Consider the following 72,089-nt stretch of genomic DNA (forward strand, 5'->3'; position numbering starts at 1 on the left):
TGTAGCTATCAGTGCCCTGGCAGCTACCCTTTCCCTCTGCTAGCCTAGCTCCGGCAGCTTGCGCAGCCTCTATGTTGATGTAGCAGTACAGCTAGCATAGGCCCTGTAGCTATCAGTGCCCTGGCAGCTAACTTTCCCTCTGCTAGCCCTTTCCCGGTGCTACCATGGTTACCCCTTAGCTACCCTGCTTGCCCCTCAGTTTCTCTAGACCAGTTCTCTAGACCAGTTCTCTAGGCCAGTTCTCTAAACCAGTTCTCTAGACCGGTTCTCTAGGCCAGTTCTCTTGGCCAGTTCTCTAGGCCAGTTCTCTAGACCAGTTCCTCTAGACTAGTTCTCTGGACCCAGTTCCTCCTGACCCGGTTCCTCTAGGCCCGGTTTCCTCTAGGCCAGTTCCTCCTGTTGCCCCTCTGCTACCCTAGTTACCCCTCGGCGACCCTGTTTCTTTTGCTAGCCCCACTCTTGTGGTGGCTTCCCCTGCTGGCTTGGCCAGTACCTTTTGTTTTTGTCTTATTTTGCCCCCTGCCACTCTGTCTGTATTTGTTTTGGGTCGCCAGGTGGCTCCCGTTGAGGGGGGGGTACTGTGAGGTTTTGTCCGCTGCTCACCAACCTTCTCTGTCTTCTTTAAGCCTACTGTTAGGAATTCCCTACTCACTCTCTCTAGCCCCCACCCTCTCGTTCTTTACTCTCGTTTACTCTCAGTGGCCACACCTGGACTATTATCAATTACCTCTCGCACCTGTGGTGGCAGGCTAATTAGTTCCCCTGTGGGCTTTAAATACCAGGGCTCTTCCCCTCGTTTCGGCGTGGGGTCGTGTTGTAAACATGCCGTATCATATTCTCAAACATCTAGACTCTTTCGGGAGGTCCTCTGTTCTGCCTATGCTGTATTGATTCTCCGGCGTAGAGATGTATGCTCCAGCCTTCGTCTGCTGTCGCCGTTGCCTGAGAGTGGAGACTGGGCTGCGCTCCCTAGACTTCCACGGGAGGCATCCCAGTGATCCACTTCGGACCCCCGCGCAGCTGTCGTCCTGACGCACATCCAGACCAGCGCCCGGCGTGAGACGAGGTGCAAGCTTTGGCCACCCGTCGCCGTTTGCCTGGAGGGAGACATTGTACTGCGCTCTCTAATCCTCTACGGGAGGTATTCCAGTGTTCCACTCCAGACCAGCGCGCCAGATGCGCTCAAGCCTTCGCCACCTGTCGCCGTTTGCCTGGAGGGAGACACTGTACTGCGCTCTCTAATCCTCTACGGGAGGTATTCCAGTGTTCCACTTCAGACCTTCGAGCTTGGCACGCTCTCCTGACCAGCGCGCAGACGCGCATCTCCTAGACCTTCGAGCTTGGCACGCTCTCCCGACCAGCGCGCAGACGCGCATCTCCTAGACCTTCGAGCTTGGCACGCTCTCCCGACCAGCGCGCAGACGCGCATCTCCTAGACCTTCGGGCTTGGCACGCTCTCCAGTCACCAGCGCGCTACGCGCATCTGCAAGGGCTTGGCACGCTCTCCAGTCACCAGCGCGCAATGCGCATCTGCAAGGGCTTGGCACGCTCTCCAGTCACCAGCGCGCAACGCGCATCTTCAAGGGCTTGGCACGCTCTCCAGTCTCCAACGCGCATTTTCCAAGGATCCTCGTGCTTGGCACACTCCTCCTCAGACGCACCCCGATGCGTCTCTCGGTTCCGACGCGCACACCAAGGTGTGGCGCGCCACTCTGTTCCTCGGCTCCGACAGCGGCTACCCGGTGGACGACACCCTCGCCACCGCCACTGTTCCAGCACTCTGTTCCTCGGCTCCGACAGCGGCTACCCGGTGGACGACACCCTCGCCACCGCCGCTGTTCCAGCACTCTGTTCCTCGGCTCCGACAGCGGCTACCCGGTGGACGACACCCTCGCCACCGCCACTGTTCCAGCACTCTGTTCCTCGGCTCCGACAGTCGGCTACCCGGTGGACGACACCCTCGCCACCGCCACTGTTCCAGCACTCTGTTCCTCGGCTCGGACAGCCAGCCACCCGGTGGCGATGCCCTCGCCCCGCTGCTGTCCCCGTACCATTACGCATACGCCTGGGTGAGTTTTGATTGTGATGTCACTCACCCAGCGTAATGCCTCTTGCCCCCGTTCCCGCAGCTGTCCCCGTACCATTACGCATACGCCTGGGTGAGTTTTGATTGTGATGTCACTCACCCAGCGTAATGCCTCTTGCCCCCGTTCCCGCAGCTGTCCCCGTACCATTACGCATACGCCTGGGTGAGTTTTGATTGTGATGTCACTCACCCAGCGTAATGCCTCTTGCCCCCGTTCCCGCTGCTGTCCCCGTACCATTACGCATACGCCTGGGTGAGTTTTGATTGTGATGTCACTCACCCAGCGTAATGCCTCTTGCCCCCGTTCCCGCTGCTGTTCCTGTACCATTACGCATACGCCTGGGTGAGTTTTGATTGTGATGTCACTCACCCAGCGTATTGCCTCCGTTAGTTCTCACTTAGTTAGTAGTTTGGACATTTCATCTCCCACTCTGTTTTTGTTCTCACTTAGATAGTATTTTTGGACATTACATCTCCCCCTGTGTGTTTGTCACACGAAGATATTATTACTTTGTTTTCCTTGTTTATTTGGTCTGTTCTGCATCTGCTCTGTTTGTTCCCTTTTGAATATTAACCCTCTCCTCTGTTCTGCAGAGCGGCCCAGATGTTTTTCCCACCAGTCCCCAGTTCCTCCCTGTCCCCAGCCCGCCTCCGCGGGTCTCTGTCCCCAGTTCCTCCCTGTTCCCCAGCCCGCCTCCGCGGGCCTCAGTCCCCTCTGTCCCTAGTTCTCCCCTTTCTACTTCCACCTAGTTCCTGGTCCCAAGTTCTCCCCTTCTAGTTCCACCTAGTTCCTTGTCCCTAGTTCTCCTAGTCCCCAGTTCTCCTGTTCCCTAGCTCTCCTTGTCCCGACTTCTCCTAGTCTCTAGTTCCTCTGTTCCTTTAACCTTCCCCTAGTGTTCCTTTAACCCTCCCCTAGCGTTCCTTTAATGTTTCCCCTAGCGTTCATTAACCTTCCCTTAGTGTTCCCTTTTCCTGCCCGCCTCTTAAAGGCACCTAGTTTTTCCCCTCTTGTTATATTCCTGTATTTGTGTTCTCCCTTAAAGGGACAGTGCCCTTTTTCCCTGTCTCTCAATAAATATCTGTTTCTTGGTAAACCATCATACCTGTCTTGTGTTGTGCGATTGGGGTCGGTTACAAACCATAACACCGCCGGCGATCAGATGTGAAAAAAGTGCCCCCTATCGTCTCCCAGATGGTAAATCACCCTTTTGGAATGGACTCAATGAAAATGGATGGGGGGAAAAAAATATTCCAGTCCACATTTTCCAGTCCACTGATGCAGCCGGAGTTACCAGAGTTCATTCTGGAGCCTCTGAGCCGCGGCGAGCATGGGTTATACTGTACACACGTTGGATCAATATACTTATCGATTTTTTCGAATGGTGAACAGGAATTGGAATATACCATTTGGATACCATCTGATGTCAGGTAAGGAATCTATGTTATCAGTGTTAGGATAATCAGACTCATTTTCATAGAGATATAAGCGTTTCCACTATATGTGATATGGCTGTTTCACTGTAAAAGCCATGAGGAAATAATAGCAGCGATTATCAGCGCACGGCATGAGCGTGCGTGCGCACACATATACTATCGACCATCTAGCGTTTATTTGAAAGCGATTCATAAATAGACCGACAAATGATAACTTTCTGGAATATTCCAGTAAAAGGCGATTATCAGGGAATGTGTTGTTTTTTCTTCTAAACCGAGTGGTTTTCAAAATGCTATAAAAAGGAAATGAAGCGATAAAAACACAATCTGCTTTGCCAATGTTGACTGGAAAATGATTCTTTGATAAGCGATGGGCAGATTAGACACATAGCATAATTTAAAACATAGATTAGGCGATATTAACGTTACATGGGCCGTGGACCGTGGCATCAACGGGGTAAAAAGGAAAACACGGCGTGGCGCTCAAAGTGTTAAAGCCAAAGGTGACCGTAAACCAGGGGTCTCAAACTCGCGGGCCAATTGCGGCTCGTAGCCCGCGGGCCAATTGCGGCCCGTGGGATGATATTTTGCGGCCCCCTACTGGACATCAAAGTGTAGTGTTAATGCGGCCCGTGCACAACTGTTTGCCGAGTCGTTGCGCGAGAGTTGGAAGTTTTATTTATTTGATCACTTGTAGGCTACCATAGCGCAGGCTCATGACAGCAACGTTATGTTAGTGACTTGGTTGAAACGTGATTCCGGAGTGATATCAAGTAAAGTGGAAACAAATGCATCCTCGCTATCTCTCTCCTCTGCGAGCAGTGCTCTGCATGTCCGGCTGAAACTGCCACTGCCTGTGTCTGTGTACGGGTCTGGTCCAATCACATACGCGTCCGGTCAGCGTTTTTCCCCCTCACCCACAGTCTGCGAATCAGAGGCAGAGTAGGGAAGTAGGGCGGGTCTTCACGGACTGCATGTTGTCTCTCTCTTTCAGTTCAAGTCGGAGCAGAGTTTACAGCGCATCTACAGTAAACTCGTTCCCAGTTTTATCTCTGTGAGATAAATGTAGCTATTAGCCTATTTTCGCCAGCAGGCAGCCAGCAGAAAAATATGGCATTTTCAAAGATGGTCAGTAAAAGAAAAGTCGACTGCAATTCAAAGGTGAATGGATGGGAAAATATGCGTTCATCCTGAGTCCCAGCCAGGGGCGTAGCTGGAGATTCTGGGCCCCATGAAAGAATCAATTTGTGGGCCCCCAATCTATTAAAAAATGTGGGGCCCCCAATCTATAAAAAAATTTGGGGCATTTATTTATTGATGAAAACGCATAATATGGTTTTTACCTATTTTTTTTATAATACAGGCAATTATACTTTTGAGTCATCTATATTAACTTACTTTAGGATAACAATAAAACCATATTAATAAAAAGATAATAATAGTGTTCTCTGGCCGCCCGAGCCCCCCCCCCCTAGTGCTGGGCCCTTGGAATAATCCTAACCTCCCCCCCCCCCCCCCCCCAGCGCCTCCCCTGGTCCCAGAACCAAACCAATTATGTGACTATATGCCAAGAAACGGTAGCTATGTAAGGGATAATGTATAGCTACAAGGTCATTGTCGCAAAATAATTGACCGACACAGAGTTTAAAATACCGAGCCGCCTCGGCGAGGTGTTTTAAACGTCAGTGAAGGTCAATTATTTTGCGACAATGATCGAGTATAGCTATACATTATCCCGCTTATTACATGGCTAACTTACTAACAATATACCTAATTCATTTTACATCGACTCGCAACACTGGTTCTGGCTCCGCTGAGTGCTCGTCGCTCCGCCCCCTAGCAGCTTCCCCGGCAGCCGGCAGTGTCTGATTGCACTGATGTCAGTGGGCTTGATTGCGAACAGCTGCTCACAGCGGTCATTATTGTCCCACAGCGGTCATTATTGTGTAATATCGGACCTCTGACGCGCGCTATTGACCAATCACAAGCAAGCATTTCGGCGAATGTGAAAACGCCATGTAATAATTGAAAATAATGTATGACTGAGTGATGGAGACCATGTTTGAAGGCAAACAAAAGCAAATCCCCCTCAGATCGCATAGCAACCAGAATAACTGAAATACTGGCTGGTGATTTGATTAAACAGCTTTGTGATAGAATAAAAAAATTGCACAGTGCATTTCCATAGCTGTGGATGAGTCCACTGACACCACTGAGAAGCCTATGTTCTGAAGAACCGTTCATGTTCTGAAGAAGTGTTCATGTTCTGAAATGTTATTGCTAAAGATTGAGAAGATTGGATCAGTTGTACTTTTTTTTTTAATACTTGAACCCCTTTTTTTGTGGAATATTTGATGCGGCCCAGCCTCACCCAGACTCTACCTCCAGCGGCCCCCAGGTAAATTGAGTTTGAGACCCCTGCCGTAAACATTTTAGTCTATTGTTTTTTTTTGTATCCACTTTTTCTCCCCATTTTCTATTTTTCTCTCATCCCAATTTCGGATGATCCAATTCTTCCCTCCCCTGCCTTGAACGTTGCTAGACTATGCCTCCCACTGGTCGGCTGTAGTGAGGACAGAAGCCTTGCATCGCGTGAATATTAAAGGCAACCAACTTGTGTTCAGCTTTTCTCTGATTGGCCGCAACCCCCCGCCCCCACGCGGCAGGCAAGCGGCAGCCGTTCCACGTCCCAAATGAAATCCAAGGAGCAAGCGGCAGCAGTGGAGGACGCAGGCTGCTGACTGATTATGAAATGCGCGGAGCATAATGTTGAGCAGTGGCGGCCGGTGGGTTTTCGCCACTAGGGGCGCTATACCAAATATTTTTTACAGTACAGTACAGTACCACGCAACACTCGTGATTCGACTCACGCTCACGGCAATGAATCGGCTCTTATGAACGAGTCGCTCAGCTGTTACTACAACAACACACAACCAGTCAAATAAAGTATAGTCTAGACTCTAATTCACAACTTGAAACACAATATATAAATAGAAAAGTTAGAAACAAAACTCGCCCGTCTACAAACACAGGCAGATCTCTCCCTCTCTCCTTCTCTCTCTCACACACAGCGCGACGTGGAATCGATTCGTTACACAATCAGACCTATTATATACCAAGAATAACTTCAGTATGAGTACAGGGCTGTACACATATTTTGCATATTGTTAAACGAGCCAAGGCTAGCTATTAAACTATCGATATGAATCGAAAATCTGGGACCCTGATGTAAACAAGACAAACGTCTTTCTCTGGTCTGCATCCCCTTAACAATTGTGTGTATTGAGCCGTACTGTATTGTACCCATTCTGCAATCTGTTAATAAAGTTCTCATTCATTCATTCAAACATAGACGATCTCTCTGTCTCTCGGATCAATCAAATCAAATAATTAACACATGTATGTTGTCATTTTAAACAACTCACCATTCATTCATTATGCATCAGCAGCATCAGAGAGCATTTTAGTAGTTACATTTTCAACAAGATTGCTGCTATTTAAACACTTCATGGAAACGGGGTAACGTTAACCTTATGTCGACTGTAGTATTGTATGACCTCGACATAACGTTTAAACGTTAACGTTACTCCGTTAACGTTAGATGCACTAAGTGGCCAGCTAAGCTAACGGAGCTAACAGCTAGCAGTAGCTGTAACGTTATGCGGCATCAGTAGACAACGTATCATGTATTAAACTAGAGTTAAGATCGCTAATCTACCTTGTTGTTGGCTTGTTGATAAAGTATATCCACTCCATGGCATTGTCCATCCAGCCTGTGTTGATGTCCATCCATTGTCCATCCACACTGCCTCCATAATATAGCTTGTTGTTAGTTAGCCAAGAGCTGTGTCTTTGTCCATTTTCGCCTCGAACAGCCTGCAAACTACCTGGCGTTCTATCGCCATGCTCTAAGACAAACTCTAACCTTAACCAACTTTGAAAGAGTGCCTAAGCTCAGTGTAGTAACAGTTGCTGTTGTTGTTGACGAGTCGAGTACTGAGTTGCATTCTAACCAACCCGAGAAATGCGGCAATGGAAAAAAACTGGCATCGCGTCGGCCAATCAGAGAGCGTCTCCGCGAAATGCGGCTATGGAAAATTCTTCACGGAAGTTCACGCTTGCTGCCTAGACCGCTTCAAATCGCGCTCGGATTCCAACATAATAGTCATATTTCAACGCACAACGCCGTATGCACTGATTGGCTGTGACGGAGACAGCGATCAAACTGTGACGCGCAGTCAGAGCGTTATCGCTTCTTGCCCGGGCGAGAAATACGAAAAAATTAAAAAAAAACGTCACTTCCTGCCCATGAAAACGGTGTTTTTTTAATTTAGATAATAACGTTATATTGTGCATTGGAAATACAAACATACTTAAAATGAGTAAATATTATTCATTTTAAACATGTTTATATTATTTATAGGGCTATAAAACAAAAAACAAAAAAGTTTTTTTTTCTTCTCTCATTTAACAGGTGGGTCGGCGCCCTAGCGCCACCAGTGGCGAGCCGCCACTGATGTTGAGGCAGATTCACGCGTCACTGTACATCACTTCTGAAGTATAAACAAACTAGGTTATTATGTTTCGCGTTTTTAACGCTGACTGATTATGAAATGCGCGGAGCATAATGTTGAGGCAGATTCACGCGTCACTGTACATCACTTCTGAAGTATAAACAAACTAGGTTATTATGTTTCGCGTTTTTAACGCTGACTGATTATGAAATGCGCAGAGCATAATGTTGAGGCAGATTCACTCGTCACTGTACATCACTTCTGAAGTATAAACAAACTAGCTGACTGAACTAGAAAGCGTAACGTTATTATGTTTCGCGTTTTTAACAACCAACTACCAGATTCACTCGTCACTGTACATCACTTCTGAAGTATAAACAAACTATACTGCTGTGAGGATTTTGAATATCTTAACATGTATTTACGCCCATACATTTTTTTAGATGAATGATTGTGGATATAATATAGAAAACACATCATTATGATATTGTCAGATGGCGCAAAATACCAGATTCACGCGTCACTGTACATTACTTCTGAAGTATAAACAAACTAGGTTATTATGTTTCGCGTTTTTAACGCTGACTGATTATGAAATGCGCAGAGCATAATGTTGAGGCAGATTCACTCGTCACTGTACATCACTTCTGAAGTATAAACAAACTAGCTGACTGAACTAGAAAGCGTAACGTTATTATGTTTCGCGTTTTTAACAACCAACTACCAGATTCACTCGTCACTGTACATCACTTCTGAAGTATAAACAAACTATACTGCTGTGACGATTTTGAATATCTTAACATGTATTTACGCCCATAAATTTTTTTAGATGAATGATTGTGGATATAATATAGAAAACACATCATTATGATATTGTCAGATGGCGCAAAATACCAGATTCACGCGTCACTGTACATCACTTCTGAAGTATAAACAAACTATACTGCTGTGACGATTTTGAATATCTTAACATGTATTTACGCCCATACAATTTTTTAGATGAATGATTGTGGATATAATATAGAAAACACATCATTATGATATTGTCAAATGGCGTTGTCAGATGTGTAGAATTCACCTACTTACAATTATGTACCTTACTGTACCTCTGCTTGCGCCTACAGCACAGCAGGTAATGGCGTTAATCAATGAAACATGTAACCTACACCTACTGTACCTTACTGTACCTCTGCTTGCGCCTACAGCACAGCAGGTAATGGCGTTAATCAATGAAACATGTAACCTACACCTACTGTACCTTACTGTACCTCTGCTTGTGCCTACAGCACAGCAGGTAATGGCGTCAATCAATGAAACATGTAACCTACACCTACTGTACCTTACTGTACCTCTGCTTGCGCCTACAGCACAGCAGGTAATGGCGTTAATCAATGAAACATGTAACCTACACCTACCCCAGATAGCAAAAAATCGTTGAATCAACATTGTGTTTTTGTCAGGCTGAAGATTGGAATCAACATTGATATCAGACATAGAAAATGGCATTGAAAGTGCTCGCTATGATCAACATGGAAAGAACATTGGATTTTCAACCAAAATTTAGAAATTTCAATTTGAAAGCCGACAATGAATCAACATTGATTCAACTATGATATGATCAACATTGAAATAATGTAGCATTGCATCAACATTGATTCAACTATATATATATATATATATATTGCATTATACATTGAAATAATGATATTATTGAATGACCATTTCAGCACTTTTTCAACCTTCCTCTGTATGCTTTTAATATGCCTCATTAATAAAGAAAAATAATCACTTTACATCTAAATTATATTATTAGTTGTAGTTCCACCGGGAGCATGCTAAAAGGTGTCTACTAGTGACATTACTGCCATATGCCTGAATGGCAGTGATGTCACTGATAGACAGGCTTGGAGCAACCCCTGCAGAACTTTAAAACACCAAATAGAGTAAAGTGATTATTTTTGGCTTAAATGAGACATATTAAAAACATACAGAGGAAGGTTGAAACATGCTGAAATGGTCCATATGCTTTACTGCAGTGGTTCTCAACCTTTTTATACAAAGACCTCACAGGAAAAATATTTGGGGACTCCAAACTTGATTATAATTATGCCATTCTAGGTGAATATTCGAAAATATGTTGCAAGCTTGTAGATCGGCTATTTCGAAAAAAAATTTCTTCAAGAAACCAAGGTTGAGAACAGCTGCTTTACGACATGCTCTATGAACAAAGAAACAGACAATGTATTGCTTTAACAATTTATTAAAGCCAATTAATTCGCACATACATATTCTTTGAAATGCCTCTCTTTCTATTAGACTTCGATGCCAACTATGCACGTGGCTCCAGATCAGTTCAATTTGGATTTAGTATCACCAGGCGTGCATGAGAACAGATAATGAAATCTACTGTAATGTACAGTAGCTTTTTTATTTTATCAGGGTGGCACCATTGAAACTATTTAATGATGCGTGTCCCTTCTCTTTCTATTAGACTTCGATGCCAACTACGCACGTGGCTCCAGATCAGCTGACATTCAGCTGACTCTCCCATACAAAAATGACAGAATAATAACAGTTATTGAAAATATTCATACAGAACTCTGAACCTTCCCACATACATATTCTCTTTGAAATGCCTGAGTTCAATTTGGATTTAGTATCACCAGGCGTGCATGAGAACAGATAATGAAATCTACTGTAATGTACAGTAGCTTTTTTATTTTATCAGGGTGGCACCATTGAAACTATTTAATGATGCGTGTCCCTTCTCTTTCTATTAGACTTCGATGCCAACTACGCACGTGGCTCCAGATCAGCTGACATTCAGCTGACTCTCCCATACAAAAATGACCGAATAATAACAGTTATTGAAAATATTCATACAGAACTCTGAACCTTGAACCCCTATAGAATCTTCCAGGAAGTGTTGTTTTCCAAAATTCCAACGCAGAATCAAATCTAAAAGTTAAATCTATCTAAAAACACTTTTACCTATTGCTAAACTAAGTATAATACTTCAGAGTATTATAGAGACACATTAGAGATGTACATCTATATAATATATTCACATCCACACTATAAATAGCATCCATTAATCATCACTCCATTCAGACTACCGACTACTGACAACCTTCTGAACTTGAATAAGCATGCAAAACCAACAATTAGCATTTCAGGTGGCAGACTGCCTCTCCCGGGCGCACGTCAGCCCTGTGCACCCGGGCATCGACTATGCTGCCATGGCTGCTGACCAGCTCACCGACTCAGACCTTCAGGCGTTCAGGACGGCTGTGACAGGACTTCGACTTGAGGATGTGGTGTTTCACGACAGCGGCGCCACGCTCCTCTGTGACGTCTCCACTGGCCAGCCCCGCCCCATGGTTCCAACTGACTGGCGCCGCCGGGTATTTGACACCATTCATGTCCTTTCACACCCTGGGGTAAAGGCGTCGGTCAAGTTGGTAGGGGCCAAGTTCGTCTGGCCGGGCCTTAGGAAGGACGTCAAAGTATGGGCGGCCTCCTGTGTGGCGTGCCAGCGTGCCAAGGTACATCGTCACACTAAGGTCTGGAGGGGGGCTGAGTCTAAACTAGGGGGTGGTCCTGAGGGGGGCTGAGTCTAAACTAGGGGGTGGTCCTGAGGGGGGCTGAGTCTCAACTAGGGGTGGTCTGGAGGGGGGCTGAGTCTAAACTAGGGGGTGGTCCTGAGGGGGGCTGAGTCTAAACTAGGGGGTGGTCCTGAGGGGGGCTGAGTCTCAACTAGGGGTGGTCTGGAGGGGGGCTGAGTCTAAACTAGGGGGTGGTCCTGAGGGGGGCTGAGTCTAAACTAGGGGGTGGTCCTGAGGGGGGCTGAGTCTAAACTAGGGGGTGGTCCTGAGGGGGGCTGAGTCTCAACTAGGGGTGGTCTGGAGGGGGGCTGAGTCTAAACTAGGGGGTGGTCCTGAGGGGGGCTGAGTCTAAACTAGGGGGTGGTCCTGAGGGGGGCTGAGTCTCAACTAGGGGTGGTCCTGAGGGGGGCTGAGTCTCAACTAGGGGTGGTCTGGAGGGGGGCTGAGTCTAAACTAGGGGGGGGTCCTGAGGGGGGCTGAGTCTAAACTAGGGGGTGGTCCTGAGGGGGGCTGAGTCTCAACTAGGGGTGGTCTGGAGGGGGGCTGAGTCTAAACTAGGGGGTGGTCCTGAGGGGGGCTGAGTCTAAACTAGGGGGTGGTCCTGAGGGGGGCTGAGTCTCAACTAGGGGTGGTCTGGAGGGGGGCTGAGTCTAAACTAGGGGGTGGTCCTGAGGGGGGCTGAGTCTCAACTAGGGGTGGTCTGGAGGGGGGCTGAGTCTAAACTAGGGGGTGGTCCTGAGGGGGGCTGAGTCTAAACTAGGGGGTGGTCCTGAGGGGGGCTGAGTCTAAACTAGGGGGTGGTCCTGAGGGGGGCTGAGTCTAAACTAGGGGGTGGTCCTGAGGGGGGCTGAGTCTAAACTAGGGGGTGGTCCTGAGGGGGGCTGAGTCTAAACTAGGGGGTGGTCCTGAGGGGGGCTGAGTCTCAACTAGGGGTGGTCTGGAGGGGGGCTGAGTCTAAACTAGGGGGTGGTCCTGAGGGGGGCTGAGTCTAAACTAGGGGGTGGTCCTGAGGGGGGCTGAGTCTCAACTAGGGGTGGTCTGGAGGGGGGCTGAGTCTAAACTAGGGGGTGGTCCTGAGGGGGGCTGAGTCTAAACTAGGGGGTGGTCCTGAGGGGGGCTGAGTCTCAACTAGGGGTGGTCTGGAGGGGGGCTGAGTCTAAACTAGGGGGTGGTCCTGAGGGGGGCTGAGTCTAAACTAGGGGGTGGTCCTGAGGGGGGCTGAGTCTCAACTAGGGGTGGTCTGGAGGGGGGCTGAGTCTAAACTAGGGGGTGGTCCTGAGGGGGGCTGAGTCTCAACTAGGGGTGGTCTGGAGGGGGGCTGAGTCTAAACTAGGGGGTGGTCCTGAGGGGGGCTGAGTCTAAACTAGGGGGTGGTCCTGAAGGGGGCTGAGTCTAAACTAGGGGGTGGTCCTGAGGGGGGCTGAGTCTCAACTAGGGGGTGGTCCTGGAGGCTAAATTAGGGGGTGGTCCTGGAGGCTAAACTAGGGGCTAAACATATGCACGCACGCATGCACGCGACAGCTGCAACCAGAGATGCTGGAGCTAAATGTTGCCCCTGGATCAGCTTCCAATGATCCAACTCCCATGAAACCCACTGTCCTCCAAACCATTTGTCCTTTTAAGTCTTTGTCTTTCTTCGTATCCCGCCATTCCTCTCAGGTGCATAACGCAGCCACTTCTGCAGTGCATCTCTGTATATCAAGTCAGTCAACTTGCGGTCAAATTGACGAGCAGCCGCTGGGAAAAAAGAAAAAAAGAATACTTAAAGATAAACAAGAAAGCTGCAGTGGGCACGTTCCATTCCAAAGTGAACAGTGTCCTTTTTAGTGTACTAGATTTTCAGGTGGCCTTAGGTGCATTTTCAACCCCATAGTCATATAATTGATCCACATTAATGCTCGTAAAAAATCTTATTGTGAGCATTACAGAGGACCACTTATATGACGTTAAGGTTGGAAATGGGTGAGGTGTTTCTTTAAGAGTGGTTGCATGTTCCATCAGGCTCATTCCATGGTGATAAAAATGCATCCATTCGTATTTACTTGAGATAAAAGTGAAAATACTTAATTAAATTAAATATCCATCATCAAAATAGCTAAATCCACTGTAGTAAACCTAGTATTTTGAGGTGCAGATTGACTCACCAAACATGCAGTCCTGCATCAGTGTGTCCTTGAAGGCCCTCTTCGGTCCCTTTCCCGCCCAGTTGAAGATGCATGCTAGACAGTTTGTCATGGTAGCCAGGGCCGTATTAACGACCGGGCCGACCGGGCCGCGGCCCGTGGGCCTCGAGTGATGAGGGGCATCAAAAAAAAAAAAAAAAAATTATTTTTTATTTTTTATTTTTTATTTTTTATTTTTTATTTTTTATTTGTTTGGAGGCCCCTCGTCACTAGAGGCCTTTTGGAGGCCCCTTGTCACAAGAGGCCCCACATTTCTTTAAATTTTTTTTTAACTTTTATTTTAAAATTTTTTGGAGGCCGCTCGTCACTCGAGGCCTTTTGGAGGCCCCTCGTCATTAGAGGCCCCAAATTATTATTATTGTTTTTTTTACTTTTATTTTCTTTTGGAGACCCCTCGTCACTAGAGGCCCCAAATATTTGTTTATTTTTTTTTAACTTTTATTTTAAACATTTTTGGAGGCCCCTCGTCACTAGAGGCCCCACATTTTATTTTATTTTCTTATTTTGGAGATCGATGTCATACTGTGACACTGAATGATTGGCACTGACTGACGCTCTCTGATTGGCCACTGACATGTTTGCCCAATCGCGTGACGAGCTGTGTCTTTGCCCATTTCCTCGTCAAACAGCCTGCTAACTACCTGCCGTTCTATCGCCATGCTCTAAGACAAACTCTAACCTTAACCAACTTCGAATGAGTGCCTAAGCTTAACCGTCGAAAGAACTTGCCGTCAGCCCGTCACGCTCTAAGACAAACTCTAACCTTAACCAACTTCGAAAGAGTGCCTAAGCTTAACCAGTGTAGAAACAGGCATCGGCCAATCAGAGAGCGTCTTGCCAGAAATGCGGTTAGGTTTAGAAATAACGCGACTAGGGGCCTCCACACTACACACTAGTACTAAATACCTATAAGTCCCTATGCCATAAATGTCATGTATGTTGTGTATGTCATAAATGTCTATATGAATTGAAAATGGGGGACCCTGATGTAAACAAGACAAACGTCTTTCTCAGGTCTGCATCCCCTGCCTTAACAATTGTGTGTATTGAGCCGTACTGTATTGTACCCATTCTGCAATCTGTTAAATAAAGTTTTCATTCATTCATTCATTCATTCAGTAAAAAAAATAAAAGAGATACGAAAATTAGAAATATAGGCCTCTCTCTTATACATGCCTCCTCCTAATACAAGCCTGGTATCCACTACAGTTGAAACAAATACAAGCCGGGGTTACTATTAGAGGAATTACGGTATTCTATATATTTTTTAAAGTGACATATAAAAACACCACTGTGCGTGCATGCACGTGTGTGGGGGGGCCTCCACAAGAATCTGGCCCAGGGGCCTCTGAAGTCTTAATCTGGCCTTGATGGTAGCGGATAGCATTCCCCGGATCATATTTTCTGAGTTGGTCCCTCCGATTAATGCCAGGCGGGTTGTCTTAACAGATTGGAGAGGAAAAAAAGTGAGTGTGCTAAAGTGTACATTGTACTATGTCAAATGGACAGAATATGATGTTTTAAGTACACATTTTAAGACTTTTTTTTATTAACTCTAAAGAAAGACCATTACTGTGTCAAAACTCAACAAACAATACCATCAAACAAATTAGCTAAATGAATTGTCAAATATTGACTAAGAAATAAATATCATCCTGCATATCATTGCAAGGCTATTTTCACAATATTTCTATGCCAAGCACACATCCAAGCAAAAAACTAAATAAATGCCTCCACTCCTACAATTCAGACGTTATAAACACTTAGATATCAAACAATAAATTTTTAACAAAATACAAAAATGTTCACCATCTTTCGACGGACTGTTTCGTCCTTCAGTGCAGCTTCAGCCTCATCAAACTGCTCCTCATTGGTGAGTGGCAGCACGATGGGGAAGTTCTCTTCTCTCTGTGATTCAGGTCCAGCTCCGTGATCGTTAAAGGTGGATTTAGCCATTTCAGTCTTCAGAAACTGAACGTCATGTGAAATTTGCTTCACCTCCACGAGTAGCTCTGCAAGCATCCTGGTGTTTTTGTTGGCAGCAAGGTCTTGATCATTTAGAATGACACTAAGCAATAAGGGCCTTCAGCACATTCAAATCACGTCTAATTAAAGGGATCATCACATGACAACAACGTTACTATTTACGTTTAAATGTGACGCTTAAGTCTTTGCACCCCTAACTTATAGTAACCATTAAGTGCTTAAATATTAAGCCTATAAACACCATGACAAATTACATGAAAAAAAAAAGTGACAAAGACTGTAAAGTCACAAGGGACATATGTTTCTCAATGCATCAGAAAATGATACTTGCCTTGTAACATTTGACTGGGCTCTCCATGGAATCTTCCCCGCGGCGTTTCAGGAGCTGAAGCTGAAGAAATCAACATGGCATCAGCATTGCACATCAGGTCATTGTGTATGGGGGAGGCGGGGGGTAAAGTGGAATATAGGCATCTTTACCCAGGCGATGTGAGTTGAAGTCAGCTGATCTGGAGCCATGGCTATAGTTGGCATTGAAGTCTAATAGAAAGAGAATAAAGGACACACATCATTGTTTACATTGAACACGAATTATGGAATTTTACCCAAAAAAACAACATTTAAGATGAGAAATGCATACCATTCCTTGCTCGCTCTGATGGCACAGTGTGGTAGGGGCTGGAGTTATACATTGGCTTTCCTAGAGAAAGAGCGACAGAATTAACAAAATAAGGTAAGCACCATCAAAGTATCAATGAGCACCATATACAGTAGCAAGCAAAAGACATACCATTCCTTACTTGTCCAGTGTGGTTCCCTCCTGAAATGGATTAAAATAACCGTAATTAGTCACTGTAAAATACAAGTTCTCATATAATATCATGCCAACATTAACAGCTCATTGCAAAATAGTGAGACACTGAATAAGCTACTCATATATGCACTCAACTTTACATTTCCACCCATTTAACTAACATTTCCAGTCAGTAAGGTATCCAGTAAGGCAGGACTAGTAATCCAACCGCCACCTATTGAAACATACTGGAGACACAAGAGTGGCTGAGAGAATCACATAGCTATATCTAGTTTATTAATCTACTTACCATCATTGCAGTGGTCCATTGACTCCAACTGTGCCAAGAAGCTTCCACCAAAGCCTAAAATGAGAGAACACAACAAAACATGAACAATGAATGCTATCAAAAGCACATTTACAATCTGTCCACCGGCTCCACCCTGACTTAGTAGTGTGAAGTGATTCACTTACCATTATTAGGCTGGTTATTCTCCGAGCAGCTTCCTCCAGAGACCGAGCAGCTTCCTCCAGAGACTAAAAGAAGGGAACACAAGACATGAATAGTGGACACTGTAACTTTTGAACACATAACCTGACTGATATGTTTGGATGTATTGACAGAGGAACTAAATGCTTGTAAAGCTCTCATGTAACTACATTTTGTTCTGCTATGTTAGTAAATAATGACATACCACTGCTTGCATTTGATGTTGGCACCGGGGGGTACTGGCTGGATTCTGGCTGCACTGTATTAATAAATAAATGGAATTATACATGGCAATACTTAAAGTAGGTGTAGCAGTTAGTGTCATAACTGACAAGTGTCACCACTATACCTGGGAAATGAACATCAGGTGGCTTGGCATATCTTCGCGTCACCCTGCTGTCTGGCTCTTCATCTGACTCCACTGCGTGCATATGATTTGTCCTAAAAAAAAAAACATTTAACATTCCCAGGCTCCCAGGATAATTCAATTAATTGAGCAATCCTTGAGACACTGTTCAGGAGCCAGCCCATGGCCCATTTCTGTTTAACCAAAAACGATCACGAGGAATTCAACTGTACCTTGCTCTTCTTTTCCGACGTACATCTGCTTCCTCTTCAGATTCCAAATCAGTGGTTAGACATCCAGTAGTCACGTACTTGTCTTCATGTTGCTTGGCCTTTACAAATGAGTCTGTAAAAGAACAAGCAGAAAATACAGCATGACATTAATAAGAAGTATGAGGAACAATTCACATCAGACAATAGCAGTGACTATACTTACCACAAGTAATTAAGAGCCGAATTTTGTCATATGTGGTCCATCCTTCACAGGGCATCATGTTTTCTTTAAGGGCCTTTGAATAATTTGTGTTTTTTGGGGGCCATAATAATGTACCTTCCGTTGGATTGAACCAGCTGGAAAGAACTGTTGCAGTTCCGCCATTTGGAAACAGTACAACGCCCCAGAGCACCACCTCACTTTCCATTCTGTGTACAATAAATTAAATTAGAATATTAATGATAAAAAAATTATAATGACAAAAACATGAATCATAAGATGTCTACTGCAGATGAGCTATTGGAATAGCTATGAGGCTATTTCCCTCTGGATACAGAACACATTTACGTTTAATAAAGCTAATTTTACCAACCCCGATCTCATCACACAACTCTCTAACCTTGTATGTACCTATGAGGGAGGACTCGCAGGGATAAGTGTAATATAATTCTTGGTGTCTGAACTTTCTGTAGATCACATAGACCTCACCTTCTTCCTGGACTATATTCTGCACTACTGCAATTGTATCTCCCACCTGAATACAATTATCCCCCTGCTTTGTAGACAAGGTAAAACGACAACTGGAGACCTTTGTGTACTCTAGAGCAACACTGAAATGTTGAGGAAGTGGACCATCAGTATGAATGTGCTTTAAAACTGGTTGATCTGTTGCTAATGGAACCTCAACATGTGGCATTTCTGACAGCTTTTTGACTACCTGTTGTAGAGGTTGGTGTGGCCTGCGTAAAATATGCTTTATTTGGCCAAGATAATTCTCAAAAGGGAACCCTGAAACATTATCTAAAGGTCCAAATTGTTTGTATTCATCTGCTAAATGTATAAGCTGGTGGACACTGAACACAATCTCACCCGTACCATACAACTGTCCAAAGTGGCCCACAAAGGATATCATTAATCTATGTGCAAATTCAACCATTTGGCCAGAAGTTCCAGGAGACAAAAACAAATACATGGCCACTGAAAACAACATGAAGTTGTCATAAAACTCACTGGGAAGGCAATCCTTCAGAACTACAGGACCCCAGTATAACATGAAGGATCGGAGCTCAGTAGCTTTCCAACGATCAAGCTCATTCAAACCTCTTGGCTTGCGATTGAATTCAACAGGGGTGTGGGAATGTAACACCAGCAGTTTGCTTGATATACTGTTAACTGTTTGTGAAGGAAGCCTAGTGGCTAGATTGCCCTTTAACCACATATGCAACAGTTTTCTCATCAACCCAAGACAACAGAGGTGCATATAATCTATTGGGAATGAAGAAACCATCTTTACTATCCCTGTTAAAGGACTGAGTTTCTGTTTCAAGTGGTGTTCCTCATCAATCATATCACAATAACTCGAATCCGTCCTGAGCCTGACATTTGTTTCTGGATACGTCATTTTGTTCCTCCACACACCCTCTTGGTCACACTTGTCACACCCTGAATAACCATTATGTGACTTAATATTCTTAACGTAGGCCCTAGCAGGAGCATCACACACAAATGAGGAAACCTGTACATTCAATTTCTTACCATTATGAACAATGCCATTAGCCAGCACATTTTTAAGGTCGCTAACAAATTTCTGCAGATACTCAACAACACACTTTGGCTTGCTTAAACCACTAAATATACCGACAATAAATGGGGACTTAGTGTAATCACAATTCAGGATTGCAAGTATAGGCCAGAATTGAAGTCTTGAACTCCTAAAGAGGGGGAGACCATCTATATTGAACTGTAAAGTAAGAGTTGTGAGGTTCACTGGTAAACTTAAACATTTTAATCGTGAAAGTATTCCTCGCACCAATCCAAAATGATAGTACTCGCCACCTTGCATTTGAGTGGTTGCAACATGAGATTGTGTTCCAAGCAGAGTCCTTCCATCTTTAGGGAGCTTAGGGTGAAATAGCTTTAAGATGGACAGCAGAGCAGACAAAGCAACAAAACTAATGGAGTAGGATGTTGCCCAATATCTTAGGCTCCTTATAAGCAGATCCTGACTAGGCGGCTGCTCCTCATCGCTCTCATAGTGAGAATCTGATTCATCTTCATCATTGCCAGCTTCATCGTCTATATCATAATTTCCCATTTGCATATGATCAACTTCATTTCGAGCTACTGCACTACCATCAGAATGATCATTTTTCATTTGCACATCGGACTCAACTTCATCATTGCCAGCTACACTGCCATCTATATGACCATTTTCTATGTCTACATGTGAAGCTGGTAGTGCATCTAGTTGGGAAAAGTGTGAGCTTGTGAAGGCAGGTTCCCTATTCACACAGGGGTAAATATTTTCTCTTTGATTATGCAGAGATTCCTCATATTCCTTAAGGATATCTTTCTCTATGCCCCTTACAGTTCGAATGACTCTACGTCTTTTAGCCCAATACGATTCATAAGAAGCCATCTTAACCCATTAACTCCCTGATTGAAAGGTATATAATAACGTATAGGTTACAACAGGTCTAAATAGAAAAGAGGTGGTGCTGATTATAATTTTTTTGTTATTACTTGGCCTTTTTTTTGCAGTGAATCCTCCAGTCCTCTTCTCTTGTAGCACAACCCTGAAAATAGAGGGGAAAAAATTATTAAAATAATATATGCATAAAACAAATATATATATCAGCCAAATTATTAATTTATCAGGTCCTTCCAACATATTTTAAAATATTTAACCTCTTCCACCCGGAGCCTATTTTCTGAAAATCCACCTAAAATATATACCTAGGTAAATGGAATATTGCTCCACTTCTACAAGGGCTATTTGCATATTCTTGTATAGCGTCATCTATCTATCTAATGTATATTCACAGTGTCAGAAATATTGTGTCTATTACTAGGCTTGCTTAAATTGTGATGAAACAAAGGAGAATATTAATTATGATTTTTCTTTGCATCTTTGACAGTGAATAACACCATGCTAATAATGACCAAACATTAAAAACTGCCACTGATCTTGTTCAATACCTTCTTGAGTGTAAAATAAATAATGGGAAGATTATTAAACAGAAGGTTCTGTAGATACTGTACTGAATTCTCCCATCCGGACCAATGTAATTTGAAATATTATCATAGAATATACAATAGCAGACTCATAAATTACCTTATTATAGCCAATTCGCACATTTATATATCACTGATTCTTGAGAGTCGGGACAAAACATGTCCTACATAGAAAAGTCTAATTTATATAAAAAATAAAGAAATTAATAATGATTGACATACTCACAAAGTTCAATCTAAAGGTATTGTGTATACTGATGTTATGTTTTAGCACATATATTTGTTTTTTGGGGGATATTTGTTTAAATGTATAATCTGTGGTTAGAAGCTCCCATGTTAATTTTCTTGTCCTCAGCAAGGGTCACATTATTGACAAGCCCAAAAAAGCTTGAAAAACCTCTCCACTTGTGAAAACATACATATCAAATCAATGATAAGGGTTATAAATGTATAAAACAATGCATGCCATGAAACTCAAATAATATTTTCCATAGAAATCTGCCTATCAAAGTTGTGTCCTCAGTTTATGTCAACTCCGTCAGACTTTTTCATAAACCTAATTAAATCAGGCAATAGCATGGCCAGCTCTATCCCCGAGGACCCCTTTTCCTTTTCCTGCCTGTGGTGAATGCAACACTACCACACATGGTCTGGTAAATTTGATACTTTTTGATATTTTAGACAAACAATGTCAATATTCCTATGGTCACAGCTGGAACATGTAATAATAATAATAATTTAATTTAGGACCTGCTCCGAGGTCATCATTTGGCACACATGCGAACCATGCATACAATGCGTATCTGCGATTAACCCATCCCGTCGTCCTTCCCCCCCAAGGGCAGCCGGGAGCAGACAGGCGCCACGTGAGCCGCGCCAGGGGACCAATCCAAGTGCTCCTGTCCGTCTTCGTCAAGGACGCCACAGCGTTAGCGATCTTGTTGTTGTGCATGTTTTTCCATTGGGTTTATCTTATCGGGGGGGGAAACCCTTGCGAGCACGGGGAGAACATGCAAACCATCAACACCATCTCTCCGTTATTATACTTTTAAAAAACAATAGTGGATTGAATTCAAGTGTTTCAGTGAGATTATTTAGACAGCTAGCAACTGCCAAAAAACTAGCTAGCTGCAGTGCACAATACAGGCTTGGAGGGAAAATGTGTGCCCTTTTGTCAACTCCGTCAGATGTCAACTCCATCAGATTGTGTGTCTGACGGAGTTGACGTGTAAGCTGACGGAGTTGACAAATCCATCAATAACCTCATAATATACTATTATTATACTATTTTTGAACATGGTAAAGGATTTAAATGTTATTTCAGAGTTGTATCTGCACAGAAGTGTGCATATAATAGCATGCATTACAATACACTTCTGACTTTTAGAGCATGTGCAGGCTGTGGTCTGCTTATTGAATAATTGTCTTACTTTCCCAGCACATGTGTTAATACATAAATATAAATATATCACTTGTCTACGTGGTTGATTGATTGATGTAAAATCATAATGGTGCAGTGTGTAGTTTTCACTACCAAACATTTACACTCTTGCCTCTTATAGAGCAGGGAAGGAGTTCCATGTTGCCCTTTCATATCCCAGAAGGGATACAAGACAGAAGAAAACAGTTATTCTTGTTATTATACTGTTTACTTAGATCATCAGAGCAAAGGTGAACGGTCGTAAACTCTGGATATTTCATCTTAATATCTTTATAATAATTCTTAATATAGGACTGGTCCATGTGTGTCTACTGTAGATTGCTACATCATCCTTTATCTGACTCTTTCCATCCATAGTGTAATACATTATGGTATGGAGTGATCAACAGGATCATATTTTGCTAGTCAGTTGTCTCAATCTTATCAGTTGTCACAAGTGTAGAGTTCAAGAAAAATCAGGATCAGATAAAAATCAGATCAGGATATTCTAGATAACAATGCCAGAAAGGGCAGGGAGTCTCCCAGACAGGAAAAAGCAACGAAGTAAAATGCGAAAAAGGCATTCAAGAGAAATAAAAACGATGAAAGAATATTACAAATGTAACAAAGCAACGAAACAACCTGATAAAAACAATAATGCGCAGAAAAAAGGCTACAAATACATCACCACTGGACTCACCAGGCACGGAAACAAAGAAGATGCTATCAGGAAGCAAAGTAAGGAATCCGAAAATCCAAAAGGCCCTTCTATTCCACAACATCCCCAGAAGAGAGCTGAAGACAAACAAACAAACTCCTGGCCCACGGCGCCAAAAACCAGCACTGAGTGTGTCATCAGGCACGATTCTTAAAAAGTATCGTCTTCTTCAACAAATGAAAGAGTTTGGGTTAACCTACAAGTTAATGAGAGAAAATGAGCAGCCTCAGAAAAAGCCAACATTAATACAGGGTATAACGCAGACTGTTCAGGATTTCTTCCTGAACTCTGCACGTGTGACGACGGATAAGACTGACACAATCACCAGGAACAAGATCAAGCGGCAGATAATGATCCTGCTAGACTCCATGCTCAACCTCCACACTGAATTCCAGATTAAGAACCCCACTGTAAAGCTGAGCTATTCTTCATTCTGTGCTCTGAGGCCCTTCTATGTCACAGCACCAAAAGCATCTGATCGGAAGACATGTCTGTGTCAAATACATGAAAATGCATGCTTAATGCTCGAGGTCCTTAAAATGTCTGGTGTTGTGAAGTCAAACAAACTGGATGACAGTTTTCAATTAGTTTGTTGCTCTCCAGCAAGTGAGGCCTGCCTTCTTCGCGCCTGCTCACGACGTCTAAACAAAGGTACAGATACAACCCAAGAGCAAGACAAAATGTTCAATGGAGTCAGTGGGAGAGAGTACAAGAAGACACACGCAATGGAATCGACATCAACACTAAGCTCGTCGAACACCGAGGCAGCCTTTCAGATCTCATCAAACTCTATGACCAAAAACTCAGAAAGGAAACCACAACACATGTGTGTTCAGTGAGAAACCAGTCAAAAGAATACAGCAACACAATTGAGTCCTGTGATGAGAGTACAGCAATCGTCCATGTTGACTTTTCAGAATCCTGGAAATTCAAATATAAAGCTGAAGTTCAGGCCTGCCATTTCGGACAAAATCTGCCACAGATAACACTCCATACCGGAATGTATTACACTAAGGGTGGAAAGGTAGGGTTTTGCACACTGTCAGAGTCAAAGAGACAGGATGCTGCGGCAATCTGGACACAAATGGATCCAGTCCTAAAAGATATCAAGACAAAATATCCACAGGTTACCACCGTGCACTTTTGGTCTGATGGTCCAAGCAAACAAGAACAAGAAGAACTTTTTTCTTCTGTCTGGTATCCCACCTACACTGGGGTTTGAAAGGACAACGTGGAACTTCTTCCCCACTTCTCATGGTAAGGGCGCACCAAACGGCATTGGCGGAACAGTAAAAAGAACAGCTGACAACCTAGTCCTGAGAGGAAATGATGTGACGGATGGACACATATTCTTCAAAAAGGTCTCAAACAGTCTGAATGGTGTTCAGCTGTATCACATTGTGGAAGAAGACATGCAAAGATACGACACACTTCTCATGAATCCTCTCAAACCGGTTCCCTCAACAAGACAAATACACCAGATCATCGCACATAAGGACAGGATCCACAACAGACAACTATCCTGCTTTTGCAGCGAGATGTTGTATTGCCAGTGCTTCTGCCCAGCTACCTCCTATTACCATGGCAACCCAGGAGAACAGCAGAGTGATACACGGATGGCAAGGAAGAAGAGACTTCTGGCCATGTTGTGGGAGGAGATGGAAAATGAGATGGAAGAGGGTATGGAGATGGAAGATGTAATGGAGGAGTTGGACGAAGAACCTTTGACAGGTCCTGAGGGTACGGTGACAGTAATGACTGTTAGCAGCCTTAGTAATGGAGACTGGTTAGCAGTAGTATATGATGACCACTGGTGGCTAGCCAAGACCATCAATGTGGATAATGAGCAACAAGATGTGAAAGTGGAATTTTTGCATCCCCATGGTTCAACAGAAAAAGTTCAGCCCAAATGTGGCAAGAAGGATGTCTGTTTCTGCCCAGTTCAAGACATCATAGTGAAACTAATCAGAAATGCAGAAGGAAAGGAAGAGGAGAAGTGGGTGAGAAAGTAGAGATCAGGAAGTGGAGGTAGATGAAAACAGGGACGAGAAGAAGGGGTCCTGTTCTCCATTACTGTTTTTGTTGTTGGAAACGGTGCATTTTGTAATAGTTGGAAACGGTGTATGTAAAGTTTGTTGTTTATTACAATTGAGTTAACAAAATGTTCAGTATAAGACAAGGAGTTATTAGTTCTTATTATTGTCACTTCCATCTGTTTAAAAAATTTAGCAGAGATGCAAATCCAATTTTGTCAACTCCGTCAGTTTCTCGTCAACACCGTCAGATCTTTGTCAACACCGTCAGATGTTTATTTTTGTTAATCTTGGGGAAAATACTAATTCCTTCTTCAGTTTATGTTGTTTAAGTAATAAAGGAGCATTAGATCTTCATCCTCTTGTGTCTTATTTACTTAATGATCTTTTTTTTATCATATCAAATTAAAAACAAAGTTTGAAAATGCTAATATTTCTAACTCTGGGTTTTCAGAATAGCGTGAAATTACACCTGAGGTTTATATATTATATTTTATTGCATACCAGAGTAACTAAACACTATTACAACATACTTCAGAACTTTAGATTCTTGTTGGACTGGAATAATTAGAATTATATACTTTTTTGTGTGTCTGACGGAGTTGACACAAATCAAGTTTCAAAGGGAAACATGTGAATTTGTTGAAAATGTTTTTCTATGTAGAGCCCGCACCTTTACATGGTTAAATAGCTCAGACCTTTCTCTACATGAATATATAACTCTAATCAATATAGTGTGTATTCTCAAAATATAATATTTAAAAAGTGTTTTGTCCCGACTCTCAAGAATCAGTGATATATATACATATATTATCTTTCAAATGCCCGAGTTCAATTTGGATTTAGTATCACCAGCGTGCATGAGAACAGATAATGAAATCTACTGTAATGTACAGTAGCTTTTTTATTTGATCAAGGTGGCACCATTTTGAAACTTTTCAAATCTAATTGTTGCTGAATGCTAACAATAGGGAAGATAAACTAACTATGTTTCAATATTTGTCATAAACGTTACCTTTTGTGGTAGAATGATCTCGAATAATAGCAGTTATTGGAATCATTCTCGAAGTCAACTTCCTTTCTGTTTAACTTTCTGTCTAAGTGCATGTCTATGGCTTGGGGGGGAAACATACACTTTAGAATCACCAGAAAGGCTTTCGAAATAGTGAAATGCCATGTTGGCCTCAATATTTTCAAAACTATATGAAAAGGTTATGAAATCAACAAGAATGTGGTAAAATATGTAATAAAAACAGAGCTCAACGCAGACATTTGATCAGTAGAAATCCATTTGTTTCCCCCATACAAAGATGGCGCCGTTCTCGTGACGTCAGAGTGTAGCTGACGTTAGCTTGCTAAGCTATCAGATTTGCATGGTCTGTGTAGCTGGCTAAAGCTAGCAGACTCGCATGGTCGAGCTGACGTTAGCTTGCTAAGCTATCAGATTTGCATGGTCTGTGTAGCTGGCTAAAGCTAGCAGACTCGCATGGTCGAGCTGACGTTAGCTTGCTAAGCTATCAGATTCGCATGGTCTGTGTAGCTGGCTAAAGCTAGCAGACTCGCATGGTCGAGCTGACGTTAGCTTGCTAAGCTATCAGATTTGCATGGTCTGTGTAGCTGGCTAAAGCTAGCAGACTCGCATGGTCGAGCTGACGTTAGCTTGCTAAGCTATCAGATTCGCATGGTCTGTGTAGCTGGCTAAAGCTAGCAGACTCGCATGGTCGAGCTGACGTTAGCTGGCTAAGCTAGCAGACTTGCATGGTTGAGCTGACGTATAGCTGACGTACGTTAGCTCGCGCTGTTATAAGTTAACGCCACTTTCCAGGCCGGGGGTTTTGACATTTTCAAACCGTGAAACCGGTTACCGGCACAGGCCTAATGTGAATAGCATAATACATTATATTGTCAAGGACTTACCAAAGACGTGTGCGCACTTGACTAGTCACGCTGAATGAAGACACCATGGCGCCAAGTTTTTCTTTTAATGCCTCAAGTCCCGTGAGATCTTCTAGCTGGCCTCGCGAGTTGCTTACGACCTACCCCCTCGAAGGGGAGGGGGGAGGGGAGGGGGGATTATCAGCACTACGTTGTAACCATGTAATTTCATTGTTGGGCATTTCAACATTGAAAAACAAGCATCTATACTAAATCGATTCAACAACAGTTTTTCAAATGTTGAAATGGTGTCTGTAATTTAGATATTGAATAAACATAGCTTTTTCAACCTCAACCAAAAATAACCAATCTGACCAAAATCCAACATTTAATTAATGTCTTTTGCTATCTGGGACTGTACCTTACTGTACAGTAGAAGCCCTCGAGAATCACGTCCCCACTGCCACTCATCTACCACTCCAATGTCACTTTAGAACTCACTCAGGTGTTAATTTTCGGGGGCTGGTACTTAATTTAAGTGCTTCCCCAGGGAGGGGGTCGGGGGCTACTGCCCTCAGACCCCCAAGATAATTTTTATATGGGCAGTCTGACTTGGCATACTGACCATATATTAGTGTTGCAATGCATGATAAATAAACAGTGAACAAATCTAAGAAATCGGATGGGGCTGGGACATTTGGGATGAATAAAAATGTAAGATGAAAATCTCCCCAGCCGTGGAGGTGTGAAATCTGGCCCGGTCGAGAACAATAGGAGTCACAAAATCAGAGTGGTGAAGTAGTGGCAGAGTAGCAGTAAATGCCTGACTTCTAAGGGCTTCTACTGTACCTCTGCTTGCGCCTACAGCACAGCAGGTAATGGCGTTAACCCCCTGAGGTCTAGAGTTTCTAGCTCCACCTTCTCAGAATATTCGCTTTTTTTTTTGTTACATAATGTACAATTACAGATTCATACCTTCAAAATAAGCCATCAATTGTCAAATTTGAGACGATAGTTTTCAATCAATGTCCTATCAAACATTCTGGTACAGTCATTACCAATTTGCAGCAGGAGGCTCTGAAGAGAATTCAGTGAATTCAGCTAATGATACGGGAACTACACTCCTTCCCAGAATGCAATGTGATGTCAATGTTAATTTCAATGACTAATTCACACCATGAAACAAAGGCCCAGCAGGGAACAATTACGGCTGAATGGGGGTATAGTGTGACTGATCAATACAGGCAACACACACTTTGATTTGATGCCATGCATATACACACACTAGATAGACAGAGGTTTAGATATTTAGATATATATATAATAGTAATATAATAGAAAGAGAGAGAACGAAAGAAAGAAAGAAAGAAAGAAAGAAAGAAAGAAAGAAAGAAAGAAAGAAAGAAAGAAAGAAAGAAAGAAAGAAAGAAAGAAAGAAAGATACAGAGAGAGAGACATTTATAATAATAATTATTATTATTATTATTATTATTATTAAATAGAATCATTTTCTATAGGCTTGCCGTGGTAGTCAGTGATACTGGTGTATACACACACTAGATAGACAGAGGTTTAGACATTTAGATATATATATATATATATATATATAGATATATAATAGTATAGTAATAGAGAGAGAGAGAGAGAGAGAGAGAGAGAGAGAAGAAAGAAAGAAAGAAAGAAAGAAAGAAAGAAAGAAAGAAAGAAAGAAAGAAAGAAAGAAAGAAAGAAAGAAAGAAAGAAAGAAAGAAAGAAAGAAAGAAAGAGATATATACAGAGAGAGACATTTATAATAATTATATTATTAATTCGTTTTTTACACACACACACACACGCACACACACACACACACATGTACTGATTTCTTTTGATTTCTCTGTTTGAGAGAGAGAAAGAGAGTGTGTGTGTGTGTGTGTGTGCAGGGGAGTAGCTGGGGGGGGGGGGGTTAGGATGATTCCAAGGGCCCAGCAAATGCCCCAAATTTTTTTATAGATTGGGGGCCCCACATTTTTTAATAGATTGGGGGGCCCACAAATTGATTCTTTCATGGGGCCCAGAATCTCCAGCTACGCCCCTGTGAGCGCACCTTTCTACTCTAGAGCTGTCATCACCGTGATGTGCGCTTGAATGAACTGCGAGATAACTCATAACTCGTACACACACGCACTCTGTCTGCCATACAGTAGTTTATGTTGTTTTAGCGCGACGTGGGTATATACACGGGCGAGGATGAAAGCATGTTAGACTACTTTTAATACATAAATTAACGTTCCGTCGTGTCCCGTGTATTCTCGATAATAATAATGCAGGACCTCTTAAGATTATATTATCAACGACAGACAGTGAGAAACACAACCCCCCCCTCTCGCGTTGAAGAATATGCATATTAGATCACTCAGTGATTAACACCTATGCGCTGTTTGTGTGTGCGCGCCCCATGTATGTGCGCTTGGTGACGCGCGATGTAGTTCTTATCGCAAATGGAGATTATTACAAGCATACCATCTAGCAAGAATTAAACGTATTTACAAGTCGTATTAGGTTTAGCAAGTTGGGGGACCTATACCTTACATGTCAAAGCACTAGAAATGGCAATTTTTCTATTTTTATCGATTTCTGAAAAGATGTCCTTTTTGAGCATTTAAGAGGGATTCTAATTTCTTTTGTTGTCCGCCGACGGGTTCAAAGCTCCAGCGTGACTCCTAAGGTCAATGAAACATGCAAATTGCTCTGTGCTGGCACAAAAGCTTGCACGTTGGCGGCAGGGTCCATCGCGAAATAGTTAGTTAGTTAGTTAGTTAGTTAGTTAGTTAGTTATGGCGTTAAGTGATGCGGCGATAGCGATATGGCATTAACCAACAACGGGCATTAACCAACAACGCAAACACAACGAGGCTGTAACCAACGAGCACCTCTCGAGCACCTCTCAGAGCACCTGGGGGAGCCTCATGCGCATGCACGGTCACTCTCTGCCGCGTCTCTCTCTGTTACTGACAACACACAGCGCGGATAAGGGCGTGTGCTAGGGCGGTCACGTGGCCGTGTGGCCAATCAGAGAAACGCTGAACGAAAAGCTGAACACAAGTTGGTTGCCTTTAATATTCACGCGTCCCCTCCGGTACACGAGGAGGCAGCCTGTCGCATCTTTTCACCGCAGCAGCTCGAACTCTCAGTGGCGAGGAGTAACGCGTGGGAGGCTCACGCTGCCCCTTTCACTTCCTGTTTCCACCGCACCGCCGTCACCAAACCGACCTGTAGGAGTCGCTGTCCACAACGTCCAATCCCCACCCACCGGCTTTCTCACTCTCTAACACTTGCCAATTGTGTTAGTATGAACGACCGGCCAGCCGGTAGCAAAGCCGAGAGCTGGGCTTGAACCCAGCGTCTCCTGCGTTAGTGCCTTGCCCACTGTGCCAATCAGCCACCCCATTTTAGTTGTTGAGGCAGATCTAAAAGCTGGTAGCTGGTAGACCAGCTAGGCCAAGCTGGTCATGGGCTGGTCTACAGTAATTGGTCATGTGATGGTGGACCAGCTAGGCCAAGCTGGTCATGGGCTGGTCTACAGTAACTGGCCATGTGATGGTAGACCAGCTAGGCCAAGCTGGTCATGGGCTGGTCTCCAGTACCTGGTCATGTGATGGTAGACCAGCTAGGCCAAGCTGGTCATGGGCTGGTCTCCAGTAACTGGTCATGTGATGGTGGACCAGCTAGGGCAGACTGGAGGTTGAGATACAGTATGTCTTACATGTGTAGAAGTCAGACATCCCTAATCTCCCATTCCTGGTTCCCACAATGTCAAGTCTAAGGAGAGCTGGGGGGCAGAGGTTATCATGCCGGCACTAACCCTGAGCATGTTAGTCATCTATTCCTCCCACTGTATTATTTTGGAAGGAGCATGACTAATTTATTTATCTTACATGTACAGTATGTCATCATGAATCAAAACAACATCTTTTTCAAAACAACAAAACAGCCTCTCTCTCTCTCTCTCTCTCTCTCTCTCTCTCTCTCTCTCTCTCTCTCTCTCTCTCTCTCTCTCTCTCTCTCTCTCTCTCTCTCTCTCTCTCTCTCTCTCTCTCTCTCTCTCTCTCTCTCTTCCTTTCTTTCATTTAGCTCTCTTTTTAATTAACCAATGTGCCCATCATTAACTTCCTCATCATCAACATATTTTAAAGCCCCACCCTTCACCCTTCCATTTCTCCTCACCTCTTTCCCAGTTGCAGATGTCTATTCTGGTCAGTGTGTGACTTGGGTATTGTCTTCCTCTATGTTGACATTTGGGCTATAGTGCTGGATCTGGTGCTATGCACTGGCGAGGCCCTACTAAACAGCCAATTAGTAATTCGTAGGTAATCGCAATGCATCGATCCTAAGGTGACGATTCTACTGCATCGATTTGAAAATGTTAGAATCGATTAGATTTTTTTTTTTTTATTATTTCTTTTTATTATTATTATTATTATTATTATTATTATTATTATTATTATTATTATTATTATTATTATTATTATTATTATTATTATTATTATTATTATTATTATTATTATTATTATTATTATTATTATTATTATTATTTAGTTTTTGTTAGATTTTTTATTGACCTATAGTCCATTCATGCTGAGTGAATCAGTTTCCCCAGCCACGTTTGTGTATTCAAAATTTTATGGGGAATTAACTGATCAAAAATGTATCGAATCGCATCGAATCTAATTTAATCGTGGTCAAATGAAGAGATTTCATTTGTGGCCTGAATAATCGTAATTGAATCGAATCATTGTGGGGTCAAATATTTACACCTCTAGTAATTAGCATTCAACTCAGTTAGAGACCCCCGCTAACACTCTAGGGCCTATAGTATAGGCTAACCCCCACCGTCTGTTATTACCAGCAGCAATAACAACCCCCTGGGTGCTGACCCTTCCTGGAGCACTACACAGTATATTAGTCACTGCTACATTTGTATCACCCTCATTAGCATCAGGGAATGAGATGGAGTCAGGAGATAGAGGACACAGATGATTGGAAGACAGATTACCTGATTGCATTATCTTGGATAACAAATTAGCTGCTATGCTCCACGTGTCCCTATTGGTGTGTGTGTGTGTGTGTGTGTGTGTGTGTGTGTGTGTGTGTGTGTGTGTGTGTGTGTGTGTGTGTGTGTGTGTGTGTGTGTGTGTGTTTCCTTAGGTGGCAACTACTGGCAAGCAAAAACGAAGACTACAGAGAACATCAGAAAAGTCTATCTTTAAAATGTATTTTTCTATTTTAGTCTCCTCTCCTCTTGTTTTCGTCTAGAGCTGGGTGATATGACTAAAATATCATATCACCATATTACAGCTGGGCCCAGAGAGAATTGTGGGAGAGAAATGACATTGAATATCCATTATGTTCATTAATGGGCATAACTAGTTATTATAAGATGAGAGATTACTCATTCACCCTTGGTCGGTGTCCGGGACATGGGACTGTTTACTGAGCAGTTCAAACAAAATTGCTCAGAAAACATAATATTGGTCAAAACAATTGTCTTGTCTATGTCTATGTCTGAGCGTAACATCAAAACTGGTTTCAAAACTACATTCAGATGGTCGGAATAGAACAAGGGTGAATTATTTAGGAAAGGAGTTGGTGACTGAATTGGTTTGATTGATTGATTGATTGATTGATTGATTGATTGATTGATTGATTGATTGACTTTAATTAACAGATTGCAGACTTTAATTAACAGATTGCAGACTGGGTACAGTACATTACATTTACATTACATTTTGTCATTTAGCTGATGCTTTTATCCAAAGTGACTTACAAGTTTTGTACAACAAGACAGCAGGAAGGGTACAACTCTATCAGCTGAGTAACAATGTTCATCAAAGTGTGAGGATTCGGTGGTGGTGTGGACCCAATAGCAATCACAGGACGAGGGTAGAGAGACAGGCAGGACACAACGGGATGTAGTTCAACAAAAGGCTTTACTTGTATTTACACAAGGCTTACACTACAAAACAAGAACTAAGGGTTCAGCATATGCTGGCAGATTACACGATACGAAAACCCGATAACACAGGGTACAAACGTGGAGAGCACGGAAGGGTGCTGCGTGGAATCACAAACATTGATATGATAACGAACCGAAAGAGGAGTAACAGGGAAGGACAGAATATATAGGGAGACTAATTACAACGAGAAACACCTGGACACATGCTGACAAACAATGACACCAACTACATGACAGGAATGAATAACACAAGACAGGGACACTAGACTAAACAGGCAGGAATATTTACAGACACCAAATCATAGGCAGTAATAAGGCAGATAACAGACATGACAAATAGAACCACACAAGGACTGAGGCTACAGTAGACAGGAGTTCATTCCCCGCCAGAGGACTGTCCAGAAAGTTCAGATCATGACAGTACCCCCCCCCCCCCCCCCCCCCAAAGGGGAGGCTCCCAGACAACCCACAAGATCGACCCGGAACCGGCAGGGCGAAGGGCCGAGACCCCGGAAAAAACTGGGGACGAGGACACGGAAAACAGGAGCCGGGGGGCGGAGAAAATAATCCAGGAGGGGCACAGCAGCAGGGGGGCCGGGGAACAGGACCAGAGGGGAGCCCAGAGAAGGGCGCACAGGGCACGGGACCAGGGTTACCGGAGAGGGGACAGAGACAGAGGCCCGGAGAGGCGCGCTAGAGACAGGGACAGAGGCCCGGAGAGAGGGGCCGGAGACAGGGACAGAGGCCCGGAGAGGGGGGCTGGAGACGGGGACAGAGGACCGATGAGGGGGGCCGGAGACGGGGACAGGGACCCGGTGAGGGGGGCTGGAGACGGGGACGGGGGCCCGGTGAGGGGGGCTGGAGACAGGGACAGGGACCCGGTGAGGGCTGGAGACGGGGACAGAGACTGAGGTGCTAGGAGCAGGGGCTCTAGCGGACGAGACTGAGGTGCTAGCAGCAGGGGCTCTAGCGGACGAGACTGAGGTGCTAGCAGCAGGGGCTCTAGCGGATGAGACTGAGGTGCTAGCAGCAGGGGCTCTAGAGGACGAGACTGTGGGGTTAGCCGACGGGGCGGCTCCAGGGAAACTGACCTTGCTAGCTGAAGAGGCAGTCCTAGCAGCGGGGAGACTGACCTTGCTAGCTGAAGGGGCAGTCCTAGCAGTGGGGAAACTGACCTTGCTAGCTGAAGGGGCAGTCCTATCAGTGGGGAAACTGACCTTGCTAGATGAAGGGGCAGTCCTAGCAGTGGGAAGACTGACCTTGCTAGCTGAAGGGGTAGTCCTAGCAGTGGGGAGACTGACCTTGCTAGCTGAAGGGGCAGTCCTAGCAGCGGGGAGACTGACCTTGCTAGCTGAAGGGGCAGTCCTAGCAGTGGGGAGACAGACCTTGCTAGCTGAAGGGGCAGTCCTAGCAGTGGGGAAACTGACCTTGCTAGCTGTAGAGGTTATACTAGCAGGAAGAGCTAAGGTGCCAGCTACAGAGGCTACATATGTGATCTGGAGTAAGCTAGCAGGGGCTAAGCTAGGTGCAGATGCCTTGCTATCTGCTAAGGGCCTGACAGGGTTAGCAGCTTGGCAGTCGGCTGGGGAGTTGGGGTCCTGGAAGAGCACCCTGAACATGTTCCCAGCCGGTAACCGGAGTTTGCATGCTCTTCCAGGACTCCACTTCATCATAGAGATCACCAGGCGATAAGCGTTCTTTCGCTCCTCCCGACTGCAGGCCGGAGAATAATTACCCAAGAACCCTTGTAGAAGGGAATGTGCCTCATGAAACCTGTCCCAGAGGGGGGCTACGGGACCAGTAGGGGACGCTATACTGGCAGAGAGGGCTATGGTGCTAGCTGTAGATGCTACACTAGCAGGAAGGACTATGCTAGTCTTCTTAGCTTTGCTAGCCTTCTGAGACTTGCTAGCAGTGCGTGCTATGCTAGCAGGCGGGGCTCTAGCGGACTGGACTGAGGTGGTAGCTACCAAGGCTACACTAGCGGCAGGGGCTGTTCTAACCACAGAGGCCATGCCGGCCAAAGGGGCGGTCCCAGCCTCTGAGGCTACGTTAGCTGTAGGGCCTGTGCATGCGAGGGCAGCTAGGTAGGTAGCTACTGCAGAGGCTGCTCTATCACCAAAGGTTCTGCCAGTCGCAGAAGCCTCGCTAGCAGTAGCTGGAGGGAGTAAGCTAGTGGTAGAGAACAAGCCTACCCTGAGCCTCCTAACAGAATAAAACCTTGACTTAGCTGTGGGGGCAGAGGTTCTGCTAGCTGTGCAAGCTACGGGAGCTAGGCTAACCACAGGGGCCTTGCCGGCCGACGGGGCGGTCCCAGCATCAGGGGCTTTGTTAGCTATGGGGCCCGTGTTAGTTGAGAGAGCTAAGGGGGTAGCTGCCAAAGCTACATTGGCTACAGGGGCTAAGCTTGGCTACAGGGGCTTGCCGGCCGACGGAGCGGTCCCAGCATCAGAGGCTTCGTTAGCTATAGGGCCTGTGCTAGAGGGGTGAGCTAGGGGGGTAGCTGCCGAAGCTACATTGGCTACAGGGGCTAAGCTAACCACAGGGGCCTTGCCGGCCGACGGGGCGGTCCCAGCATCAGAGGCTTTGTTAGCTATAGGGCCTGAGCTGGCTGTCTGGGCAGTGTTAACAGAGCGAGAGCTAGCAGTACTAGCTGTGGAAGCTAGGCTAACGGCTATGCTAGTAGCGTGGACTGTGTTAATGGAGCCAGAGTTAGCAGTGCTAGCTGGGGAGGCTAGGCTAACGGCTATGCTAGTAGCCTGGACAGTGTTAACAGAGCGGGGACTAGCATTACTAGCTCTGGAAGCTAGGCTAACGGCTGGGTTAACAGCCTGGGCAGTGAAGGCTGCGGAGCCTATGCTAACTGCTGCAGTGGCAGTACTAGCTACTGGGCCTGAGATAGCTGCCTGTGCAGTGAGGACCGCGGGGCCTACGCTAACTGCTACAGGAGCAGTACTAGCTACTGGGCTTGTGCTAGCTGCCTGGGCAGTGAGGGCCGCGGGGCCTATGCTGACTGCTACAGGGGCAGTACTAGCTACTGGGCTTGTGCTAGCTGCCTGGGCAGTGAGGGCCGCGGGGCCTATGCTAGTAGGACTAGCTGAGGTGCTAACCACCGGTAGTCTAGCAGGTGAGGCTAAGCTAGCCTTTCTAGCACCACTGGCTCTCTGAGACCTACGCGCAGCGCGAGCTATGCTAGCAGACGGAGCTACTGAGGTCTTACTTGCAGGAGAGGGTGTGCTGGAAGCCGTGGCTTCGCTGGGGGCAGAGGACCACAGCGTCCGAATCAACAGTCCCAGCTGCCGGTTGTATTCCGCGAGCAGTGGAGCCTGCTCCGCGCCGCACGTCGCGCTTGCGCAGGAGAGCAGCGTGTGCAACTGCATCCTCTTCAACGAGGATGAAGAGCAGAAGTCTCCCTCGAAGAAGCGCTCCATGGTGAGCAATACGGCGGCCGCTTGGTCTCTCCCCTTGTCCGATGAATCCCGGTTTGGTCGCGTCATTCTGGCGTAGTGGCTGTGGCAGGTCTCCCTCGTCCTGCTCGCTGGGTCCAATTATGGTCGGTTCGTTCTGTGAGGATTCGGTGGTGGTGTGGACCCAATAGCAATCACAGGACGAGGGTAGAGAGACAGGCAGGACATAACGGGATGTAGTTCAACAAAAGGCTTTACTTGTATTTACACAAGGCTTACACTACAAAACAAGAACTAAGGGCTCAGCATATGCTGGCAGATTACACGATACGAAAACCCGATAACACAGGGTACAAACGTGGAGAGCACGGAAGGGTGTTGCGTGGAATCACAAACATTGATATGATAACGAACCGACAGGGGAGTAACAGGGAAGGACAGAATACATGACACCAAATACTGACAGGAATGAATAACACAAGACAGGGACACTAGACTAAACAGGCAGGAATATTTACAGACACCAAATCATAGGCAGTAATAAGGCAGAGAACAGACATGACAAATAGAACCACACAAGGACTGAGGCTACAGTAGACAGGAGTTCATTCCCCGATAAACCACAAGGTGGTGCCAGAGGACTGTCCAGAAAGTTCAGATCATGACACAAAGTGCTATAGTGTTCGTTAGTACAGATGCAGCACTGAAAAATCGAACCTCTGCTGCTCCTCTGCTGCTGCTCCACCACTCCACGGGCCAAACTGATTTTGTGACTCCTATTGTTCTGGACCGGGCCAGATTTCAAACCTCCACTGCCTCCCACTGGGGAGACTTTTTCATCTTAAAATGTTATTCGTCCCAAACTCCACCAGCTCCATCCGATTCCTTAGCTTTTTTCACTGTTTACTTATCATGCATTGCAACACTAATATATGGGCAGTACCCCAAGTCAGACTGCCCATATACAAATTATCTTGGGGGTCTGAGGGCAGTAGCCCCCAACCCCCTCCCTGGGGGAGCACTTAAGTTAAGTACCCTTCCTTTGTTCACTTTGGGAGCCAGCCACCATCCCCCGAAATATAACACCTGAGTGCTAGTTATATAGTGGCAGAGGAGCAGCAGACCAGCAGCAGAAATGGTTTGAATTTTCAGTACTGCATCTGTAGCTCCAGATAGTTAGCCACAAGCTAAGACAGGTCCTGAGAGCGGCTGAGAGGAAGTATAGAAAGTCACGCATCACTGCTGACATCGACACATATCACAACCTCTTGTTAACATTCTCCAAAACCATTACTAATGCCAAAGCTTCTTTCTTTCACCATAGGATCGAGGCCTCTGCCAAAAACCTTCGCAAACTGCATGCTACCATGTCCTCCCTCCTCACTCCCCCCACCCCCTCCTCCCTCATCTTTCTCTGCCTAACCCAGATAGCAAAAGGTGTTAATTCAATGTTGATTTATGGTCAAAATGCTTGATTTTTGGTTAAGGTCGACGATTGATGGTGAATCACCCATTAACCGCTGAAGCAATTGACTAATGTTGAAAACATGTCATTGAATCAATATTGTTTTGTGGTTGCATTTTAATGATTGAAATGCCAATATCTAATAAATGTTGAATCAACGAATGCTGTTCAACGTATGCTGTTTGTCGTCATTGTCTCATCACCCAGACTGCACTGCGCTTGTGCCCCGCCTCCCAGAATGCACCTGTGCGGCAGCTTCCTGGCAGCTACGTACCTCATGTCTCTCTCTGCATCGTTAAGACTGGTGAGTACTGCATGGCAATAATGTTGATTATGTTGTATGTTGTATGTATGCTTTCGATTGCAAACGCCAGCGGAGTAGTGGTGTGTTTGTTTTTTCATGGTAGAGAATGTTATATTAACCGCTATGCGTGCCTCCTAGCTGAAGCTAATAGCTAGGCTAGTAGGCTAGCTGGTCCCTACTGCTTCCAGCCCTTGTGCTAAGCTAGGCTAGCTGCTTCCTACTGCTTCCAGTCCTCGTGCTAAGCTAGCTGCTCCCTACTGATGTTTTATATATTTACGTGCCGAGTATGTGTCCGGCGTGAATTCTGAGGCCACGTTCATAGTAGTGTGTGGTATACAGTGGACGTCGTTTCAATATATTGTGGCGGAAGAGAGTATTTTAGTATCATATTGAGCACATTGTCATGGAATACACCGCTTAGGAACAACAGGCTGGCTAGGCTAACTAGCTTGCACGGCGATGTTTTATATATTTACGTGCAGAGTATGTGTGCGGGGTGAATTCTGAGGCCACGTTCATAGTAGTGTGTGGTATACAGTGGATGTCGTTTCAATATATTGTGGCGGAAGAGAGTATTTTAGTGTCATATTTATTACATTGCCATGAGATATTCCGCTTGTCGGCTAACTTCTAACGTGCGCGGACTGATGACGACATCAACTCGACTCGAGACATTCGCAGCAGCATAATAAGACAACAGGCTGGCTAGGCTAACTAGCTTGCACGGCGATGTTTTATATATTTACGTGCAGAGTATGTGTGCGGGGTGAATTCTGAGGCCACGTTCATAGTAGTGTGTGGTATACAGTGGACGTCGTTTCAATATATTGTGGCGGAAGAGAGTATTTTAGTGTCATATTTATTACATTGCCATGAGATATTCCGCTTGTCGGCTAACTTCTAAGGTGCGCGGACTGATGACGACATCAACTCGACTCGAGACATTCGCAGCAGCATAATAAGTTAATTAAACTTGACATACATTATATCGATGATAATTATCGATATCGAATTATATGAAAATAATTTTATAATTTTATCGCGATAACGTTTTTGGTCATATCGCCCAGCCCTAATGCAGGGCCTGTCTCTCTCCCTCCCTTCCTTATGTGTTCGTGCTTAAAACAGTGAATGATCTTGTCAGAGCATTTTCAGAGCACTGTTAAATGGTCATTTTAAAACTAATATAAGAAATGAATGTATATAGTGGTATATTTATGAGGGGAAAAAATATTTGCAACAACCTTTATACAGGTAGGTTATTGATAACTAATTCTGTTATACAGTGACATTCATACAGTATCCTTTGATTTCACATAATTTAATTATTATTTCACAATAAAATACTGCAATCAAAATCCCCTGTAATATCACATCAGATTTTGTAATCTCACAATAACATAGCAATATTTCACATAATTTAATTATTATTTCACAATAAAATTTAATTATTATTTCACAATAAAATACTGTAATCAAAATCAAAAGGTTAATTTGCATATTCTAGGTATCTAGGGACATCTATGGACCTCAGGGAATGTATTCACAGTGTCAGAAATATTGTGTCTATTACTAGGCTTGCTTAAATTGTGATGAAACAAAGGAGAATATGAATTATGATTTTTCTTTGCATCTTTGACAGTGAATAACACCATGCTAATAATGACCAAACATTAAAAACTGCCACTGATCTCGTTCAGTCCCCTCTTGAGATCATGTGTAAAAAAAATCGAAGGAAATTAATAAAGGGAAGATGATTAAACCGAAGGTTCTGTAGATACAGTACTGAATTCTCCCATCCGTACCAATGCAATTTGAAATATTATTATAGAATATGATGCTTATAAATTACCTTATTATAGCTAATTTATAAGCATCATATTCTATAATAATATTTCAAATATTTCATATTTCATATTTCAAATCTTTCAAAATCTTTCAAATGCCTGAGTTCAATTTGGATTTAGTATCACCAGGCATGCATAATAACAGATAATAATCTACTGTAATCTACTGTACTTTTAAATGTTCCCCACAGTGCAACCGTTTTGAAACTAATTTCAGATCTAATTGTTCCTACATGTTAACAATAGTATAGGGAAGAGAAACTATACTGCGTTTTAAAATTTGTCAAACGTTACCTTTTGTGGCTTATTATCCCGAATAATAACAGTTATTGAAATAATTCATACAGAACTCTGAACCTTGAATCCCATTATAATCTTCCAGGAAGTGTAGTTCAGAAAAATTCCCACGGTTCAAAAGTTCCAAAATGGTCGCCCTCTCGGAATATACTTCAGCCAATCGAAAAGTTAAATCTATCTAATGGCACTTTTAACCTATTGCTAAACTAACGTATTGATGATAATATACATTCTACATGCTTTTGTGACATGTTAGTGATGTTAATACTTGAATACGTTTGATATTAAAAACGCAAATTTTATGCAACACTCGGGTGGAACAGGTTAACCTGCTGGTTGTGTGTCCCATTCACAGCTCAGTAAAAGAGAAGTGCTCCATCCATCTCGACTCCCGTGTCCGTTATTCACACAGGACAGAAACACAGTGGTCACATTTGCTTCACTGATTCTAATTTTCTTTTCTTTTCTTTAATAGGTTGAAGGTTCATCATCCTTACACAGCTTGCACAGGGAGAGATCTTATGTCCCATATGTGATGAACAGAAGTAAGCTCAACACTGCAGTGATGAGTGAAATTATTGGTTCTGTGTTTCAGGTTCATGGTCTACAGTAAAATTGTGAACTTATCATTTAACAGCATCATACATTTTTTTTGCTGTTTAGTGTTAGTCTCCTTGTATTTAAAGAAGGCTAGACGCCGCAGAGAGGGAAGACGACACACTGGAGTGGCAGGAGAGTCCAGGCTGATGAGAAGTCCTGTCAACCAATACGGGTATGTGTACGGGTGGCAAAACAGCGCCAGTGTCCTCTCCATTCACACTCCATTGGGAGCAATTAGGGGTTACAGGGGCACTGCCATGCTAGACTAACTTAGGTTATTTGGATTGAATGTTTAAATTATGTATCCGATTTGTAAAATATAATTTAATAATAATTTCCCCCAATAGTATTGAGTTAACCTATGATTCCTTCCTATCCCTAGGTGTGTGAGGTGGGGCCCAGCAGACATACCGGACGGGGAGACAGGAAGTCTTGGGGGCTTTGAAAAGGGATCTGCGGAACATCTACTCAGGCATGCAATCTACTTTACTTTTGGTCAATTGACACATGAATAAACATCCCACATTAAGCAAAAAGGCCACCTTAATATTCAGAATGAGTAATGATGAGATAGCATGAAATTAAAGGTTTGCCACTCAATTTCCCAGAGGTGGCGACATCAAATTTAATTGTTGTTACTTGGGTACTCATTACATGTATTTGTATGTCTGTACACAGAGGAAGGGATGGGTGGGGCAGAGAGCAGAACTTCTGATGGAGAGGACCTACGTCATCCTGCAGCGGTACTTGAACAAAATGCCTGCACCAACGATGGTGGAGCCAAAAGAGGAATGGCCTTTTCTCTTCGCTCAGACGGGGCTTTTCTCCCACTTTGGCCTCCTGACAGACACCGATGCCCTTCAAAAGATCCAAGATGCCCTGGGTCAGAGAGGACAGACCATCCTGCAGTTCTGCCAGAAACTGGACAACCCGGAGATCAGGGAAGTTCTGGCCAGATATGATCCAGAGGCTTCGGAGAAGACTCCTTATGGTGTACTTCAAGGAGCCTACGGAGAAACTGCTGATGTAAGTTTTATTTATTTAAATATTAAAATATTTGAAATGCTAAACGAGTGATTACAAACCCTACAAACACTGTGATAGACCCTCTAAACCAGTGGTGCCCAACCAGATCGCGGGCTGATTTCAAGTAGATCTTGATTAATAAAATTAGATTATAATTTCTTTTTTTTTATTTCTTTTTTTTTGCAAAATCAACTCTGCCTCTCCTTGTTAACTACAACAAGCAATGCTGTTTGTTATTTAAGATGAGGTCGGACTCGGCACTGACAGATTTGTATTCATTATGCTGCGACAAACACTGTGATGGACCCTCTAAACACTGTGATAGCCCTCTAAACACTGTGATAGACCCTCTAAACACTGTGATAGACCCTCTAAACACTGATAGACCCTCTAAACACTGTGATAGACCCGACAAACACTGTGATGGACCCTCTAAACACTGTGATAGACCCTCTAAACACTGTGACAGACCCTCTAAACACTGACAGACCCTCTAAACACTGTGATAGACCCTCTAAACACTGTGACAGACCCTCTAAACACTGTGATAGACCCGACAAACACTGTGATAGACCCTCTAAACACTGTGATAGACCCGACAAACACTGTGATAGACCCGACAAACACTGTGATAGACCCTCTAAACACTGATAGACCCTCTAAACACTGTGACAGATCTATCACAGTGTTTAGAGGGTCTATCACTGTGTTTAGAGGGTCTATCAGTGTTTAGAGGGTATATCACAGTGTTTAGAGGGTCTATCGGTCTGTCACAGTGTTTAGAGGGTCAGTCACAGTGTTTAGAGGGTCTGTCACAGTGTTTAGAGGGTCTATCACAGTGTTTAGAGGGTCTATCACTGTGTTTAGAGGGTCTATCAGTGTTTAGAGGGTCTATCACAGTGTTTAGAGGGTCTATCGGTCTGTCACAGTGTTTAGAGGGTCTATCACAGTGTTTAGAGGGTCTATTACAGTGTTTAGAGGGTATATCACACCCTCTAAACACTGATAGACCCTCTATACACTGTGACAGACCCTCTAAACACTGTGACAGACCCTCTAAACACTGACAGACCCTCTAAACACTGTTATAGACCCTCTAAACACTGTGACAGACCCTCTAAACACTGTGACAGACCCTCTAAACACTGACAGACCCTCTAAACACTGTGATAGACCCTCTAAACACTGTGATAGACCCTCTAAACACTGATAGATCTATCACAGTGTTTAGAGGGTCTATCACAGTGTTTAGAGGGTCTATCACAGTGTTTAGAGGGTCTATCATAGTGTTTAGAGGGTCTATCACAGTGTTTAGAGGGTCTATCATAGTGTTTAGAGGGTCTATCAGTGTTTAGAGGGTCTATCACAGTGTTTAGAGGGTCTATCACAGTGTTTCCTTATGGTGTACTTCAAGGAGCCTACGGAGAAACTGCTGCTCAGAGTTGATGTACGTTTTATTTATTTAAATATTAAAATATTTGAAATGCTAAACGAGTGATTACAAACCCTACAAACACCATACTCCCTGCAATTCAATATTCAACTTCCGTTTTGCGACTATAGCAACTCCAAACTCCCTGCAAACTACTTCATAGGTTAAGTTTAGGTAGTGAGGCATGACTGTCTGCTGGTGATTCAGAATATAATTATGCTGTTGCAAAAACTTTAAAAAAGTGTTATGTTGGAATAAAGTGATGAAAGTGCAACCTATAAGAAATGGACAACGTAATTGGTGAGCTTTAGAGGTGCATGGATACACATTGTATTGCCTAGATGGTGTCAGGCTAGGCGATTGCTTAATTCTCTTTCCTGTCCAGTCTAACTGGATGCTGACTGTAGCTTGTTACTGTAGACCTACAGAGTGAGTAATTGAGTGATTAAAAAAAATCGAACTCATGTGAAGTGAGGGGTGCTCTTATCATCGTACATCATCTCACCTCTCTTCCTCACTTTTTTATTTTTGTGTCTATCAGCTGCTGCTCGACAGTTTGACCCCAAGCTGACCGACCAGGACTACAGCGAAACTGTCAAGAAGTGGCTTCGTTATGCGCCAGACCGGGAGGGTGGCATCTCAAGGAACCGAACTTAAGTCAAGCGAACCAGAGTCAAACTTAGGGTACCCCAGCACAGCACACACTGTTTCCCTGGTTCATACAGTACAAGGAATTACCCTCATGGACACTGTTTTTCCATGGACGGCATCTACTTGAATGACTTATGCTGCTTCAGCCTGTTCTTGGAACCGAAGTGACCCAAACTTAATTGTCAAGCGAACCAGAGTCAAACTTGGGGTACCCCAGCACACTGTTTCCCTGGTTCATACAGTACAAGGAATTACCCTCATGGACACTGTTCTTCCATGGACGGCATCTACTTGAATGACTTATGCTGCTTCAGCCTGTTCTTGCAGTGTTTATTTTTTTTTATTTTTTATTTTAACCTTTATTTACCCAGGGTAGGTTCGCTGAGCACGGATGCTCTTTTTCAGCTACGCCCTGCTTCACATTCACAGAGTTCCATTCACACCTGGGAGCTGCCCAGGCCTAACAAAATTAATAGTTGGTTTCAGGTTGCCGACCGACCCTGCCGATTTAGGTGCGACCCAATATATTTTATGAGTTTTTAGAAAAAATTATAAAAAAAAAAAAAAATACGTTTTTTTTTTTTTTTTTAATAAAGTTTCATAGAAATCTTAGTCAAACATTTAGTATTATGGATATTAAACATGCTGGCAGAGTACATGCATCCATGTTGTTGTGAACATTTTAATTAAATAAAGAAATTCCCTATCCATAGTCGCCGTGGGAAAGAATAAAATAAAAAAATAAAATTAAATAAATTCCCTACCTACCCATGGCCAAACTGACAACCAACCTGAAACCAACTATTAATTTTGTTAGGCCCCAGTACAACCACAGTCTGACACTGTTGGCCACTGAGCAACTCCACTGGAGCAGTTGGGGGTTTAGTGCCTTGCTCAAGGGCACTTCAGCGGTTGGTGTTAAGGGTATGGGAGAGAGTTATATGGGAGAGAGTTATAGAAACATTAGGGGTGTAACGGTACACAAAATCCACGGTTCAGTACGTACCTCGGTTTTGAAGACACGGTTCGGTATTATTTTCGGTACAGTGGGGGGGGGGGGGGGGGGGGGGGGGGGGGGGGAATCCAAAAAAATTGCTTTTCATTTATCTATTTATTTAACTGTATTAAACAATATAAAACGAATTGGCCATAATTGACTGAGCAAACTAATGCTTACTGCTGTAACCTACTAATAACACTTAAGTAAATCTGAAGATTATTATATAGCAGATGCCTTGGAGGATAAGTCGTGGACAACTGTAGATCATCTAAGCTCCACTGTGTTTAAATTCAAATCCTATGCCATTGTTATTTAACCCTTGTGTCTGAAAACTAAAGTATTATACTCTTATTAGGGGACTAAATTGAAAAACTCCATAAAAAGATTATGTTGAAATAATTTCCCACTTTCTTTTCCATAAATATTTTATTCAACTTCAGCCCTGATCATAACCATTTTTTATATTATTTTTGTAATGAAATACTCCCACTTTTCTGAAAAGAGTTGTTAAATATGACAAAAAAAAGAATATGTGGTGGTTATGATCGGGCTGAAGTGGAATAAATAATTTATGAAGAGTAAAAAAAAAAATACAAGATAATTAAAAGATTATGCCACATATTATGTTGGCTACAAACATAATCACTGCAAAGTTATCAAACAAATACGAATCTGATCAGACACAAGGGTTAAGTTGTTGTTCCCTTTCTAATTTCCTCAAACATCTAGTCTAGTTAATGTGATCAATATTATTTGACAATTGATGCTTTTTGTTGGACATTTCAGTCAGTAGTGAGCTCATACTTTGAGCTCATAAATTTATAGTTAAAATGATTGAGACAACGCAATCTTGTCTTCGTTGTGCATGAATGCGTGTGCTCACCACACACCATATGTGTGTCACTATTCTGGCAGTGGCTATATATGTATTGTTAATGAAAGCCTGTTATAAGGTCTGTTATTTTTTTTTGTGTAAAAGGTATGGTCACTGGAAGTATGATACCCTAGAAAAAAATAAAATTTCATATTAAAGCCATGTTGTCATTTTTGTTCACACATTTTTGGAAATATGGTCATATAAGAATTTTATTATTATTTATTTAACAATCGTGTGTTTAACAGCAGGAAAAAAACATGTAATGTTATGATGTATACATATCAGCAGCAATATTTTAATGTAAAATGTACATTAATCAGTATTGATTCCTTAACTTTACAAGTTACAAGTAGATGTACAAGTTACAAATGTACAAGTAGAGTACCATTTAGATTATGGTTGAATAAACATTGATGTCTAACATTGATTCAATATAAAATCAACTAAAATGTGCATGTAGATTACCATTTAGATTATGGTTGAATAAACATTGATGTCTAACATTGATTCAATATAAAATCCACTAAAATGTGCATGTAGATTACCATTTAGATGATGGTTGAATCAACATTGATATAGTATCAGTTATGGTTGACACCTAACGTTGATTCAACGTGTAAGTCATAGACAACGATCTGTATAATTTCAATGTCAGGCTTCAACATAGATTCAATATTTCTGCCGAACCCTATTTCAACGTTGATTCACTCATTTTTTGCTATCTGGGAAGACTTTGCGATCTTCTTTGAGGAAAAAGTGGAGAACATCCGCAGCTCCTTCTCCCAGCCCCCACCCATTCCAAATACTGAATCGAGAACCTCATCCTTCACTCTCTCATCTTTTTCTCCCATTAAAGAAGCCGAGACCCTGCCCAGTGGCGGCTCTACCACTAGGGGCGCTCGGGCGCCGCCCCCCCTCAGCTCCTACCCTGGTTATATGAGAGAACAAGACAAATACGTTTTTAGTTTTTTAGTTTTATAGCCCTATAAATAATATAAACATGTTTAAAATTAATAATATTTACTCATTTTAAGTATGTTTGTGTTTCCAATGCACAATATAACGTTATTATCGCAATTAAAAAACACTCGTTTTCCAAAGCAGGAAGTGACATCGCGTTTTTTTAATTTTTTTTAATTTTTTCGTATTTCTCGCCCGGGCTAGAAGCGATAGCGCTCTGAGTGCGCGTCACAGTTTGATCGCTGTCTCCGTCACAGCCAATCAGTGCATACGGCGTTGTGCGTTGAAATATGACTATTATGTTGGAATCCGAGCGCGATTTGAAGCGGTCTAGGCAGCCGCGTGAACTTCCGTGAAGTATTTTCCATAGCCGCATTTTCGTGGAGACGCTCTCTGATTGGCCGACGCGATGCCAGTTTTTTTCCATAGCCGCATTTCTCGGATTGGCTTACAGAGAGAATGCAACACAGCAAGTTCAGCAACAGCAGTTCAGTCGACTCGTCAACAACAACAGCAACTACACTGAGCTTAGGCACTCTTTCAAAGTTGGTTAAGGTTATAGTTTGTCTTAGAGCATGGCGATAGAACGCCAGGTAGTTTGCAGGCTGTTCGAGGCGGAAATGGACAAAGACACAGCTCTTCACTCACACAGCTTGCTGGCTAACAACAAGCTATATATGGATGCAGTGTGGAGGGACATGTATGGACAATGGATGGACATCAACACAGGCTGGATGGACAATGCCATGGAGTGGATATACTTTATCAACAAGCCAACAACAAGGTAGATTAGCGATCTTAACTCTAGTTTAATACATGATACGTTGTCTACTGATGCCGCATAACGTTGTAACGTTACAGCTACTGCTAGCTGTTAGCTCCGTTAGCTTAGCTCGCCACTTTTATAATTACTGCATGGAAACGGAGTAACGTTAATGTTTAAACGTTATGTCGAGGTCATACAATACTACAGTCGACATAAGGTTAACGTTACCCCGTTTCCATGAAGTGTTTAAATAGCAGCAATCTTGTTGAAAATGTAACTTTACTAAAATGCTCTCTCTCTCTCGCTCTCTCTCTCTCTCTCTCTCGCTCTCGCTCTCTCTCTCTCTCTAATTTCGCGGCATGTGGGACATAACCACTCAGACAATGAATGGTAACTTGTTTAAAATAACGAGCTTTACAAATGTGTTTATTATTGAATGGATCTGACATCATCTGAGAGAGAGAGAGAGAGCGAGAGAGAGAGAGCGAGAGAGAGAGAGAGAGCTGTGCGTGTTTGTGTTGCTGCTGATGCATAATGAATGAATGGTGAGTTGTTTAAAATGACAACATACATGTGTTAATTATTTGATTTGATTGATCCGAGAGACAGAGAGAGATTGCTCCAGAGCATCTCAGAGCATTACATTTTCAACTCGACCTATTAACGAGAACTGCGACCTACAAGGCACCAGCGGCAGCGGCCGCCACTGACCCTGCCACTGGTAACGTTCTACAGTGGCAGAGGACCAGCAGAACAGCAGCAAAAGTGGTTTGAATGTTCAGTGCTGCATCTGTATATTAGGATAAGTGCATGACAGTAAGGTTAGTTAGGGTTAAATTTATTTTATTTTATTAATATATATTTTGTATAACACAATTGTTAATGTACGGTTATGTATATAACCATAGTTATATGAGTGTAGTGACGCTCTGCGTCTATTGCAATACTCTTCATATCCAGTATTGATACTGAATAAATTCTCACATGCACCTTTACATACCATCATCTGTCTGGCCACACCCCCATCCGCTACCTACATACATACCATCAGCTCCTTCCCAAGTCTTTCACCACAAGGCAAGATCACGGGGTCCTCAGTGAGTCTGACGCAGAGCGTCACTACACTCATATAACTATGGTTATATACATAACCGTACGTTATACATCGTGTAGCTCCGCTCTGCGTCTATTGCAACACAGGAGCTGAGCAGAGCGGAGCTCGACAAATGTACCCGCTGAGGCCCCCCACACACATCAGAACCGGGGAGGACCCGAGCCGCCCGAACCCCCCTAGCGGAGGACGGGAGGGTGTCGGATCCGACTGCGCGAAGAGGAGACTTCAGCAACTCAACAAACAGGGTGAGCAGACTGTGGGGCGTACCCACGACTACACAAACGCACAACCCGCATGCCACTAGGGAACAAACGGAAAGGAAGAAACCCCCGTTACCACCCCTAACATCACGGGGTCAAGAGCAAAAGCCCAACCCTGTGGCAAGGCCGTAGCAGCGGAGCACGAAGGAGGACCCAGACCCAGAAGGGACTGGACCCCCCCGGAAAAAGGGGACCTGGAGAGGCCAATGACGCCACAGCATCTAGACCTCACCAGGCGGTCACTAGTGACACCGCCCCCCCACATCGCCAGCGTATTCGGACAGGGCCCATCCAAGAGCAGGCCCTTCCCCCCATAGCACGCCGCCTAGCTCACTGAACCTGGAATACCCAGGCAGTCACCCATCCAAGTACAAACCAGGCCTGAACCTACACAGCTTCCGAAATCGAACGAGATCGGGCATGTTCAGGTTGCTATGGCTGTAAGCACGAAGCACTCAAGAGGCTACACCCACAGCGGGAGCAGGCAGCGCACCGGGGAGACTACCCCCAAAAGAGGTTGATCCCTCAATCCAGGCAACAGGCCACTCGACCAGAGCCTGGAGCACTGCGGACTAAACAGGCACCAAAGGGGTCTGCTGAAACAGCACCCCGGCGGAAGGGGCGTATGCTGGCATTGTTGTGCACCATGTCACAGCCTCCACAAAAACCCCTCGACTCTCTAGAGGGGCCGAGGCAGAGAAGGCTGACATGATTGGCAGACGTCATGAAAAGTGCGGGGGCACACTCACAGGTAACCCCGAGAGTTGACTCCGCTACCAACACACCAGGGACCCAACCACTCCCTTGGTTGTTCCTATAACCCCTCAAGAAAAAACTCCAAAACACAACTGCGGGTATACACTGGCTATACCGCAGTACAAGTGTTTCGGTTTTCAAAAAGGGGTTAACCCAGGCCTACGGGTCGACGTAAACAATTTCGGACCGGGCCCGGCGGACCGGGACGTACACAGGGATGCCAGAGGAGTTCCATAAGAATCACCTCAACAGCCCCCTCCCACCCATGCTTAAGCAGGAGAAGAGAGGGGCGAAAAGAATGGAGAAGGACCATGTAAACGACCCTCCAGGTAGCGTCATTCAGTTTGTGTGTGATAGGGAACCTTTATTTTGAAGCACCGCCAAACCGGAAGTAGCTAACCGGAAGCAGCTACCGCGAGCATGAGCGCAGCTTGACGGTCCAAATGAACGTTAGACATACGGCTACAAGGAAAGAAAGTTCTCCGTGAATATCTTCTTTATTCTTTTGTTATATGGAAATGGTCTACAAGGTAACTGCTGTGCACTTTCTATGGTTTTAATGTTGGTTTGAATTCACTTTTGTTTGTGTTTTGACAACTTAAAGTTATTCCTGCTACTGTGAAAATACGTTGTTTTCTAGCTAACTTGGTCATTGCAAATTGTTAGCTTGTCTACACATTTAATAAGGTCCAGAGTACCAGCATTTTAAGAGTTTTTGTTTGATTGTAGATCTGGAAAAGAAGACTTTCATGTGGGTTATGGTTAAGCCCCTGTTGGAGAGAGAGAGGACAAGGTACTGGGATGTCTATTTGTCCTATTTATTGATATGGGCTGTTTACTTTATATTTGTATTCATTTAATGTATTGGCTATGTCACTGTTATTGGAAGCCATTTGTGTCAAGTGTTATGTTAGCTTATTGAACAATGTGAATGTGGCACTAATGTATATAATGTATATATATCTGAGTATCTTTTCTTTGTCTTTCTCTGTCATTTCACTTCAGCTCTTACGTTGTGAATTGAAATAAACATTCATGAAACACCAGTAAAGGAGTCCATCCATCACTCTCCCAGGGATGCTACAGACCAGGCTCCCTTAGCGCAGTGCAAGGTACAACACAACATGGACCAAGCAACAGTGAGGGGTAATACGTAGTAACACAACCACGAATATCTCCATAACGTCAAACCCTGCAATGCCCGGGCCGACCCGGCATTTCCCCCCCCGAAAAAAACAACGGGTTAACTGACCTGGACCGGCGCGACCAGAATCAGTCCCGTGCCCTAATCACGCCGCCATCCCCAACCCTAGGAGGGGGGTAGGTAAGCGTGTCGATCCAAAACATTATAGAGGGCGCCACCCAGACGGTCCCTTTCGTACCTCGCTCGGTGGCCCACCCAAAGGGCGTGAGACCCCTCTACCTATGATTTGATCTATTCCGTTAACATCCCCCAGATATGAACGAGAATTCGTTGAGATAAACCTAGTAAACTGGCGCTCGGAAGAGACAAACTCCATCCCAGTTGCCCCATAAAAACGCTGTTTCAATGATGAGCAACCAAGGCACGCAAGCCCATGCGTGGTTCCTATCAGAAACATCCAGGGCCAGCACTATGTACACGTCGAGACCCAAAACACATCAATGGATAGTCTAACAAGACACCAGATACCGTTCCTCCAAGCCGCCTGGGAGAACGACAAGAAGCCGCTTTTTTCACAGAAAAAAATACGGACATGGGTCCCATACGACACGGCTGAGGGAAAACAACACACCGTCAACCATGCTCCATAAAAAAGGGGACGGGGAGTAACATACCCTATGACGGGGGGAAAACCATGACTCAACAGACCATTACCGGCGAGGAGTCAGGGAACTCCCTAAACAATACCCCGTCAACCTGCTCCATAAAGGAGGGGACAGGGAACCCCCAGAGAGACTTCCCACGTGAGCAATAGATTGAAAAGACATATTGCAACATTGAGCTATGTAACAATTGGACTAGGACTCTCCGAGGAAGAGGCTCTGAAACTCTGAGGAGGCTCCCTCACTGAGAGGGAGGCTCTGAACTCACAGAGGAGGCTCTGAACTCCCTGAGGAGGAGACTCTGAAAACTCCCTGAGGAGGAGGCTCTGACCCAATACACACACTACCAGTAGGGAGCAGAGTAGAAGAACAAAACGTCTCTACTGCGTTGCATCATCCACCAAGCTCAATACACATACAACAGAGCAGAACTTCTTTTTAAGTTCTACTCACCTTGACAATCTGAGGAGGAAACTCTGAAACTCTGAGGAGGCTCCCTCACTGGGAGGGAGGGTCTGAACTCACAGGAGGCTCTGAAACTCCCTGAGGAGGAGGCTCTGAACTCCCTGAGGAGGAGGCTCTGACACTCCCTGTAACAGAGGTCCACAACATGGAGCCTGAATAACCCACGGAAGTCTTACCAATAGAAACGCGCCCAGTGACGTACTCTATGGCGGGGGAATTTCCGTGGTCCACCGCCCAATATGGCGTGGGACCAAGAAATGTTTTTCATAACGAGAGAAGACACAAGTCCTCGATTAAGTACTTGCCACAGGCCTTGCTAAGTCCACATGATAGCGACCAAACAATCTTTTCACTAGGAAAAAATTGTTTCCCCAAGCAGGAGCACAACCCCAGCAGAAGCTGAGGGATTACACCGTATCCCCACAAACATAGTGAAACAACATATTGTAAACAAAAACATGTTTGAGAGGAGGGGGAGGCCCCAGGGAAACCGGGGGGATCACCCCTCACCACCTTACCCCTGATACGACTAGGTTGAACAGGTACCGCCCTGTTAATATGTGAACACGCCACCTGTTTATTGTCATCACAGGCTGAGAGAAGAACTCACCCCTCGATCACATGTCACCACGCATAGCTTTGCAGGGTTATTAACCCAGCTAGTTGTGAGCTCAACTACGTTGTCTAACGTTACATGAACACGCAATTTCTCATCACAACCAAACCAATTCATTTTGACTCACGTAAAAAACAACGCCGATTTTCTAGGTAGAGAGAAAGCTATACCAGCGACAAGACAATTCACACACAACACATGTCGCATCCCCAATGTAGTGAAGCAACATACGTTTTGGAAAAAAACATCGTTATTTACAAAACATTTAGAAGGGAAGGAAGGAAGAGGCGTTAAGTGTCCAAAGGACCCTTACCTACACCATGAACGCAGGCTGAGAGGACTGCAACACTGGTCTCCACGTTGACGAAAGTCCTCGCTGGCGGGACAACACAAGCTAAGACGCCCCCCTCCAACAGCCGATCATGGTGTAGGGCCGACTACATCCTCTGTCAAAGATGACGTCGTAGTCAGAGTGTTATGGCCTGCTATTCTCACGGCTAATGTTCAACAGTGTAGCATAAGCTAACAGCCAACTCAGGCCGACTGGTAGCAACAAGCTAACGTTCCTAGCCTAGCGAACGTATCGTGCTAGCGCCGCAGCTAACAGTTAACTGGCTAACAGGTAGCTCACCCAGCTAGAACGCAAGCTAAGCAGCTATCACCGAACTGCACAACGAGAGAACAATAAGGCCAACACTTCAGACAGCCGCCGACTGTCCCCCTCCTCATCCTAAGAGAGAAGAGAAAAAGAAGTTAACCCAGTTTTCAGAACAGTGATTAACAGATATACAGCGGTGTCGGTACAATTCCCTCATGGGCTGCAGCCGATTTGGGCGTGGAGCTTCCGATAACGAAACACCAAACCCACTTTCCTCGTGTTAGGGTAACTTTCAACTTGAAAGATGGGGCCATTCACGTGACAGAGAGAAATCCGCTCGTCCAAAGATCCAGGGGTCTTGGTCACGGCCCACTACCGTGGGCGTCAAACCAGGACCCTCTTTCCGCCGCCTAAGAGGCAGAAAAAGGGTACCAGTCCGGGGCCGGCTTTCGTAAATCGTGCAGCTAATCCCCTCATAGCAACACAACTGGCACTCGCGTATCAAAATCATCACTCACCCAGAGAGGTAGCTAGCTTCTCACAACAGCCGTCGCCCCTCCTGCACAGTCCAGCTGCAGAACCGGAGGTAATACCTGTCCAGCTGCAGCTTGGAGGACTGCAGGTGGGGATTAGACCAGCGACGCGAGCCCCTAATACAAAAAAGCCGGTGGAGGTCAGAATGATCATCATCTTCCAGACACCCCAGTGGCGAAGACATTATCGCTGTATTTCCTCAAAAATTGTGAGAGAGAAAACAAAGATATAATGTCAACGTAGCTCCTTCATATCCTATTTCCTTTCTTCAAAAATCCATCATCTTCAAAGTGTGGTACATTGCAGGCACTTGACGTGGTGAAAACTGAAGAAGGAGCTGATGGTCTGGCCACACCCCTGCTTATGTAGGTAGCGGATGGGGGTGTGGCCAGACAGATGATGGTATGTAACGGTGCATGTGAGAATTTATTCAGTATCAATACTGGATATGAAGAGTATTGCAATAGACGCAGAGCGGAGCTACACGATGTATAACCCTTTCACTCAGGGACGCGGCAACTGGGGGTGCGGCGGGGGCTGCAGCAGCCCCTGCTGGCGGGGAGTGTAACTGCAACTGCAAGGTTGTTTAAGCTTTTATTCCATTGTAACCGAGGCTACTCAATGTCACAGAGCGGAGCGGCACTGCAGATTTACCCTACTCTTTGAATTCATTGCCAGATCGTCATAGGGGCGCTGTCTCGATAATGCAGTGTTATTAACAGCGTGTAGCCGACGCATGAACCGGTTGGTATTCGAATAGACGCGGCCTGGAAGCGTCAACGCGGAACTGGAAATCCGTTGGTAAAAAAAATAGACTCAGCCTGGAATAGTTTTGGGACGCTGAATTCGCAGTAAAGGAATATATATCTGCGGTTTCCCTGGCGTGAACAAGCCAGCAGAACTATCCGAGCCCCCGGGAGGGTGGTCGAAGACCTTTTGCATGTCGGCGATCATGTATGCGGAGAACGAATTGCAGAGGGAGGGCGCAACACTAACAGGTGAGTTTCTTCGCCTCAGCAGCTCGCCTGGTAAACGAGTCAGGTGTCCCCCTGCTCCCCCCCCCCTCTATGGCGAGCTGCTAGGGCTGGACTTCTGGACTTGAACTTGTGTTGCACTGTATCCATGTCCCCAACCACCGCACTTTCACAGTCTTATTGTTGTCTCACTGTTCTGTCCTGTCTTGCACTTTACTTAAAATTATTTATTTACTGTTGTATTGTTCTTAATTGTGAAAAAAAATTCACTGTAATGTCAAAACACATTCCATTTTGTACCTGTATGAAATGGCGAATAAAGTAATCTGAATCTGAATCTGAATCTGAATCTGAGCTGGGCTGTGATGTGTGCATCAAAACGGTTACATGTTTGTCTCGCACGCTCCGCAGAGCTGAGCGTGAGAGCGCGGTCTCTAGTGAACGAGAGTGTTGGTTTACCAGAGTGGTAAACCTATGACGTTATTATTATATCACTTATCTCAGCACCCCCTCATAACACGTTTCAGACCCTGTTGAACGCTCTGACTCAATAGTATCCATCTGCAAAACGTCAGCCTCAGCACTCTCAGGCCCCACGCTAAATGTGATTTGACCAAAGCAGAGTATACACACAGATAGTGGAGCTGTTTGCAGATAGCGAGCATTTTGACTTGTTGCGTGGTGGCGATGTCTCGCAGACAATACAACTACAAGTATAATTATATAATATATATATTTTATAAAAAAAAGAAATTATATAAAAAAAAAAAATTTAATCAAAAACGATCAATATCTCAGCACCCCCACTTCCTGCGGACTTCCCGCGGCCCTGCTTTCACTGCCGCACTACCAAACGGTTAACCCTTTCACTGCGACAATACACATAAGGTTAACCCTTTCACTGCCACACGACAGCCGGTTAACCCTTTCACTGCCACACTACAGAAGGTTAACCCTTTACTATCACACTACCGACGGGTAACCGGGTCCCCCGAGGGCTGCGTTCTGAGCCCCCTGCTGTATTCACTGTACACACATGAATGTGTGGCTAGGTTCAGCTCCAACTCCATAGTGAAGTTTGCGGACGACACAGTGGTGGTGGGGCTGATCTCTAACAACAATTATGTGTGTAACAATGACGAGAAGGCCTATCGGGAGGAGGTTGATGAACTGGCACGCTGGTGCCGGGATAACAGCCTACTCCTGAACATTGGTAAAACCAAAGAGCTGATTGTGGATTTTAGGAGAATACAGCAGGGGACACACACGCCACTGTGGATAAACGGGGCTATCGTGGACAGGGTGAGCAGTTTGAAGTACCTGGGAGTCCACATCACAGAGGACCTGACATGGTCTACACACATAGATGCTGTGGCGAAACAGCGCCTCTATCACCTGAGACAGCTAAGGAAGTTCAGAGTAGAAGATACTCCACTCGTTCTATTCCTGGGCTGTAGAGAGCATTCTGACTGGAAACATCACTGCCTGGTTTGGAAACAGCACGGCACAGGACAGAAAGGCACTCCAGAGAGTGGTGTGCTCAGCAGAGCGTACTACGGGTATTGCACTACCTCCCCTGCAGGACTTATATAACAGGAGGTCCAAATCCAGAGCCTGCAGAATTATGAAAGACCCCCACCACCCCAACAACAGCCTGTTCAAGCTGCTGCAGTCAGGCAAGCGCCTACGGTCACACGCTGCAAGAACAGAGAGACTCCGGCTCAGCTTCTTCCCCCAGGCCATCAGAACACTGAACTCTCCACTCACAAGTACACATGAGCACACACAGACACACACACAACACTCATGCCGCTAAAACAATCACTTAAACAAAATATCACTTTAAAAAATAGAAAGTCACTTTAAAGGAAGGTGGTAGGCTACTAATAGTATAGTTTAGATACATTAAGAGTTAAAATTGTAAATTGTATATTGTATAGTAGTGTATATAGGAACCAGTTTCTCAGGAACTTAGCATGTCTTTTTTTTTACCATGCATATCTTGTGTCTTACCTATTTAATTTTGTCTATGTTTATTTTTTTCTATACCTATTTTTATTATTGTATTTTGGACAATCAATGCGGGCATAACCACCCGCATTTCACTGTATGCCCTGGTATGTATGTGAAATAAACCTCTTGATTCTTGATACAGATATGCAGTGCTGTTACATTTGAGACATACAAGATATGCAAATATACAAAACTGTTAAACAGAGATCCTAACAGTAAATATATACATACGAGGGGGAGGGAACTGTACATTAGGAGGGGGTGGGAGGGGGTTTCAGACATTTACGGGGGCCAGTTTCGAATTGCAGCCTCCCGTAGGTGCTCTTTGAGAGCGGTTTTGAAGGTGGGTAGTGATTAAATATTTTTTTTACGACTGTGGGTAGTGCATTCCACATTGATGTGGCATAATTGCAAAACGTGTTTAGACCCTTGTTTGTGCCGAATCTGGGTTGAACATGGTTTGTGGAACTCCCTCTGGTGTTGTGGTTGTGGTATTCACTGACCTTTGGGAAGTATTTCGACATGTACATGGGTACCTTCGTGGTGTAGTGTATCTTGTAGACCAGGCCCATTGCAAGTTGCTGTACTTTTAGGAGTAAGGTCTAGCAGTAGTCTGACCAGTTTGTTTTGTGATGTTTGTAATCTTGTTTTTAGTGCCTTTGAGGTGCTTTGGTACCATGAGGTGCAAGCATAGTCGTAGTACCCTTAAATGAGTGCTCCAGCTACAGATGCAGCCATTAATTGTCTGTCGACCGACATTTGGGCACCGTATTAACGGTAACGATGGCCAGTAGGGGTGATCGAATACAGCTGGTGACAACGGCCTGACGCGCCGTTGTCTGTTCATTCAAGAGCTCCGCGCTTGACAAAGCTTTTTTTTGGGGAGAGAGGCAGAGAGAGAATGAGAGAGAATGCACTCCAATCTTGTTTTCTGACCACGTGTTTTGGCTAAAATACATGTATTGTATGCCTCGTTTTATTAAATGTCCTTTGGGCGCAAGCGATTGATAACTGTCAACGTTGAAATGGCACGAGCTCTCTTTTTTTTTTTACGCAGCCGCTTTTATTATGAAATTCGTAGCACCGCTTTTATTATGAAACAGGAAACACCTCCACCAATGTCTTCAACTCAGCTCACTACCTCACTATACAACCACAAGGCTGTTATTGTAATGTTTTTTGGTAAATAAGTTTGTTTAAACACGCAAAGATTTCCACTGTGTTAGAGTTACTATAATGATATTTCTCAAGCATATGAAGTAACAGTTTAATTCATATGGCAAATTGATTTGATAAGTTACACAAATACAGCTGTCTGTCTGAAACACACACACACCTCTACACACACACCCACACACACACACTAACACACACTCTCTCACATGACATCTCAGCAGTGTTGGGAAAGTTCACTTTCTACATGAACTAGTTCAGTTCACAGTTATTTTCTTTTTTAAATGAACTAGTTCAGTTCATAGTTCATAATTCAAAATGTTGAACTAAAGTTCATGGTTTCAAAAATGAACTAATACGCCGACGTCTAGAGGTAGAGTCTGACTCTGACTGAGCGAGTGCTGCTGCAGCTCTCGGCTTCTGCGCGCAGATTCCTCTGTTCCACTGCTTGTTGTGAGGAGGAGTCTGATGACGTAGCAGGGGGTGACAGGCGCGTTGCCAGATCGGGTGGTTTTACGCATAATTTTTAAGCCTGTTTACAGTGTTTTAACTGAGTTTTCGGCTGAAATGCATTATGAAATATGGCACATCTTTGAACGCCGTTATAATAGAGTGCTGAGAATGAACGCACTTTTGAACTCCGTTACACAGGGCTGAGAATGAACGCGTTCTCAATTACGTTCATTTAGCGGATATACAGTACGTTCAGTTCAAGTTCGCCCAAAATACGAACGCGTTCATGAACGATCGTTCATTGAACGCGTTTAGGTACATCACTGCATCTCAGAGACCAGTTTTGGTGTAAACCTGATTAACGACAGAGACACACACACTCATGTGTTCTAATTTGATCACACACACACACACACACACACACACACACACACACACACACACACACACACACACACACCCACACAAGTCGAAAAGTACCTTGCGGAAAAAAATCTAATCTACGAATTCCAATCTGGTTTCAGAACATCTCACTCCACTGACATGCCTCACTCCACTGACATGCCTTCTCTATTTGAATGACCACATCAAACAAGAGGTGGACGCGGGCAAATACTGTGGCATGGTCATGCTGGACCTACAAATCACCATTCTGATTGACAAGCTAAAAGCAATTGGTTTTGATAGTCTATCAGTGGGCTGGATACAATCCTACCTGGAGGGGAGAGAACAGATGGTGGAGGTAAACGGTACCCTATCCCCCCCCCTCACAGTGAGCTGTGGTGTTCCACAAGCAAGCATACTAGGACCGCTACTATTCCTAATTTATGCAAATGACATGTCGTCAGCTTGTGATTGCAACTTGTTCCTGTTTGCGGACGACTCAGCCCTGCTGGTCTCTGACAAGAACAAGTTACAGGTTGAAAAAGCCCTCAGCTCGGAACTAGGCAAAATCTGCATATGGCTCGCCGACAACAAACTATCATTACACATGGGCAAAACAGAGTCCATTCTCTTCGGTTCAAATAACAAACTCAGCAAGACCGACGTCTTCTCAGTTACAGTGGGTGACAATATTGTGAATGAATGAATGAATGAATGAATGAATGAATGAATGAATGAATGAATGAATGAATGAATGAATGAAAACTTTATTTAACAGCTTGCAGAATGGGTACAATACAGTACGGCTCAATACACACAATTGTTAAGGGGATGCAGACCAGAGAAAGACGTTTGTCTTGTTTACATTAGGGTCCCCCATTTTCAATTCATATCGACTGGAAAGATGAAATTACCTACCTGGGTTCCATCCTAGAGGCAAATCTTTCCTGTGACAAAATGGCACCCAATGTAATAAAAAAAGTCAACCAACGAACTCGATTCTTGTACCGGATCGACTCTCTGGTAAACAAGATTACCCTGAAGACTCTGGCAGGAGCACTCATTCAAGGGTACTACGACTATGCTTGCACCTCATGGTACCAAAGCACCTCAAAGGCGCTAAAAACAAAATTACAAACATCTCAAAACAAACTGGTCAGACTACTGCTTGACCTTACTCCTAGAACCCACCTTATCCCTACCCACTTTGACAACCTAGGATGGCTTAGAGTAGACGACAGAGTACAGCAACTTGCAATGGGCCTGGTCTACAAGATACACTACACGACCAAGGTACCCATGTACATGTCAAAATACTTCCCAAAGGTCAGTGAATACCACGATCACAACACCAGAGGGAGCTCCACAAATCATGTTAAACCCAGATTCGGCTCAAACATGGAACTAAACACGTTTCGCAATTATGCCACATCAATGTGGAACGCCCTACCCAAAGCTGTAAAGGAATGTGAATCACTACCCACTTTCAAAACCACTCTCAAAGAACACCTACGGGAGACTGCAATTCGAAAATGGCCCCTGTAAATGTCCTAACCCAACCCCCTCCAATGTACAGTTTTGTCAATATTCCAATGTACAGTTTTGCTTGTACAGTTGTACAGTGTACCCCACCCACCCCTCCTACCCGAAGTAGAAAAGCGACACACCCCCTTATTGGGCAGCATGCAGTCCTTTCCAGCCGTCACAGTGCCCCCCCTCCACGGGAGCCACCTGGCGACCAGCCAGGCCCGCAGGGGCGGGGGGGGGGGGAATTCAGGGAGCGGGGCATGGGACAAGACAGAGAAAACACACAAAATTGGAGGCCATGCTAGCAGGGGAAGCTACACATAAAAGTGGGGCTAGCAGAGGGACAGGGTAGCTGCCAGGACATATTAGCAAACAGGGCCTATGCTGGCTGTAACACATACATCAGCATAGAGGCTGCGCTAGCTGCCGGAGCTAAGCTAGCAGACAGGCTGGACTAGCAGGAGAACACATGGGGTTAGCTGCAGGGGCTAAACTAGCAGACGGCTGGACTAGCGGAGGAAGCCAGTTAGCCAACCCTTCGATCATTGGACGACCCGCTCTACCCCTGAGCCACGCTGCCCCACAAATATCAAATCAAATACTATGTATGTACTGATATTATACACACTGATTACTACTATGTATTATACACACTGAGTACTACTGTGTAACTGTGTTCTATACACACTGAGTACTATTATATACTATACACACTTAGTACTACTGTAGTATACATACAGAGTACTACTATATACTATACACATTGAGTATTACTATGTACTACAGTATACACAGTAAATACTACTATGTACTATACACACTGAGTACTACTATGTATTATAGACACTGAGTACTACTATGTACAGTACTATACACACTGAGTACTACTATGTATTATACACACCGAGTACTGCTATGTACTATACACACTGAGTACTAATATGTGTGTACTATGTACAGTGCCGTCTGGGAGAAATGCGAGGCCCTGTGCAAGATTTAAACGCGAGGCCCCCTAAAGGTTCAAATATATATATATATTTTTTGTGCATACAGTCAACATATTCTTAAATAATAGCGCTGCCTGAGGCTGGGTGTATACAGACAGTCAACGTATTCTTAAATAATAGCGCTGCCCGAGGCTGTATCTGTGGTATCTGAATCCCTATTCAATTAAATGCCTAGGTTAATGGCATTATGTATAGTCCTATAGGCTTAACACATTCCCTGCCACGCAATTTGAGCATCTTATACCATTCTCTGCCAGCACTGTAAGTCTATGGAGATGTTCACCTTCTTTGCAGGGCTATAACTTTTTAAATTGTATTGCTAAAGTGACATTACTATGGCCCATTCAACATCGATTATCTATCGTTCAGGATGTAGGAACGTTTTACTTTTTCAATCATACAGTCATACGAAAATACCGTCTAGAATATAAATATGTTTTTATCGTTTTCTGCAGTAATTCCTAGAACGTGACATATAGGCATATAAACGCATATATAGATTATCAAATGCCGGTTGTTGCCGATCCACGCTATATTACAAATTTCAACTGTACATGATCCTAAACGTTATGACTGATCATGCGCGGATGAACGGAGGGGGGGGGGGGTGGTATATAATTCCCTGATCGTCGGTAAATGCTTTATGTAGTATGGGTGATATATTGATCAGAGCAGTTTGCTTGGATAATAATAAACAAACAGGCTGAAAGTAACGTCAGCGTCCTCTTACCGTTCGACGATGAGACTGGAGGAAAAAGATCCCACTTATTTGACGGCGATCGCCTAAATCCATTTCCGGTTTGTATAATCATAATACACGGCCAAATCGTATCGATTATTGCGCTATGGCAGCGATCGCTACACACGGACGTGTGTCTACAGTCCCGCAACAATATCCGAGTGGCCGGACGCATTTCGGAGACGCACCGAGATCGACTCTGCCATTTCCGGTTTGGCAACTCGCCGATCATCGACCAGGGGGCAGTATTGAAGCGTTGCAGAGTTGTGCCGGCTCACACTGCATCAGACAAGGCTCCGTGAGGGAAATATGAATAACATGGCGAAAAAATGATATATGATCTCAATAACGTCGTACGCTGTGGATTGGCAGAATTAGCATGAACTTGAAACACGTTGTACGACGTTTTTGACGCAGGATGTGTTAATAACCTTTCAATTTCATTACAGTCGATATTAGACTGTTATGCAGTAGGCACAATGGCATATTCCTCATAGACCTTGGGACAGTTTGTGACCATGAACATTTCTTTCGGTGACCACTGACCATAGATTTAGCCTAGAATAGCAAGTCTATGAGGAGGACAAAATACAGGCTACTTTCTGTGGCAGGTTAAATTAGGCTTATTGTATTAGTTGACAGTTCTGAATAGGAAAATAGGCAAGCATTACCCACAAATCACTGCGTACCATTAGTTACACAGTTGTACAGAACGTATTCATCTTAGCCAGTTGCTTTTTTGAAATATAAGAAATTATAGGGCTGATATGGGGTTTATGATGATAAATTAATCCTGATTCAAGATCCCTTCCGCTTTAAAACTAGGCTATGATGGAAGTGGGGAAACACAGCGGTTAATAAGTTGCGAAGTCCGCACTGCGCTCAAAACGGCCCACGGCGACAGCAGCCGTAAACGCTATACCAAACATTTTGCAAATGTACAGAGGTATCACAATGTCAGACACACACATACCACACGCGTGCACGCATTGGCGAAACCACACACTGAGTATAGCCTACTGTGCACGTCAGAGCTTCGGCGAAACCACAAGGTACGAATATTTAAGTAGGTACAGTACAACTATCACCATTGCCATCAATCAATATATGATCAGTCAATGCAGCCACGTTTCCAATAGCGCCTACACAAACACGCACTCTCTCTCTCTCTCTCTCTCTGGCAGATCAGACTATTGTTAAAAGAGCCACGGCTGGCTTGCGTAAATTAAACATAGACTTACCAAGAGTTGAAGGGGGTGAGATATTCAGCTGTCCACAAGCCTTAATCCACTTAAAAAAAATTAAATAAAGTGTTTCATGTCCTTTACTCTAGTAACAGTTCATGGGCATGTTGTATCTGTCCCCGTTGTTAACAGAAATGGCTATGGGGCGACAATAATATGTACAAGAGGCATGGTTTCCATCTGTGGCCTTGCTCTGCTGGCAGCGGTTTATTCATTCATATTGACTCATACCACAACAGCTCATGTGTTCTCCTCTCTGGGAGAGGCATGTGTGGGAAGAAGAAAAAGTAGGAGGGAACCAAGACTTATATACTCCCCAACCTGGCGTAGACAGTAGAATCTCCGCCTATAGCGCCCTCCAGTGGACACAGATACATATGCAGTCATGGGAGTAGTAGAGGACAGTTACAGTTAGTTACAACCATACACCCTCTAGATTCAACACCCGTCGTTTTAAAAAGCAGGAATGGAAAGCAAAATACGGCATTTACATGACTGCATTCAGCTAGCCATATAGCTTCTTGTTAGCCAACTCTTCTTCCGAACCAGCTAGAAAACAAGTATTATTGTCTTCCTCTGTCTGTTGATTGTTTCTGAATTGAGATATCAGGCTGATAAGGTCGAAACTCTTTCACTCTTGAGTTTTTCTTGCAGTGTTCAACACACCCAAGTCTGACAGATAAAGTAACGTCAGCTAGCAGTAGCTGGCAGTCTCCATCCCCCCTGGGGCCCTGGCTGAGCTAAACACCGACTGGCAAAGTTGACGACGTCGACGCATTTTCCTACCGTGGAGATGAAAAAGTTCACCAGTCCCATCATGATATTGTCCCCCCGTTGGGATGAACTTGTTTGTTCCTAGTTTATCTGCCACACGTTAGCACTAGATAACGTAGCTAACGCTAGCTAGCTTGGAAACAGAATTTGTCGCTTGTGATAAGCTAGTTAAAAAAAATTTAACGTAGGCTTACAGTCCAGATAGTGGAAAGGTGCATATATCTGCAGAGCCGCAGAGCCCGGAACAAGTCAGACACATTCACATGTCTACACTATTCTACAAACGTGTCTAATGTGAAATATATAAGCATGTAAGCAAAACTAGATTTTCGGTCTGTGATGGAAAGTGATTGTTAAATAACATTATATTTATTTTTATTTTTATATAATATTTTTTTTAAATAAAAGTAAATCAAATAAAAAAAAATGTCTTCTTCTCACGAGGCCCTGTGCAGTTGCACTGCTTGCACGCCCCTAGCGGCGGCCCTAACTATGTAGTATACACACAGAGAACTACTATGTGAGTACTACTATGTAGTATACACACTGAGTACTACTATGTACTATACACACGGAATTCTTCTATACACTAGTATTGGGTGAAATAAACCCTTAAAACTATTTGGGTGAAATACACCTTTAAAATGTTATGGTCATTGACACCTGCGCATGTCCAGAGTTAACTATATTGTATATTGTTTACACTGCCTTTTATTCTATTTTTATTTGTACTTCTCCACTATAATTATGTGACCTGTATGGCTTCTACTACCTGTACCCCCCCTCCCCCATGCTGCTATGATGCCTGAATTTCCCCAAGGGGATCAATAAAGGAATATCTTATCTTATCTTACCTCCCATAAGTGACAAATGACAAAATGGTTCATGAGATACAAAAGTGGGTGGACAATGATGGAATTTAATGAATAAATGTTTTTAATGCATAGCCTAGTTATAGCAACGACAACAGGCGCATATACAATATAACGACAATATAGCCAATTACCAGCGAACCTGTGTAGTATTGCCCTCTTGCGGTCAAAAGTTGGAACTTCATACTGAATATGTGTTTCACTGAATAATGATGGAAATTCATTCAAATAAAAATACTGATCGGAAACATATTCCAGCATCCAGATCCCTGACCTGCTGTCAGCCTACTATATGAGCAACAGCTAATCCAAATGAGCCATGTAGGGTGGATGGATGGATGGATGGATGCAATGATCCTGAGCTTGATGGAGATATTGAATTAGAGGCAAATTTTTTGGACCTGAAAATGTTTGAGTTTTTATATCCAAATAAGCTTTTTGTTCTCAGTTCTGAAACAGAACGTGCTCTCTGTGTCATCCCGACCCCTTCCCAGGTGCTTTCTGTGCCATCCCGACCCCTAATGGAGTCTATGGAGCAGCTTCCTACTTACCTAGTAATAAAAGATCACTGAAATATTTCCTATTTGACAGTAATGATGCACCGTCATAACATCACAATGTATCCAACTAGGGATGTTCAATATTGGCTTTGTTCGATATCCGATATACCGATATTGTCGAACTCTTAATTTCCGATACCGATATCAATATACCGATATATGCGGGGTTTCCCCCCCAAAAAACACAACATTATGCATACTTTTCACAATAAATAAAATAAGAATTTGTTCTTACTTGCTTGCCTGGGTAAATAAAGGTTAAATAAATGTAAAAATAAAATAATAATAATAAAATAATATATATATATATATTTTTTAACCTATACCGATCATTTACGATATTACATTTTAATGCCAATATTGGCCGATAATATCGGTAGGCCGATAATATCGAACATCCCTACACCTAACTATTCATATCTGTTTCATACATCTGTTTGCATCAGGTGATCTAGCTAAGCAGGCAGCTTGTGTGATACACTTGGTATAAATTGCAGTGAATTTTCACTGCTGTGATTTGATTTATGAATGTAAAACTATTCTGTTGGACTTCCATCAAGATTGAGCTAGCAGAGCACTCTGTTGTTTGGAGAGGCAGTAGTAATTTAGTTTGACATAATCATGTGTTGCCAAGTGTTTAAGCAAACCAACATTAGCGGCATTTGCATTTTCGTTTGTGAAAAACTATTGATCTGGGGACAATGAGTTGTGTGGATAGCAAAGCAGCCTTGTTGTCAAATATACTGTCGGATCATATAATGTTTGTCAACCACAAGCAACATTATTGACAGAAAGGCTTGCTATCATAAAGTTATCTTGCAAGTGTTACAGCCACAGCCAGGGCTTTTCTCTCCCCTGTCTGTCAGCAGGTTCCCATGTCACATGGTTCCCTTCCTGTCCCGTCTCACCATCAACCTACTCACCTGTGCCAGACGACACACCTGCCGGCTATCACCCAATCACTGAACATGGATAAGAGGCCTGCACTGCTGCCACTCCTTGTCCGAGTGTTGTTTACACCTCTCGTGATATAGGACTCTCTTCAAGACCTTAGCGTTCCTGTATTATGGTTTTGTGTGCTCAGTGACCTTGCTCTATACTAACCCTTGTTCTCCGATGTCCAGGACCTCTCCTCTCTGGCCTACACCTCGCCCACAGATCCTCACCAGCCTGCACCCTCATGGACCTCATCTACACACACCATCGGCCTGTCGCTCTTCCACTCCTTGTTCCCTATCTCTAACTCCTCTCACGACCCTTGGACCCTTCTTCCCCCCCCATACTTCAATTAAACATTCTAAACCGCTCTATTCTCCTGTACCCTGCTCCTGGGTTCTAGAAAACACCTCACCCTAACAGCAAGCAAATTTTCAATGGCACCAGTCAAGTGACAGGTGGTTGTCAAGCATTGTTACATGGCGAAGCATTACGTGCTTATTCCACATAAATGCGGCTGTTGTGGACCATGTAGAACCAACTTGGCATGTAAACTGTTGACTCGTGGACATCAGTCAAGCCTGTTTCACGTTCCTTGTGGTCGTTTCATCGTAGTGATGTCAATCATTGCAACGTGGTCTCATTGTTACAAAATCTTGGAGGTGCACGGCTAGGTGGTCTGACCCAGCACAGACCCTTCACGCACAGCCGTGCCGGCCGCAAGAAGCATGAAGCATGAAGCAGGTTTCAGTCAGGCACAAAAAGATTAGCAAGAATCCAAATCCACAGCAATAAATGGTAAACGACACCCATGACTTACATTGAATCTAGTAGAATAAGTGAACCTGCTGCCATGTCAAGAAGCATGAAGCAGGTTTCAGTCAGGCACAAAAAGATTAGCAAGAATCCAAATCCACAGCGATAAATGGTAAACGACAACCATGACTTACATTGAACCTGCTGCCACAATAACTGTTGATGTTCAAAGCCATAGCCTACTGCAACTTTAACCCTCTGAGATGCTGGCTGGCAGAGACTATTTCCTCAACTATTTCTTCAACTTTCTTCCAGTTGGGCCGACTACAACAGTTGGAAACCGTTGGGGAAATAACATTCACAGTTAACCCTTTCACTACCACACTACAGAAGGTTAACTTTTCACTACCACACTACCGACGGTTAAACTTTCACTACCACACTACAGAAGTTTAACCTTTTACTACCACACTACAGATGGTTGTGAAAGGGTTAACCATTTGTCGTGTGGCAGTACAACAATACTTTAATGCCACACAGCTATGGTTGGTGGCAATTGTTTTTGGTACAGCATGTTAATTAGCACTGGTACATCAACATGAAACATGAAAGGGTTAAACCTGCTGTATTGTCGCAGTGAAAGGGTTAACCATTTGGTAGTGTGGTTAGTGAAAGGGTTAACTAGAGGCCTCCTCTAGGTGACATGATCCGGCAGAGTTTCTGGGGGAGGGGGGGTTATTACAGAGCCACAAGTGAGGCGTGACACAGGAGTAATTATCTTAATATCTTAATAATGTTCCCAATCAAGTGGAACATTTCTTGCTACCTTGCGATTTATGGCACCATATCCCTCTTCTTTTTCTCTTTTTCATTGCTCATTTTCATTCAACAGCACAGCTCACCAGTTAGCCATAATGAAGGGCCACAGAGAAGAGGTGAAATTATGACTGCGGCTTGAAGTCGCACGTGAACAGACAGCTGGTACAGTACAGGACATCATTGTGTTGTTGCTGTAACAGGCTTTTTGTTAGTCATGTTAATGGGTTATAATTTTTAGTTTTTTTGCCCTTTGTGTTTTCGGATGGAGATCCACTGGATCCTGTCGGCTCCATAAGGGTTCTGTGTGCACCCCTCCCACCACCTTTCAGGTGCAGGGCAAAACACATTGCCTCCCATGTATCTCAATTATTTCCATCTAAATGAGATAAGTGACAGGGCCCCTGTTCGCCCAACAGTAAATCAACATGCTAATGTGAAGCATTTGTAAGGTGCAGATGACAGACCGGGCAAGAGGTTTATTAGGCAATAAGCAAGGTCTGGGTGCCACGTTATTACCTCTAGACTCTAGAGCAGTCCACTCCCCCGTCGCACCTACCATACCATCTTTCAGAATGGTTAGGTTCAATTTTGTACGCTACTAGTTGCATGAACCTGTTCCCCTCCTGATTAAATACAGGGGAACTTCTTTAACCCTTTCACTACCACACTACAGGTTAACCCTTTCACTACCACACTACATATGGTGGTTGTGAAAGGGTTAACCCGTTGTTGTGTGGCAGTGAAAGGGTTAACCTTCTGTAGTGTGATAGTGAAAGGGTTAACCTTCTGTAGTGTGGTTGTGAAAGGGTTAACCCTTTGCCGTGTGGCAGTGAAAGGGTTAACCCTCTGTATTGTCGCAGTGAAAGGGTTAACCATTTGGTGGTGTGGTAGTGAAAGGGTTAATCCTAACCTCCATGATCCAAACAAGTCAAAACAATGGGGAGGGGGCTTAATTGTATGCCACCCCTTCCTGTCACTCATTGTTCCGTTTAATAATGCAGAAATGCTTTAAAAATAAATAAATAAATGTGCGGCTGGGTAGCGCAGCGGACTAAGCGCTCGCCTACCACCGCAGAGACTCTGGGATCGAATCCAGCTGTCAGCGGTACCTCCGGCTTGGTCAGTCGTCCCTACTAACACAATTGGCAGTGTTAGCGGGTGGGAAGACATGTGGTAGTCTTCTCCCTCCCCAGGCCGACAGTAGGGGGCAAAAAGTGTGCAACGACCAGGAAGGGAATTGGCATAACGACTAAATTGGGATGGGAGAAAAATACGAAAAAAAGGGGGAGAAAAAGTTGATCAAAAAAATTATAAATAATAAATAATAAATAAAGTCTGTATGACACACATTGAGGTTGGAATTCAGATGTTAACCCCTTAACTACCACACTGTCAAATGATTAACCCTTGCACTGTGACAATACAGAAGGTTAACCCTTTCACTGCCACACAACAAAGGGTTAACCCTTTCGATAACCTTCTGTAGTGTGGTTGTGAAAGGGTTAACCCCTCACCGCTTTGTATAACACAATTCATTTTCCACTGGAGCTGGTAGAGTGCCTTGCTCAATCACACTACAATGGTGGTTAGTCAAGAGTCAAGTCAAGAGTTTTATTTGTCACGGCATACAAGTATACAATGAAATGCGGGTGGTCTTGCCCGCAACGATGTGCAATACAGTAGTGCAACATATAATAGAATCCAATAAAACAACATTGTGCAATAAACAGGTAACATAGTGGGGCATCTCGGTATTTGTACATAGTTATTTACAGGGTATGAAGGACATGCTAGGTCCTTTGGTAGTGCAATACACTGTTACTGTTGCTATACTATTTTTAAAGTGACCTTTCCTTTGTGGCCATAAGTGTGGGCGTGTGCCGCATGAGTGTGTGCTTGCTCATGTTAAAGTGGCTGCTAGTGTGCGAGCGTGTACAGCGTGCATGTCGTGTGTGTGCTCATGTGTGCTTGTGTGTGAAGAGTTCAGTGTTCTGTGGCACTCAGTGTTCAGTGTTCAAGGCTCTGATGGCCTGGGGGAAGAAGCTGAGCCGAAGCCTCTCTGTCCTAGTAGCTGGGGTTCGCAGGCGTCTGCCTGACCTCAGCAGCTGGAACAGGCTGTTATTGGGGTGATGAGGGTCTTTCATTATTCTGCAGGCTCTGGATTTGCACCTCTTGTTGTATAGAACCTGCAGGGGAGGTAGTGCAATACCCGTGGTACGCTCGGCTGAGCGCACCACTCTCTGTAGGGCCTTCTTGTCCTGTGCCGTGCTGTTTCCATACCAGGCAGTGATGTTTCCAGTCAAGATGCTCTCTACAGCTCCAGAGTAGAAGGACTGGAGTATCTTCCCAGATACTCTGAACTTCCTTAACTGTCTCAGGTGGTAGAGGCGCTGCTTCGCCTTTTTTACGACTGTGTCTGTGTGTTGACCATGTCAGATCCTCTGAGATGTGGACCCCCAGGTACTTAAAGCTGCTCACCCTGTTGTTGAAGCAGGGAAGAACACTTCCAGACCTGACCACTGTTGTGAATGTGGTAAGGTGATACTGTACCACAGACTCCCCTGTTAGCTGTCTTTGACCTGCAAGTTCTCTGCAAGGCCAATCTATAATGGACAGTAATAGACCACCACCATCACCCTCAATGTCTTTGTTATATGGATTGATCTCCCGTTTAAAATAATATAAAAAAATGTTTACATGTTTTATGTTTACAAAACACATAGGAACGTGATACGGCATATACAGTACAGTGCATACACTTATTTTTTCTTTCACAAATAAAAAGTGTAAAACAGGACAAAACAGTGAGACAACAACAAGACAATAAAGTGCAATGGCTAAGGACATGTTGTCAGTGCAAAATAAAGTTTAAAATGCCTCCCCACAGAGGGGGGGGGGGGGGGGGTGGAGCAGGGATACACCTGACTGATTTACTAGGCGAGGTAATAAACATGTAATAAACATTATGTTTTTTTTATCTCGCCTAGATAATTGTGCCAGTTTTTAGTGTTTAGGGCCATTCCACTACTCAATTATGTCTAAGTTGCTGCGACAGTTTGAGTTTATACCATCAATATTGAACCACTTTAAAAAAATCACGACTGTTTAGAGACCACAGTATACAATAAATATATAATTTTTTATTAAAATAGCATCTGTGTAGGCTACTGCATGCAAAACAACTGCATGGTTTCGGCCCAAAACGGCAAGAGACTAGCATCCATTGGTCCTGTGGCCATAAAGACACTAGCATGCATTGGTCCTGTGGCCATAAAGACACTAGCATGCATTGGTCCTGTGGCCATAAAGACACTAGCATGCATTGGTCCTGTGGCCATAAAGACACTAGCATGCATTGGTCCTGTGACCATAAAGACACTAGCATGCATTGGTCATGTGGCCATAAAGACACTAGCATGCATTGGTCCTGTGGCCATAAAGACACTAGCATGCATTGGTCCTGTGGCCATAAAGAGACTAGCATCCATTGGTCCTGTGGCCATAAAGACACTAGCATGCATTGATCCTGAGGCCATAAAGATAATAGCATGCATTGGTCCTGTGGCCATAAATACACTAGCATGCATTGGTCCTGTGGCCATAAAGACACTAGCATGCATTGGTCCTGTGGCCATAAAGACACTAGCATGCATTGGTCCTGTGGCCATAAAGACACTAGCATGCATTGGTCCTGTGACCATAAAGACACTAGCATGCATTGGTCCTGAGGCCATAAAGATACTAGCATGCATTGGTCCTATGGCCATAAAGAAGACACTCTCTGCAGTCACAAGAAGACACCGGAGTCACTTTGCGGTCCTCTGACTCCGGTCTCCTCTCCATCCCCACCATCAACCTGTGCACTGTCGGCCCCAGAGCCTTCTATGTTGCCGCACCCACCCTCTGGAACTCCCTCCGTCCAAACATCCACAGTGCTACATCCCTGGACTCTTTCAAATCCCAACTCAAATCTCACCTCTTTTTACATTTTTTATTTATATTTATAAATTACTCTGCGTGAAATCCCTCTTTTCTTTTCTTTTTTTACTTTGTTGTTACCTTGTTCCTCTGATTGACATTATTATTATTATTATTATTATTATTATTATTATTATTATTATTATTATTATTATTATTATTATTATTATTATT

This window comes from Notolepis coatsorum (assembly GCF_963971535.1).
Source record: "Notolepis coatsorum genome assembly, chromosome: 7".
NCBI lineage: Eukaryota > Metazoa > Chordata > Actinopteri > Aulopiformes > Paralepididae > Notolepis > Notolepis coatsorum.